The 72,089-nt window shown below is 35.7% G+C and overlaps 4 protein-coding genes across 5 annotated transcripts; 3 read left to right on the forward strand and 1 right to left on the reverse strand.

The window, feature by feature from the left end:
• Window positions 1–2,014: 2,014 nt before the first annotated feature.
• Window positions 2,015–2,582, reverse strand: LOC136067842 (protein DETOXIFICATION 17-like). The gene is made up of 2 exons (XM_065774176.1): window positions 2,331–2,582; window positions 2,015–2,233 (listed from the first exon to the last, which is right to left on the reverse strand). The coding sequence occupies exons 1-2, from the start codon at window positions 2,580–2,582 to the stop codon at window positions 2,015–2,017; spliced, it is 471 nt and encodes a 156-aa protein (XP_065630248.1).
• Window positions 2,583–2,717: 135 nt separating this feature from the next.
• LOC112007204 (protein DETOXIFICATION 27) lies at window positions 2,718–8,990 on the forward strand. 2 transcript variants are annotated; one of them, XR_010629229.1, is made up of 8 exons: window positions 2,718–3,158; window positions 3,475–3,561; window positions 3,673–3,729; window positions 5,077–5,315; window positions 5,400–5,518; window positions 5,774–5,860; window positions 8,197–8,303; window positions 8,660–8,990. XR_010629229.1 is itself a non-coding variant. In XM_065774142.1 (8 exons), exons 1-8 carry the CDS (start codon window positions 2,779–2,781, stop codon window positions 6,471–6,473), a joined length of 1,161 nt encoding a protein of 386 aa, XP_065630214.1. In that variant the 5' UTR covers window positions 2,718–2,778; the 3' UTR covers window positions 6,474–6,749. The 2 variants fall into 2 exon arrangements, 1 of the variants encoding a protein (XP_065630214.1); XM_065774142.1 differs by lacking the exons at window positions 8,197–8,303; window positions 8,660–8,990 and adding exons at window positions 5,926–6,032; window positions 6,389–6,749.
• Window positions 8,991–29,429: 20,439 nt separating this feature from the next.
• LOC136067824 (protein DETOXIFICATION 27-like) lies at window positions 29,430–34,868 on the forward strand. Its single transcript, XM_065774143.1, has 6 exons — window positions 29,430–29,878; window positions 30,195–30,736; window positions 31,432–31,518; window positions 31,761–31,817; window positions 32,366–32,604; window positions 33,488–34,868. The coding sequence occupies exons 1-6, from the start codon at window positions 29,612–29,614 to the stop codon at window positions 33,817–33,819; spliced, it is 1,524 nt and encodes a 507-aa protein (XP_065630215.1). The 5' UTR covers window positions 29,430–29,611; the 3' UTR covers window positions 33,820–34,868.
• A 5,353-nt stretch (window positions 34,869–40,221) lies between these two features.
• On the forward strand, window positions 40,222–53,917 carry LOC111996754 (protein DETOXIFICATION 27). Its single transcript, XM_024028753.2, has 8 exons — window positions 40,222–40,660; window positions 40,977–41,518; window positions 42,214–42,300; window positions 42,544–42,600; window positions 43,149–43,387; window positions 44,271–44,389; window positions 53,012–53,101; window positions 53,209–53,917. Exons 1-8 carry the CDS (start codon window positions 40,394–40,396, stop codon window positions 53,293–53,295), a joined length of 1,488 nt encoding a protein of 495 aa, XP_023884521.1. The 5' UTR covers window positions 40,222–40,393; the 3' UTR covers window positions 53,296–53,917.
• The last annotated feature ends 18,172 nt before the right edge of the window (window positions 53,918–72,089 follow it).

Consider the following 72,089-nt stretch of genomic DNA (forward strand, 5'->3'; position numbering starts at 1 on the left):
TTGCATATGCTAATGTGAAACAAGCCACTATGAATAGCATTGGTGGGGAGAGAGAATTATTGATCCAATTGAGGATCATTTGGTTTTGTTGATGCCAAGTAATATAAGATGGATCCACTTCGGTGGTCTCCTTACCATCTTTGTCACATTTAAATTATGGAGGACATTGATTTGTACCATCTACAAATCCCATCAAACTCTTGCTCTTCAAAATAGGAACAATCTAATCAAGCCAAAGAGGATAATTGGTTTTGTCTAGTTTAATTGACATGAACCTTGAATGACTGGGTACCACAACACCAGTTGAAGAATTGGTGTATTCCATTGAAATTAGCTAAAGCAAAGAAAATAGAAAATGTGGAAAAAAAATAGTGTTTTTTTTTTAAAGGTCATTGGACATATAGCTCTGATACCATAAAGGAATAGAGAATACAAAGTTTATGTTAGGTTCAAAAACCACACGTAGTAAGGCATATACTGTTTTATATTAATACTAAAAGATTATAGACAAACTTCCCTAAATTGTAGAGATTACAATTACAACAAATTACAATTACAAAAAATTAGCTAAAGTCAAGGGTTGTGCTACGAAGGAGAGAATCATGGGAGTGATATTGGCTGATTTATGTTTGGCAAGTATTAGAATTTGAATTGGACTCTTTTATGGCTATATTTGACTTTAAATTGGACACATCAATCTTCTGATTATCACTAATTAGTTTGGAACCATATATACCTCATAATACATTGGTTATTAATTCGAACTTTCCTTTCCCTAAGACTAGAACTTATTAAAAATAAAAAAAATAAAAAAAAAACTAGCCAAGAAGTATATAACACAACAATTTTACAACTTCTATTACAATTTGTGCATAATTAAAATGGTATAAGTAGTATATCCCAATAAAAGTTATGTTCCAATCAAAGCAAATTAAATCAATAGCCTTGAAGTATATAATCTATATTTGGGTTTCACCATTTTGCATAACAAAATATCCGCACACAAATTCTAAAACTCTCTCAAATACCCCTATCTTTTAATGAATTAATATTAAATGGAAAAACACAAATGGGTTTATATATAGGACAAAACTTAGGTACAATACTTGGTTACTGTTTCTTAAGTTCTCCTCTCAAGATTCTGCCATGAGGATTTTTTCTCATGGGATGGAAGTGTGTTTTTTAGTTAAGTAGCCATATGGCTGAATTTTAAAAGGAGAACCTAAGGAACAACACCTAATGTACTGTACCTAAGTTTTGTCCTTGCATATATATATATATATATATATATAATATGTGGTTTTTTTAGAAAGATTACTTCTCCTATTTGAATTTCAATACCTCTACACAAGAGTTGTAAAAAAAAAAAAAAAAAAATCAAGAGTTTTAAGGATTGTTTTGTAGTAAGATTCTTGTTTTTTGTTTTTTTTTTTTTTAATTTCAAAACGTATGAAAATAATTTTTTAAAAATTGAATATGAAACTAGAATATAGGGGTGTCAAAATTTGACACGAGTTGTGAACACGACACGATTCAATACTAAATTAACTGATTATGAGTTGAGGCTTATCAAGTTTGTGTCATATTCGGATTGACACGATTAACCCGTTTAATAAACAGGCTGGGTTAGTATCCAACCTATGGAACCCATTTGACCCGTCTAACCTGTTTAATTAAATAATATTTTATCAATATATCCTTCAAACCCTAGGTATATAAACTTATTAGTTGTTGTGGTTTATTNACACACACACAACAAATGTAAGATTAAATCAAAGGTCTTAACTGTACAAGTATAAGGCTTTGATATCCAAGAAGCAAGAGTGTTGCACAAGTAATGGCTTGCACTAAGTAGAATACACTTGTCAATAATTCATTGATTTGCAAGCATACATAAGTTCATTGTGTTTGTGTGTGTTTTTCTTGATATTTGTGCATAATTTCACTCTATTTTTTGAACAACATACAAAAATATAATGGAGTATTATATGCACCTATACTTTTGCCTAATCAATCATATAATGTAGAGAGAGAGAGGGAACACATACGCGACCATAACCCCAGAAGCCACAGAGAGCTTAAAAAAATCCCAAAGCCCAACGAAAGCTTGACCCGAAAAACCAGTCCACGAATCAGCACACCCACCACATACAACATTCACAAAAAGTCCCAAAACAGTCACCCACCACGAGAAATCAAGCGTAAGGGCAGCCCCAACAATCCCCACTCTTAACTTATACACAAAAAACCAACTAACAAACACATGGAGTGCAAGAGCACCCCCTGAGATATAAGCAAGAACCCAAGTCTTCACTTGGCTCTGCAAGAACCTCTGCAACGTGAACTGAAATGGGAAACTCAGGTGCATCGGAATCAACCACACTGCCACCACACCCGACTGCTCCGCCACCGCATCGGTTTGGCCCATAAGCTTTAGTATTGGCGTTGCAAACAAGAACAAGGGAAGTAATAAAATCGAACACGAGAACAAAACTATCCAAGAACGTTGCAAGTAAATGCCTAACATTGTGTACTGTCTGGCCCGTATGCTTGGCACATAGCGTTTCAAGAGCACTCGCCATACCCAACTACATCAAAACGGTCATCACGCGTTAAAATCATGGCTAAATGATTAAATTCATCGCGACAATTTGAGCTTTTCTGAAGTATTATAGTGAGAGGAAGTGTTAGTTTTTGGGACAAGTGGTAGTAGTTTTGTTCTCGTGTTCGATTTTATTACTTCCCTTGTTCTTGTTTGCAACGCCAATACTAAAGCTTATGGGCCAAACCGATGCGGTGGCGGAGCAGTCGGGTGTGGTGGCAGTGTGGTTGATTCCGATGCACCTGAGTTTCCCATTTCAGTTCACGTTGCAGAGGTTCTTGCAGAGCCAAGTGAAGACTTGGGTTCTTGCTTATATCTCAGGGGGTGCTCTTGCACTCCATGTGTTTGTTAGTTGGTTTTTTGTGTATAAGTTAAGAGTGGGGATTGTTGGGGCTGCCCTTACGCTTGATTTCTCGTGGTGGGTGACTGTTTTGGGACTTTTTGTGAATGTTGTATGTGGTGGGTGTGCTGATTCGTGGACTGGTTTTTCGGGTCAAGCTTTCGTTGGGCTTTGGGATTTTTTTAAGCTCTCTGTGGCTTCTGGGGTTATGGTCGCGTATGTGTTCCCTCTCTCTCTCTACATTATATGATTGATTAGGCAAAAGTATAGGTGCATATAATACTCCATTATATTTTTGTATGTTGTTCAAAAAATAGAGTGAAATTATGCACAAATATCAAGAAAAACACACACAAACACAATGAACTTATGTATGCTTGCAAATCAATGAATTATTGACAAGTGTATTCTACTTAGTGCAAGCCATTACTTGTGCAACACTCTTGCTTCTTGGATATCAAAGCCTTATACTTGTACAGTTAAGACCTTTGATTTAATCTTACATTTGTTGTGTGTGTGTGTGTGTGTGAAGGTTGGAGAATTTTTATTACAGGGTATTGATTATAGTGTCAGGGTATTTGCACAATACTGAGGTTGCAGTTGATGCACTTTCGATCTGGTTAGTTCCAAATTTCTAGACCTTGTGTCACTGGCTTATGTGTCAATGTGTATTTTGTTTGATTGTTTTCTAGTTTCTTACTATCTTCTCAATGTCGCTCTGTTTTGGCAGCATAACTATCTTTGGCTGGCAGTCGATGATTCCTCTCGGATTTTTGGCTGCTGCTGGGTACGTTGCTGGTTCTAAGTCTTGTTTCTGCACTTCTTTATAGTAAAACATAATGTGTATGGTAGAATAGGAATATAACATGCAATTAGAACAGTGAAAATGTGGATAATATGTGAGAAGCAAGATTTGAGGTTCAAGAGTTACAGATTAAGAAGTCCTATATTTCACCAGCATCATCATTTCACTTGCTCAATGCTATCCCCATTCCCACTAAAACATAAGTTTGATCATTATGTTAAGCTTTATCTTCCCAAGTGTGGAAATCATACTGTTTCTTGCCCCATGTAATGATGTCCGTATGCAGTACATTTACAGACTCTTTTTTTTTTTTTTTTGAGTGTGTGAACTAATTAAGGCAGTTCTTGTGGCATGCAGTTCCACAATGATATAATATCATCTTTTCTTAAAATGCTTCTGGTTTAATTTACCCGCTTGCTTTAATTGTTAAAGGCAAACAATATGTTAAGGTTCAAGGTTGTTGAAAGAGAGTTTTAATAGAGAAAATCTAATTATTTGACAAGAGAAAACCCTTTGGTCTTTTCTGTGAGCTAAATGTCAATTATTAGTGTTTTAATTTAATAACATCTTCCCAGCATCATTTAACATCATTAGTGGATGTGATGGGTTCAAATAAATGCCCCATTTTTATATCTTGGATTCTCTTCGTAGCATCTCTAGTAATTACTGAGTAATTTTTGGAGTGGAGGGAGTTTTTTTAAATTTTATCTTTTTTGTGTTGAAAACCAACCAAGAGGTTAAAGCATTTGAATATGAGATTATCAAAATCATTAGCTTCATAAGACCTTAGAAATTTCCCTACTAATGATTGGTGGAAACCTATCTTTACCTCTTCAATGTAACCATGCAGATGTATATATGTTAATGGTTGCCAAAGCAGAACTTTATTAGCTTCCACCCTGGTGGCATTGGTAGTCTAGGAGGGTAGTCTTTGAGTTTGTGTCTTTGCGAGTTCATCCCAAATAAAGTGAACTCATTTTGGGTCTTGGTTGGGAAGATGCAGATAATATCCCAATAGTCTAGTGTTAGCTTCTATGATATAAGCTTTAGGTAGTGTTTTGGTAGGAGGAAGAATAGGAATGTTGGAAAGGGGGAGGATGAAAAAGGGCAGTGAAATGGGAGGATGTAAAAAAGGAGGTAGAATCCTAATTTCTAACCAGGCACACAAAAATTAAGCACCCAACATTGGCAGGAAAGTTGAAGTTTGAAATTTGGTAAAAGTAATCAATCTAAAAAACAATCCATCCCTTCACACTATAGCCATGCTGGTGAACAAAAGTCACTTTTTCCACCCATCTTTTTTAACCATGCTATGTTCTCTTAATTCAGGGTACGGGTAGCAAATGAGCTTGGTGCAGGCAATGCAAAAGGTGCAAAATTTGCTACTACAATCTCAGTGTTGTCCTCCTTAATGGTTGGACTCCTATTTTGGTCAATAATCATAGCCTTCCCTGAGAATCTTGCAATGATCTTTACCTCCAGCACCTCTGTTATTGAAATGGTCAATGATTTAGCAGTCTTGTTGGCGTTCACTATTCTTTTCAATTGCATTCAACCTGTTCTTTCGGGTAAGAAACAGAAATAGCACTCAGTCCTGGAAATTGCAAATGCAAGTATCGTGTAATGATTTGGTGTGATGTGTTGCTTTTCAGGTGTGGCTATTGGATCTGGTTGGCAAGCTAAAGTGGCTTTTATAAACATAGGTAGCTACTACTTAGTTGGGGTCCCCCTTGGGGTTCTCTTGGGTTGGTCACTTCATTTTGGAATTACGGTATGTGTGTTGCATTGTTGCCAATGTGTTATACACATATTCTGGCATGGTAAATAGAACTACACCTTGATTTCTTGAATCTTCCATGATATAAAATGTAGAAGCCAACATTGACTGTGCCACAAAGACACGAATAGAAAAAAAGTCACTCCAAAGTTATAAAGACAGCATATTCAATATTCATCACTTCTATCGGATGATGCATTTCTTCCAGTATGATTTGTTGATTTTACATGTTCATAATTGAATGAGCAGGGTATCTGGACTGGAATGATTAGTGGAACTGTGATTCAGACATTGATATTAGCTATAATCACACTGAGATGCGAATGGGAAAAAGAGGTAATGGGCGAAATTGGTTCAAAAATGTGATTTGAATGCTTTTGGTGTTAAATTATCATTCGCAGGCACAAAAAGCTCAGATACTTATAACAAAGAGGCAGCTCCCAGACACTAATCTCATCTCAACAAGTGCACAATTTACGTGGCCATGTCATGTTTCTCTATCCGAAGTGTGAGTGACCTCTTCACCTATCTAAGGCATGTCTAGATGTATGAAACCTCACTATGATATGATACTGAAATGGCAAATATGACTTCTTTTTAAAATATAAGTGGGGATATGCTGCTTAATACATATATTTTTCTTGGATAAAAGTCAAGATTTTGTCATGTTGTTACGTAATCCCTAGTTATAGTGTAATAGCTTAAATGTGTAGCTTCATTAATATAGACATTAGTCGAACTTTATGTATGCTGTTGTAGTAAAATTCAAAAAAATAGTCATTGATTGTAGTAAAATGTTTCTCTGAATTCGTTTGTCCTTGAATTGTTTGAGTTTCCTATTGAAATGAGATGATGTCACTATAGGGTTGTTCATTTGCGGGCAAAATTCTCCAAAGACAGATCAGCAAAGACTATTTTCTACTCACTGTTGATGAAGAAAACCAGGTGAACCTCATGAATGTTAGGCCTTGATTCTCTGTCTGACCTTGACAGAATGACTTGCTATGCTGTACTGCGTCAAACTTGTGAACATATGTTTGGCTAAAGTTTGCAGCTGCTTTTTCTTCCCTTATAAATTCAATGCTATGAAACTGGAAAATGTTGGTAAATTAATTAGGCCAAACTGTTAAAAAAAAACTGAAATACGAGCTGTCCAAAATTTGATTTAAGTTGTAACAACATTCGTCTTAGTAATCTTAACTTCAGAGTTAACAGTTTTGCATCATACTAGTACATAAAAAATAGTTTGAAGCACGTTACACAAAATATTGTTGAGCAATTCTTAGGTAGTTTCGGAGCAATGCTCCAGACTCTCACAAAAGGGGTAGGCCCCACATGTGAGTCCCACCCTTGGGCTCACACCCATTGTGAGAGTCTGGAGCACTGCTCAAGGACTACCTAAGTTTTTTCCTAACTCAAGATCAACGGTTGTTGAACCCCAGAAAAATAAAGAAATAAAGAGTGTTCAACTGGCTAGACTTTTTCACTGATTCTGTGATGATTTTTCCCTTCAGCGTTTATAATTACCATCCTTGATGACTAAAATATTCTGTTTGAAACAATGTATGTCTTTGAGTCTTTGACTCTTTGGTAACGGGGACAAGAGGTGGGGAAACTTAATGTTATTAAAGAATCGAATTACCAAGAATATTTTATAATCTCAAATTGAAAAGCCTGTGCCTTGGAAGGGCTGGAATTCTATAGGAGATTCGATATCAAGGGGATGCTCAACATATATTTTACTTGTTATAACTTGTAATCTCATACCATTTATACAGGAGATTTAACGTCTAGGGGATGCTCAAAATATGTATACAACACTATGTTTAAAACGTTTACCTTTTTGAGTTCTTGGTATGCTTGAGGCTTCATCTATGAAGCCCTGTTGCATAATAGTCGATGAAAAAAATGGTCCATCTCAATAGCCCCATGAGATTTTTCTTTATTTCTTTGTTCTCTGGTTTAAAGCAGGAGTAATTTTAACGATGTAACTTTTTTTACATCTATTGATATTACGGTTGGATTAACATAATTTTCATTTCTATCTAACATTGAAACTAGTTTTAATTACGCACAAAAACATGTAAACAGTTGTGGAAAAATTTGTGAAAAATGTTGTGTTTACTTGACTGTCGATAGACTTTTGCATAAAGAATTGGTGTGGAACATCCGTAATGCTAATATTTGACTAGGGCTGGTTGTTTGTTCATTGAAAAGCAAGAAAATGAAAAGATCTAAATCGTTTAAATGCAAGAAAATGAATATACATCTTAGACTTCTTTTTGGTAGAAATGGATTCTATTGCATTAAACTAAAATAGAAGAGTTAAGATCAAGGGAGTCAATACCGTACCGGAGGCTGTACCGGTTTGCCCAGCGGTACGGTATATTTCGGATACCGGTCAATACCGGTGTACCGTTTCGGGTTTACCGCTATTTTTTATATTTTTAAATAAATATATATATATGCATGTGTATGTATATATATTATAATAAATATAAAAGTTTATCATAAAACATTTCCTCAATTCAAAACTAATTATTTATAATTTTAGACTTTAGTATCAATTAAAATAATTGGGATACTCTGAAAACCATTTCATTTGGGTTTTTTTTTTTTTTTTTTTCAAAAATGTGATTTGAATGCTTTTGGTGTTAAATTATCATTCGCAGGCACAAAAAGCTCAGATACTTATAACAAAGGAGGCAGCTCCCAGACACTAATCTCATCTCAACAAGTGCACAATTTATGTGGCCATGTGATGTTTCTCTATCCAAGTGTGAGTGACCTCTTCACCTATCTAAGGCATGTCTAGATGTATGAAACCTCAATATGATATGATACTGAAACGGCAAATATGACTTCTTTTTAAAATATAAGTGGGGATATGCTGCTTAATAGATATATTTTTCTTGGATAAAAGTCAAGATTTTGTCATGTTGTTACGTAATCCCTAGTTATAGTGTAATAGCTTAAATGTGTAGCTTCATTAATATAGACATTAGTCGAACTTTATGTATGCTGTTGTAGTAAAATTCAAAAAACTAGTCATTGATTGTAGTAAAATGTTTCTCTGAATTCGTTTGTCCTTGAATTGTTTGAGTTTCCTATTGAAATGAGATGATGTCACTATAGGGTTGTTCATTTGCGGGCAAAATTCTCCAAAGACAGATCAGCAAAGACTATTTTCTACTCACTGTTGATGAAGAAAACCAGGTGAACCTCGTGAATGTTAGGCCTTGATTCTCTGTCTGACCTTGACAGAATGACTTGCTATGCTGTACTGCGCGTCAAACTTGTGAACATATGTTTGGCTAAAGTTTGCAGCTGCTTTTTCTTCCCTTATAAATTCAATGCTATGAAACTGGAAAATGTTGGTAAATTAATTAGGCCAAACTGTTAAAAAAAACTGAAATACGAGCTGTCTAAAATTTGATTTAAGTTGTAACAACATTCGTCTTAGTAATCTTAACTTCAGAGTTGACAGTTTTGCATCATACTAGTACATAAAAAATAGTTTGAAGCACGTTACACAAAATATTGTTGAGCAATTCTTAGGTAGTTTCGGAGCAGTGCTCCAGGCTTTCACAAAAGGGGTAGGCCCCACATGTGAGTCCCACCCTTGGGCTCACACCCATTCTGAGAGTCTGGAGCACTGCTCAAGAACTACCTAAGTTTTTTCCTAACTCAAGATCAACGATTGTTGAACCCCAGAAAAATAAAGAAATAAAGAGTGTTCAATTGGCTAGACTTTTTCACTGACTCTTTGAGTCTTTGACTCTTTGGTAACGGGGACAAGAGGTGGGGAAACTTAATGTTATTAAAGAATCGAATTACCAAGAATATTTTATAATCTCAAATTGAAAAGCCTGTGCCTTGGAAGGGCTGGAATTCTATAGGAGATTCGATATCAAGGGGATGCTTAACATATATTTTACTTGTTATAACTTGTAATCTCATACCATTTATACAGGAGATTTAACGTCTAGGGGATGCTCAAAATATGTATACAACACTATGTTTAAAACGTTTACCTTTTTGAGTTCTTGGTATGCTTGAGGCTTCATCTATGAAGCCCTGTTGCATAATAGTCGATGAAAAAATGGTCCATCTCAATAGCCCCATGAGATTTTTCTTTATTTCTTTGTTCTCTGGTTTAAAGCAGGAGTAATTTTAACGATGTAACTTTTTTTACATCTATTGATATTACGGTTGGATTAACATAATTTTCATTTGTATCTAACATTGAAACTAGTTTTAATTACGCACAAAAACATGTAAACAGTTGTGGAAAAATTTGTGAAAAATATTGTGTTTACTTGACTGTCGATAGACTTTTGCATAAAGAATTGGTGTGGAACATCCCTAGTGCTAATATTTGACTAGGGCTGGTTGTTTGTTCATTGAAAAGCAAGAAAATGAAAAGATCTAAATCGTTTAAATGCAAGAAAATGAATATACATCTTAGACTTCTTTTTTGTAGAAATGGATTCCATTGCATTAAACTAAAATAGAAGAGTTAAGATAGAATCATAGTACATCAACGTAATAATATCCGATGAGGGATTACCAAAAATCCTAAAATCATGCACACTGATTTGCTTCTAAGAAATAGTGTTTAATTTTCACGCTTGGAATTTATCTAAAAAATTGCTAATCTGAAATGAGAAGAGAGTGAATAGTTTTAATTAATGCAAGAACTACCCCAAAATCCATTCCATCACCTCTTGGAAACGGTGAATTCAATTCATATCTTTTAAAAATTCATCTAAGATGTAAAAATGATGAGATGAAAATCGTTTAAAAAGCAAGAAAATGCATATGCATCTTAGACTTCTTCAATTCATCGTAGACTTCTTCAATGCATATGCATCTTAGACTTCTTAGCAATTCCCTTTTAAAAATTCATCCAAGATGTAAAAATTGATCAACTTTATCATTTTCACGGCTGTCGATTGGTTTAACTTTCAGTGCTTGTCTTATAAAAACAAAACAAAAATAAGAATTTTCAACCCTTCTCCCTCAGCTATTTGATTATATATTCTTTACTCTTTAGACTGGGTAGTGGGTAATGACTAATGAGTACGCATGAGAATCTCCACTCCAAATAATTCTTATTCAGTGACTTTGGTCAGAATGGTTTTTTTTTTCAATCTTTATTTTAGTTTATTCAACAGTTTACTATAAGTCTGACATCTTAATAGAACCAATAATATGTTTGATGGTATGAGAAATATATATACTATATATATATATATATTAATCTTTTCTGCTTTCAAATACATTTTTCTTTTGAATATTGGGTGTATACCAAACATTTAGATTATCATTGCTGCAATTTTCAGCTCACGTCGTTTTGTTTATTTTTTAACGGACAAATTTTATGTGGCATTTGAGGCCCTGAGGGTGAAGGAACCAGGCATGAGGTGATTTGATTTCTACAGATGTTAGGTTATATATAACATTCATGCCGTCATCCTTGCATACATCACATGACATATCTGCTGTACATGACGAGCAGAGGAAGATATGCATTATATTAAAAAAAACTGGCAATTATTTAATTAATTTCTGCCTTGACTAAGACAAACTGAAAAGAAACTGAAAAGAAAGAAGCCATGGTGGAGCCAAGAAAACTGTTCTTTAGGGTACATAAAGTAGATAACAAATAATGAATAACTTGCTATTAATGTTAGTTTCATTTTTTTTTTTTTGCTAAACTGCTATTAACATTAGTTCTAAGGTCGTAACAACAAAACTAGTATTAAAATTTTGGGAATTTACAAATAGGGTATTGTTAACTTTATGTCAATAAGGTTATCTTTTTGTCAGATTTTTTATCAATTTTATAAGGTGTAGAGCTAATAAAGTTAACTTTTTGAGTTTCACTTATCACTTCAGTACTATTTTCAGTCATTTTATTAATTTATATCAATTTTTATTAAGTGAACTCCACAATAAATCACCCTTAACGAACATCTTACAGTACCCGTTAATATTTCTCTTAAATTTACACAAAAAATGTTTATACAAATATTTTACATATATATATGTCAATTTTGGGAAGATGAATAATTAAAGTTTGTACAACGTTTCACTAGATTTATACAAATGCTTTTCATTTTTTCTATAAATGCAATAAAATTTGGACCTATGACATTCACTCAATGATAATTGTCCTCTATTATCAAGTGAAAAACACTAAAATGTTAAATAAAAAAAAAAAAACTAAAATTGGGTGTAAGTGAAGTTTGAATCTAAAACTTCTATTAGACAAAAAGAAAAAAGAAAAAAGAAAATTATTAATTTAGCTAACTAAAAATTATAAATGCTTAGGTTTAGTTAATGTGTTCCCTAAGAGCACACATTAAGTTATCCACTTTCAGAAATGTTTTTTCAAAAATTAAAAAAGTTGTCAATGTTTTTTTAATTCTCCAAAAAAATATTTTTCAAAAGTAAAAATTATTGCATGATTTAAGGATACATATTAATAAAATCTTAAAAGCTTTATAAAGTTGATTGAATAATTTGGCTCCAACTAGGGGACACTTGTAATAAATGAAGATAAAGCACATTAGGTCACCAAAAGTTGTGCTGATGGGACTCTCTTTGTTGCTTGAGTTAAGAAATGATAGCATTTGGATCTTAACATCACAAGGTGGCAGTTTGGATTTTCTTATGTGGTGAATGACGATACAATCCTTATATATGGAGCCCATGGCAAAATCAAAACTTTGAGAAAGAGATTTTCTAAGGGGGCCTTTGGTCTGATTTTCTCATTTCAAAAATTGTATTTTACGGACATTCATTCACTGTCTCTCCCTTTATTGTAGGAGTCCACCGATCAAAGCTGAGTCATTCCATCAACTACATCAGAAGGAGAAACTATATGTAGGTCACACCAATACAGTAAATGGTCTAGTGGCCAGGCCTTAGACCAACAAGACTCTGATCTCGAGTTCAAGTCCCTTTATTTTCCATTATCGAGCACACGTTAGTGCCCATATTTTCGCTTTTTTTACTAGCCAAAAACAGATGTAGGGTCATGGTAACATGACAATTTCATTCCCTGCCTTTTTTTGAGTGATTCATAATTTCATTCCCTGCCTTTTTTTTTTCTTTATGGGCAATTTCATTCCTCAAGCTCGATGAATAGTCCTCATACATGTTTCACGTTTCTGCGCACGCATGCATACTAGACCATGCTTAGATTATTCATCTTAAAAAGGAGCACGTTTTCCACTCCATTATACTTCGATTTGAACTGTATACAATTATATCCATCCATAATTAAAAGGGTGACAAACAAACGTGACTTCTAGCATAAATTATGCCATGGAATCTTTACTCAGATACATACATGTTCTTGAAGCCAACACGTAATTAATTCTTGCTAACTTGCCTGTTGTCTCTGACTCTCCAATGAATAATCTAGTGGGAAATTGTCAAAATAGAATCTTAGCACACCCTCACAGTGAGAGACAGAGTTCATACCTATCGATTTCTCTAGTCTAGATTTTAGAGAATGTGCGTGTGTCCTACTCCACCTACTCCTATACTTGTTTAAACAAGACTGAAGAGTTTAGGCGGCTTTTTTGGCCATTCAAGCTTTAGTTAGTTCGAGAATCAAAAATCATTTTGATGTGTTACTCTTCGCAGGTGGTAATGACACACACACACACACATATATATATATAGTATATCGTATTTGTGATTCGAACTATTCTATCATAGTTTAAAAAAAAAAATGTCTTAGAATAAGTCACACCCTTCTCACATGGAACTTCCTTTAACATACTATTGACCCTAAAAGGGAAAAACTGAGTGAGGGAGGGTGTGAATTTTTATTAGAAAGTTCAGTGCCTGAAGACATTCCCATGATCTGAACGCTTCTTCTTATTTCACTATCCATCTTGTATATTAAACAAAATTTATTTTATAATATCTATTATTTTAATGTGTGAATTGTTTAAATATGAAAAAATAATTAAAAATTTTATTTATGTGTTACTGATGAAACCTCAATCGCATTAATTGTTATAAAAAGCATTTAATAATAAATTTGATAATATCTTTAATATTTTTTTATTTATTATATTTTTAGAGTTTGTTTGGAATTCGCTTATTTTGCTAAAATTGAAATTTTTTACTGAAAGTACTGTAAATAAAGGTAAAAGTTAGTTGAAATAGTACCGTGAGATTCAAAAATAGTACCAAAAAGTGTAGTATGACCCATGAATAATAACAAAAATAAGCTGAATAGTAAAATAAACTGATTTTTTAATTTAGAGCCAAACGCATACTTAATGTAAAATCAATTACATTAATTATCATCTCAATATTATAGTATTTGATACTTAAATTGATAATACTTTTATCATTTTCTTTTGTAGATTTTCTTTCACAAAGAGGAAATTACAAAAGAAAAGAGAAAATATCTTATTTTCTTTTTATAAGGAACGAAAAGGGAGAAAAAAAACAAGGATAGATGGGTTGTCAAGTATTCAATCAGAGGACCCTCAACTAACAGTCACTACATTTTTTTTGCTGAATACAGTCACTACTTTTTTTCAAAGACTAATTTTGATTTTGTTATATGTACTCGGTTCATCTAAGACCACAGGTAATATTTGCAAATTTTAAAAATTAAGCACAAGGCTTTGCCTCCACATAAACTAATCAATCATTTTCTGGATATATACATTTCCAACCATTCTCAATTTCAACTTTCGAGGACAACCAAAACTAGATTTTGTATATATGCTGCCTTTTTTAATGTAAGTAGAAAAAACAAAGTTTCTAAAACCGCTTTTTGTACTTTGTATTTTGTAGTTTAGTATATATATATTTTTAATGAGGATGTCAATTCGCAATTGTATTCATGGTCATTAGAGATTCTACCTTTTTCTACTTCTTATATTTTGATTGTTGCCCAATTATATATTTAGAAGTCACAAATGAGATTTTTTTTTTTTTTTTTTTAAAGTAACAATAATATCTAAACATCCTCAAATATTTTGGGGGTGTTTGGTAGAGTAGTTTGAAAATTGTTGTTTATAGTTTTTTAAAATACATGTAGGTGGAAAAGTGTGTTGAAATGCATGAAATGTTGTTTAAAAACTAAAAAATGTTGATTGAAAATACAAACCAAACGGGTCTTTAACGTCTCTTGTCTCTCTTCACACATAACCCTAGAACAAATTAGATTTGAACACAAATTTATAATATTTAGTATTATGCTAAGATAGAATTACCAATTGCCACTGACACTGACACTTTTCTTTCCTAACAATGATTTATTCTCAATAATAAAGCATACTATCGACCAAAAACATTGCTTTCAAATTTCAATCCACTTCCCAGATACAAATATTACAAACAAATATGCTTTCGGACACAAGAAACTTAACTAACATTCTCAGAGTAGGACAACCTATCAATAGGTCAACGCTCGGATTCGTAGCCTAACAACTTTCATCTCTCTCCAAAGGCCAATCTTCCTACCAACTTGTGCTGTTGTGCCCGAGAAAGCATTAAAAACTACTAGCCTAGGCATACTACAAGTTTGAGCTTTATCGACCATGTTATATTAAATAGTGGTTTTTATTTTATACAGAAAATAATTTATTCAACCAAACAAGACGAAAAATGTCCACCTCTAGCAATAGATAGTGAATCATTGACTTTAGAAGATGATGATGTCGAAAATACCCCACATCTAGGTTAAGCTTTAGAAGACTTGAAAGACAAAGCACTAGAATACTCAAAATTGACACGTATAGTGCCAACCAAAACTGCTTCGGATGCTTAAGTGAGCACTTACAATAATGTGTGTGTGTGTATATATATATATATATGTAGCAGTATAGGACATTTCAACCATGTCCCTTGATTTAAAAAAATCCTCCAAAATTGGGGTTGCGAATCATGGCCAAATATAGGAGGCAAAACCTTAAAAGTTATGAGAATATTGTGTGCCGCGCCCTTTATCACGCTTTTTATCGCATATTTTATATTTAGCCCCCATGTTTTACAAAATGTGTCTTTTTCATTAAAGTAAATTGTTTGTCTTTTCGTCACCTCGTTACAATAATATTACTTATTGATCCTTCGTGTGAACAATCTTTTTTGTGAGGGATTTCGTGTGAACAATCTATAAGGACAAGTTGATACATTTTTAGACAAGATATTTTAAGTATAGATAAACTATTACTATGGTCCATAAATTATATTTTATAATTTATTTTATTTTCTATTATCCCTAAATTTTTGTAAACGTCGATTCAATATTATTCTTGTTTCCACTTTTCTTGTACAATTGAGAAATTTTAAAGATAGTGTTTTACAATTAACTAATTCAAACACGTAGTTCACGTTAATCTATAATTATGTTAATATATATGAGTCATGAGATCAAAAGTTTGAAAAGAAGTCACCATTTGTATGATTTTGACTTTTTGCTTTAAAAGCAACTAAAGCCTTTTTTTTTTTTTTAAGATGTAACAGAAATTAAAGCTAAAAAGTAAAATTCTTTTTCTTTTTTTTTTCTTTTTTTTTTTTTTTTTTTTTATATATATATATATATATATATATTTTTTTTATAGTGTCTCGAATTTGTGATCCGAACTATTCTATCATAGTTTAAAAAAAAAAATGTCTTAGAATAAGTCACACCCTTCTCACATGGCACTTCCTTTAACATACTATTGACCCTAAAAGGGAAAAACTGAGTGAGGGAGGGTGTGAATTTTTATTAGAAAGTTCAGTGCCTGAAGACATTCCCATGATCTGAACGCTTCTTCTTATTTCACTATCCATCTTGTATATTAAACAAAATTTATTTTATAATATCTATTATTTTAATGTGTGAATTGTTTAAATATGAAAAAATAATTAAAATTTTTATTTATGTGTTACTGATGAAACCTCAATCGCATTAATTGTTATAAAAAGCATTTAATAATAAATTTGATAATATCTTTAATATTTTTTTATTATATTCTTAGAGTTTGTTTGGAATTCGCTTATTTGTTAAAATTGAAATTTTTTACTAAAAGTACTATAGATAAAGGTAAAAGTTAGTTGAAATAGTACTGTAAGATTCATAAATAGTACCAAAAAGTGCAATATGACCCATGAATAGTAGCAAAAATAAGCTGAATAGTAAAATAAGCTGGTTTTTTAATTTAGAGCCAAACACACACTTAATGTAAAATCAATTACATTAATTATCATCTCAATATTATAGTATTTGATACTTAAATTGATAATACTTTTATCATTTTCTTTTGTAGATTTTCTTTCACAAAGAGGAAATTACAAAAGAAAAGGGAAAATATCTTCTTTTCTTTTTTTAAGGAACAAAAAGGGAGAAAAAAACAAGGATAGATGGGTTGTCAAGTATTCAATCAGAGGACCCTCAACTAACAGTCACTACATTTTTTTTTGCTGAATACAGTCACTACATTTTTGCAAAGACTAATTTTGATTTTGTTATATGTACTTGGTTCATCTAAGACCACAGGTAATATTTGCAAATTTTAAAAATTAAGCACAAGGCTTTGCCTCCACATAAACTAATCAATCATTTTCTGGATATATACATTTCCAACCATTCTCAATTTCAACTTTCGAGGACAACCAAAACTAGATTTTGTATATATGCTGCCTTTTTTAATGTAAGTACAAAAAACAAAGTTTCTAAAACAGCTTTTTGTACTTTGTATTTTGTAGTTTAGTATATATATTTTTAATAAGGATGTCAATTCGCAATTGTATTCATGGTCATGAGAGATTCTACCTTTTTCTACTTCTTATAGTTTGATTGTTGCCCAATTATATATTTAGAAGTCACAAATGAGATTTTTTTTTTTTTAAAGTAACAATAATATCTAAACATCCTCAAATATTTAACGTCTCTTGTCTCTCTTCACACATAACCCGAGAACAAATTAGATTTGAACACAAATTTATAATATTTGGTATTATGCTAAGATAGAATTACCAATTACCAATTGCCACTGACACTGACACTTTTCTTTCCTAAGAATGATTTATTCTCAATAATAAAGCATACTATCGTCCAAAAACATTGCTTTCAAATTTCAATGCACTTCCCAGATACAATTATTACAAACAAATATGCTTTCGGACACAAGAAACTTAACTAACATTCCCAGAGGAGGACAACCTATCAATAGGTCAACGCTCGGATTCGTAGCCTAACAACTTTCATCTCTCTCCAAAGGCCAATCTTCCTACCAACTTGTGCTGTTGTGCACGAGAAAGCATTAAAAACTACTAGCCTAGGCATACTACAAGTTTGAGCTTTATCGACCATGTTATATTAAATAGTGGTTTTTATTTTATACAGAAAATAATTTATTCAACCAAACAAGACTAACAATGTCGACCTCTAGCAATAGATAGTGAATCATTGACTTTAGAAGATGATGATGTCGAAAATACCCCAAATCTAGGTTAAGCTTTAGAAGACTTGAAAGACAAAGCACTAGAATACTCAAAATTGACACGTATAGTGCCAACCAAAACTGCTTCGGATGCTTAAGTGAGCACTTACAATAATGTGTGTGTATATATATATATATATATGTAGCAGTATAGGACATTTCAACCATGTCCCTTGATTTAAAAAAATCCTCCAAAATTGGGGTTGCGAATCATGGCCAAATATAGGAGGCAAAACCTTAAGTTATGAGAATATTGTGTGCCGCGCCCTTTATCACGCTTTTTATCGCATATTTTATATTTAGCCCCCATGTTTTACAAAATGTGTCTTTTTCATTAAAGTAAATTGTTTGTCTTTTCGTCACCTCGTTACAATAATATTACTTATTGATCCTTCGTGTGAACAATCTTTTTTGTGAGGGATTTCGTGTGAACAATCTATAAGGACAAGTTGACACATTTTTAGACAAGATATTTTAAGTATAGATAAACTATTACTATGGTCCATAAATTATATTTTATAATTTATTTTATTTTCTATTATCCCTAAATTTTTGTAAACGTCGATTCAATATTATTCTTGTTTCCACTTTTCTTGTACAATTGAGAAATTTTAAAGATAGTGTTTTACAATTAACTAATTCAAACACGTAGTTCACGTTAATCTACAATTATGTTAATATATATGAGTCATGAGATCAAAAGTTTGAAAAGAAGTCACCATTTGTATGATTTTGACTTTTTGCTTTAAAAGCAACTAAAGCCTTTTTTTTTTTTTTAAGATGTAACAGAAATTAAAGCTAAAAAGTAACATTCTTTTTTTTTTTTTTTGATAAAAGCTAAAAAGTAACATTCAATCATTTAACCTTCAAAAATTATAATATTCTTTTAAAAAAGTAGTGATTTATCTCATAATATTGACTTAAACTCTCATTCATGTATTACACGTTAAAGATGCGTCTTTGAACAAGTTTCAATATTATTCTTGTTTTTTAATAGGTCAAGTTCAATATTATTCTTGTTTTTTTATAGGTCAAGTTTGGTGCAATGACTAATGGTTTACACTAAAAGCGACATATATTACGGATTAAGTTTAAGAATCAAAATTTCTAAAAAAATTGAGGGTAAGAATATCTACTATAACTTCTCACAGATTTCATAAAAGTTGAAACTTTGGTATAACCTATAAAAAAAAAAAAAAAAAAAAATCTTTTAGTAGAAACTAGAAACTGTCAAACATTTGACAAATTTATTAAAGAGTTTTAATGTTAAAAATAAATTTAAGATAGAAGTTGAAATTTGAAACTTTTAAAATTAAGTTCTCTACAATTTACCGTTGTGCACCAGTTATCACTAAAATTTTACTACTAAAACTTAGTTTTATAGTTAAAGTTCTTATTCCTATAAACCTTTCAAACCGACCCTAATCTATAGAACGCCATATCAGTTTCACGTTCCAATCCGCGTGGGTCATATTAGAAGAAAAAGAGGTCCGCAATTTACTACTATTATTGATACAAGAGGCAAACCAACCTCAATCATCTTTGAGTCATTGTATCCAATATTGTTTTAAACACCCTAAGAGTCTCATCGAAAGGGACAATGGGACAATTGTGTTCTAATTCATATTTATCCAATTTCATGACTTGTGTAGGATCACATCAATGGAATTACGGAAGCATAAATATATAAATTTATCCAACTGAATAAAAAAGTCTCATCAACAAAATCTAATTCCTTAATAAATGTAATTTTAATTATAATACAAAAGTAACTGCAGTGTCTTGATATTGACTAGTAAAATTATTTTTAATGCTGTATTATAATTATATAAAAAAGTTAAAAAATGCCTTAAGAGTATTGGTTATTTAGGTATAATGTATAGAGTCTATAGACTAGAGTACTAGACAGAGGAACAAAAATTGTATCAATTGGATATTACAAGTTTTACTATATTAATGAGATTACAAATTAGTGTATCACAAATCTTAAAGAGGCAATTCAAATACTCATTTATGAGGTAGTTGAAATTTATTAATCACATTCATTGTTACTGACATCAGTTTATAAGTTAAAATTTATAATACCTCTAACATTTTATTAAAGGTTTTGATCCTAGAACTATTGGGGAAATGCAAACTAGATAAATCAAACAACTAAATTTTTTTGGATCCCAATCCTTGATTTATCAACAATATTCACCCTATTTTACATGGATGACAATGTCAATGTATATAAAAGATTATTTATTTTGAAAGATTAATAAACATAATTTCATTTTCTATTAAAATTTCTAAATAATTATTTAATATATCTAAAAAAAATGAATACCCTCCTTTACTTCCTTTATTTGAATTTCAATTAAGGATGATAAATTTAAAAAATGGATAAATTTTTATTTGAAAATTAATACATTCAAATAATTCAATATTGTTTCCTTAAAAAACTTAAAATTTTATAAGGAATCAATATAATGGACTGAGAGAGTAACAGTTAAAGCCTTAAACGCAATAAATTCATAATTTCAAACTTATCAAGCGTGTCCAAATATGGTCTACAAAATAAATTTTTGTCCCTATTTATTGATTTTGTTAAGAAAAGCTCTCTATTTAAGGAATATTATGTCAAAAGACAGCCAATAATTTTATAACTCAATTGGCAACTCTTAGTATTTCTTATGGTTTTTTTGAGGGTTCAAATCCTCCACCTTTAACTATTGAATATCGAAGAAAAAGAATATTAGTACAATGGTCCTCATTCCTCACTAATTCACTGGTTTTCTACCACAATTCTTTGGTGTTTGATTCATCTCGACACACAAGTACATAACCCAATATCATCCAAAACTGTCTGAAAACGATATAAGATAGGATACATTAAAATTAGTTTTGCCGAACTATGCTACACTAGTGGAAGGAAACAAATTTATTTTGTCATCAAAGAAAGGAAACAAATTCATCATCACTGCTCTTCCCTACCATCAATAGAAGAAACCCGACAAAGAAGGAAAGCATGTCCAATTTTCACATGAATAAAGAACGTTATCCTCTTAATTTCTAGATGGGGGTTTGGGGTGTTAGCAAGATTCATGAAGTAGACTTAAAAAGTTTACACATGTTGTTTTACTCATTTTTATCTCTAAAAAAAAGGTTTTAGTTTTACTCCTTTTTATTGGTCACATCTTTAGGAAACCTAAAAAGGCAACAACCAGCAGATTTCACACGTAAAAACTCATATTAATTACAGCAATGCGCCAATGCCCTTCCACTTATCCTATATGATCATATAAACAAATGAAGAAAAAAACTCTTTTACGTGTTCAGTTTCTCTGGCGGCTAGGGTTAGGGTTACTCACTCTCCTGCCTGTAGAATTTGTCCCTAACTCCGTTTAGGTTTCTTGTTCCCTTCAATCCTCTGGTCTGATAGGACGGTAGGTTTCGTTGTGTTAGTAGTTCTTTTTCTGTGTTCTGATTCCTGAGTCCCTCATGGCAACCATGGAAGACCTGTGGTCTCGTTTTTCCCTTACTGAGGAAGAGGAGGGTGGCGCTGAAGTACCAAGACAGAAAGAAGAAGTAGTGCATCGACTGGCTGGAAAATTCTTCACGAAGCGAGTGTTGAACGTAGACGCTGTGGCTCGCACATTCAAACCGCTATGGAGAGTCAGTGGGGAACTGAAGATTAGAGATTTGGGTGAGAATATTCTGTTGTTTGAGTTTGATGACAATTTAGACATGGAGTGAGTACTTGAATTCGAACCATGGTCTTACGACAAAAGCATTGTGGCGTTCCAGCGAGTTCAGAGTATGGAGTCAATACCTTTCCTTGAATACGCCTATGTCACGTTTTGGGTGCAATTCCATAATATCCCGTTAAAGAACCTAACGTATGAAACCGGTGAACTGATTGGTCGAACGATTGGAACAGTAATGGCAGTGGCTGATCCGGAGAATGACGGGTCTGGTGGGGAGTTCTTGAGAGTCCGTTTAACCATGGACATAACAAAACCACTCCCTCGGTGCTCAAAACTGAGGTCTGAAGGCAAGCAATTGGGTTTGGTAGGCATCAAGTATGAAAGGCTGCCCAATTTTTGTTATTGGTGCGGCCGGGTCACGCATGGAGAACGGGACTGCGAGGTTTGGCTCTGCGGTAAAGGAAAACTTCGTAGGGAGGACCAACAATATGGGGAATGGCTGCGAGCTGACCCCATCCGCCCAAGCTGTAAAACAGTGGCAGTGATTACTGGTGCAGCCCGCAGTCGAGCTCCATGGTGGAGAAAGAATACTCAACGAGATCCACCAAGTCGCCAAGCTGGTATGGAGGGTGAAGGGTCGATGGGTAATGAACAGCATAGTGACGGTGATTCGGGAACTGGGCAAGAAAATTCTGCGAGCAATATTGAAGTGATGAAAAACAACACTTCCGTGGAGGATCACATGGTGCACCTAGATAACAATGTGGAAACTACCAGTCAGCAAGGTGATATTAGGGGAGTGGGGCCACACGTGCATTGCCTAGAGGAGGTGGGGGAGGGATTAATAAACAAGAAGCATTTGGGGTTGGAAAATAACTCTGGTAGGGTGGAAGGAATTCCAACTATCCCTGCTGCCAAGGTGCCGAGTGTTTTCCCAAAACCACGAAGTGATTGCATGATTGTGAATAGTCAGTCCATTAGCCCGAGAAAGTGGAAGAGATTGGCTCGTCAAGTGGGCACCCCTACCTCAGTCAGTGATCCTATGCACATTGATAGACGTCCTACACTAGAGGTTAATGAGGAATCTGGAGGTAAAAAACAATGCATGGTTTTTAGTAGCAGTTTTGATAACGAAAATTTTGAGGTGGTGGCTGGGTCCCAGCACCACCGACTACAATGAGTTGCTTAAGCTGGAACTGTCGTGGGCTTGGGAACCCACAGACAGAAGATGAACTCGTTGCTTTAGTCCGCAACAAAGATCCCAGGTTAGTGTTCTTAATGGAAACAAAGGTTGATAAATCTGTCTTGGATAGAGTTGGTAGGAAAATTCAGTTTCCTAATCTTTTTGTGGTGCCTCGACATAATTTAGGGGGCGGTTTAGCATTGTTTTGGCCAGAAAGTATGAAAGTAGATGTGTAATCTTTCTCAGACCGCCATATTGATGCTATTATTGACCTTGGAGAGGATGACGCCTGGAGGATTACGGGTTTCTATGGAGATCCTGAAACCGCTAGCCGGGAAGTCTCCTGGTCATTGCTTAGAACCTTAAGTACTCGGTTCAATGTGCCATGGGTTTGTATTGGTGATTTTAATGAAATTTTATTTGCAGAAGAAAAACAGGGGTGGCTAGATAGACCGGAGAGACAAATGCAGGGATTTCGGGATGCTCTTGATTTTTGCAGACTAAAGGATTTGGGGTATTCTGGCTTCCCTTTTACTTGGTGTAATAGGCGACCTGGTGATCAAAATGTTTGGATTCGTTTGGATAGAGGGGTTGCCTCGGTAGAGTGGATTTTGCGGTTCCCTTCTTCATGTATCCACCATCTGGATGCTTTTCACTCTGATCATAAACCTCTACTATTATGTTCTGACTCTGAGCTCAACAGGTTTTATAAAAAAGGCAGGCCTTTCCGGTTTGAAGCCATGTGGGTGAAAGAAAATTCTTGTGAAACTGTGATTCGAGAATCTTGGGGGGTGGTGCAACATGCAACCACGGATAGAGAGTTTACCCAAAAAATTGATGCTTGTCAGGAAAATCTTAAAGTTTGGAACAAGAAGACTTTCGGTCATGTCCGAAATTTACTAAGGAGGAAATTGGAACAGCTGAAGGAAGCCGAAGAGGGTGGGCTATATAGAAGCTGTCCAAGTCAGATTCATGTCCTGAGAGAAGAAATTCAAAGGTTGCAGTCTAAGGAGGAATGTATGTGGAAGCAAAGAGCTCGAATTGATTGGCTGAAGGAGGGTGACAGAAATACAAAATTCTTCCATTGTAGAGCAAATCAGAGGAACCGTCGTAATTTGATCTTGGGATTGGAGGATGAAGATGGCAACTGGCTTGAAAGGGAGGCTGACTTAGGGGGGGTATTGGAAAGGTATTTTAAAAATATTTTTTCCAGTACAAACCCTACAGATTTTGATCAGATTCTCAATGGCATTCGAACTAATGTGGGGGTGGATTCCAACGATGGTATGGGAAGAGAATTTCATGCTGGTGAGATTCTACAAGCACTAAAGCAAATGGCTCCGCTCACTGCTCCAGGACCGGATGGTATGTCGCCTATCTTTTATAAAACTTTTTGGCATATTGTGGGTGATGATGTTACTACAATAGTTCTTAAGGCACTAAATTCTGGGGTAGTGCCTGAAGCTATTAATACCACTTTTATATCCTTGATTCCAAAAATTAAAAATCCAAGGAAAGCCTCTGATTTCAGACCTATTAGTTTATGCAATGTTATTTATAAACTAATTGCTAAAGTAGTGGCTAACCGTCTGAAGAAGTTTTTGATGAATACTATTCCAGACTCTCAAAGTGCATTCCTTTCAGGGCGACTCATCACTGATAATATTTTGGTGGCGTTTGAGACCCTTCACTATCTGAAACAGAGAACCAAAGGGAAGGAGGGGTTTATGGCTCTTAAATTGGACATGAGCAAGGCTTATGACAAGGTAGAGTGGAGTTTTTTAGAGAAATTAATGGTCCATGTGGGTTTGGATAGTAAGATGATACGTATTATCATGTCATGCTTGCAAACTGTATCCTATTCCGTGCTTCTTAATGGTCAACCGGTGGGAAATATCAAACCTTCAAGGGGCCTCCGCCAAGGTGATCCCTTATCTCCCTACTTGTTCCTTTTGTGTGCCATGGGGCTTCAAAGCTTGATTCAGCAGGCGGAGGTTGATGGGAGTATTAAGGGGGTTGCTATATGTAGAAATGGCCCTCGAGTTTCTCACTTATTTTTTGCAGATGACAGTGTGCTGTTCTGTAGGGCTTCAGAAACGGAAAGCCAACGAGTCTTGAACATCTTGGCTACTTATGAGAGAGGATCGGGCCAAAAGATTAATCGGGAGAAAACTAATATTTTCTTTAGTTCCAACACCCCCCCCCCCAACACCCAAATTCGAATTCAGCAGCTATTGGGTGTCCCAGCAATTAGGCAGTATGAGAAATACTTGGGGTTGCCGGCATTAGTGGGGAGGGCGAAGAAGAGAAGCTTCAATTACATTAAAGAGAGGGTGTGGAAAAAGCTTCAAGGATGGAAGGAAAAGTTGCTATCTCAAGCAGGGAGGGAAGTACTCATTAAGTCAGTCATCCAAGCCATCCCAACGTACACAATGAGTTGCTTTAAACTCCCAAAAGGTTTGATTACAGAAATTGAAATTCTCATTCGCAAATTTTGGTGGGGTTATAGTGGAGATGCTAAAAAAGTGCATTGGGTGAGCTGGGAAAGATTATGTGAAGCAAAGGAGGTGGGAGGCATGGGATTCAAAGACATTGAAAAATTTAATAATGCTCTCTTGGCAAAACAGGTGTGGAGAATGATGAATAATCCAGATTCGTTGTGTTTCCGAGTTTTCAAAGCGCGGTTCTTTCCCAATTGCTCAATTCTTGATGTGGAAGAAAAGGCTGGGGGGTCCTATGCATGGAAGAGTATCCTAGGTGCGAGAGATGTCATCAGGAAAGGCATGGTCTGGCGAATTGGGGATGGTCAGTCAGTGCGGATTAAGGAAGATAAATGGATTCCATCAAGGCCTGGTAGGGTCCCGGCCTCTCCGCTAACTGTTGCGCTACCTGATCCTAGGGTGGGTGTTTTAATTAATCATGATTTGGGCATATGGAAATCTGATTTGGTGCACCAACTCTTTCTACCCCATGAGGCACGGCTGATCTTGGGGATCCCTCTCAGCTCAAGATTTCCAGCTGACCGTGTGGCTTGGTCCCTCACGCCATTTGGTAATTTTTCCACTAGCAGTGCCTACAAATTATTGGCTGCCACGGCTTCAGCCAGTCAAGCAGGAAGCTCCAGTTCTGATCAGTTACATCGCTTTTGGAGAGGAATTTGGCAGCTGCGGGTTCCTAACAAAATAATACACTTTATTTGGAGAGCTTGCAACAATGCTCTACCAACTAAGTGTAACTTGAGGAGACGGCAAATTATTAGCGTGGATACCTGTGAGCTGTGTCATGGTGCTACCGAGGATGTCATCCATGCACTCTGGCTTTGCAAAGGGCTAGAGGTTGTGTGGAAAGATTACCACTGGACTCAAGCCGCGACATTTCCCCCTCCCCTGACTTTTTGTGAACTTATGGATCGGTTTTTGCAGGTAAAAGATGATTATCGTAAGGAAATCTTTGTGATTTCTATGTGGCTAATATGGAACAGACGTAATGCCTCTCATTTTGGTCGTTCCTCTCAACCTCTGGAATCGGTCAGCAACAGAGCTGGTGCCTTGCTACAGGAGTTCTTAGCGATCCAAGATGATGATCCCAGCGTAACCGAGTCAGCTGTGTTGCACCAGTGGCGCCCTCCGGAATGTGGAACCTATAAGGTGAATTTTGATGCAGCAATCTTCAAGGCTTCTAATACGGCTGGAATAGGAGTCATTATTCGTGACTGGGGGGGCCATGCCATTGGAGCATTATCCATGTCAATGCCGTTGGCTAACTCAGTTTCAGATATGGAAGCCTTAGCGTGTCGTCGGGCGGTTCAATTCGCGGCAGATCTTGGTCTTCACAGAGTTATCTTCGAAGGAGATTCGGCGATTGTTATCAATGCGGTGTCACAGGAAAATGCAGCATTGTCTTCGTTTGGTTTTATTGTGGAGGATATTCATATTCTTGTGTCAGCTTTCCTGTCTTATGAGGTTGTCCATGTACCTCGTGGTGGTAATATTGTGGCTGATGCCTTGGCCAAAAAAGCTAAGGAATTGGTTGGTTGTCAAGTTTGGTATTCTGTTATGCCTGATGACATTGCCCCTCTGGTGGGCTTTGATGTTCATTAATTACTTTTTTGCTTTCAATAAAGCCCAGACTGAGGGTCTGGTTTCTCAAAAAAAATATAAACAAATGAAGATAAAAGAAGGTGGTACTCTTTTTATAACTAGATAGTTGGGGTGGAGGGATTTGAAATTCTAAACCTTCCACTAAAAACATTAGGAAGTGTTAGTTGCGTTACAAGACTCTTGGCATAAAATGTGATATTTAATTATAAGTATACAAGGCGCCCATTTGGGTGAGATTTGATAAAAAAAAATGTTAAAAAAAGAGATTTTAATTTAAACATTCAAGGTCCTAGTCTTCTTTCTTCTCCAACTATTGAATTATAAAAAAAAAAATGTATGGGTGGCTTGACATTTAAAGTATTAGAATCTTGTTTTGCAAAATTTACCCAAATTCTAAGGTAAAAAGAGTTTTTATTTTCCTCCTCTATTTTAGCTACCAACCTTCTAAATATACTCTAAATCTCACCCTTCATTTTCTTGTACATCCAATTTAAATATTCAACATAATTTTTTTTTAAGAAATGAAAGATGGATAGAGAGAGTTTGAATAAATAAATAAATCTATAAAAATAAAAAATAAATAAAAAAACAGTTTTTTTTTTTTTTTCAAAAGGCTCCTGTGCTATATCCAAACTTACTCAGTGCCGTGGTGTTTTACAAAAATTTGAATGGTTATAAAGAACCGGATTTGAGATGTTCTTTTGATAATTTTTTAACTAGAGTGTTCTTTGATCTGGCTAAAAAAATATGATAAAAAGTTGGATACCAATGCTGTCAGGATGGGTGTTGAGTCAGTAATGGATAGTTTGGTAGAACAATTACCTAATATGCTGAAAGTCATTCAATTTTTGCATAATAGCTGATACACTCTGTTGGAGTCAATGTAAAACAACTGTACGTGAGGTTGACTGTAATTTCCTATAATTTTGTCTCTCTCTTAAATAATATTGATGTTTTATCAAAAAAAGTCTTGGTGGGTCTATATGAGATGGGTTTACAAGAGTTATACATTTTTTTGGATCATTAATTTGTATCAGATCTAAAGGTGAAGAAAAAAAAAAAAAAAAAAAAAAAGCTCATGGTCACATCATTATTGTTAGTTAAAAATTAGTAATTAAGTCATTAACTCTTCTTATTAAAAATAGAAATATAAAAAACAGCATTAACTCTCTACTCTCCATCATCAGCTTCATCTTCATCTACTCTCCCTCTCTCACGCAGTCTTTGTGTTCTATGTACTTTTAGGCAACTATTAATTATAAAATTGTTAAATTGTATATCCAACTAAGATCTAAGGCAAATTGATCTAGAACAAGAAACACAAAGTTGTCAGGCTAACCCCAAATATTCATTATTATTATTATTATTATTATTATTATTATTATTATTATTATTATTATACAGGCCACCTTAATTAGCATGCTACCTTTCTTCCTAAAGAATGCTTCTGCCCAAATGCTTTAATCCTATTTTAGCAGATGATAATAATAATAATAGTGTTATGATGTATGGACAAAAATAGTTCAGGCCGTAAGGCACACGAGGCTAGAGGATAAAGAAAACTCCAAATCATTGTTTCCTTGGATTTCTTTCACTCGTTTGTATAATCTAAAAAAAAAAAAGCGCCAATAGAAAATCATATTTTTTAAACTAGGTGGAGCTATTTGTATGGTCTAATACTGTGTCATACAAATGTCAGCTACTTTACTCCTTTTCAAGACCACGTGAGAGGAAGAGAAGATGAAGATGTATGGTCTAATCTTGTAACCATTTTTCATTAATTGTAAATCCTTCATGTATTTTGAGTGTTTTTTTGGTCCGGTTGAAAAATAATTTCAGAGGGTATAAAACAATTTTCCTCCAAGCAAAATCACGACTGACCTCTCCCTGCAACGTTACTTTAATCCTTTTCAATTACTGTGTCATACAAATGTCAGCTACTTTACTCCTTTTCAAGACCACGTGAGAGAGGAAGAGAAGATGAAGATAGTGACGAAGAGCAGAGTTTTTTTTTTTTTTTTTTTTGAAATTCGAAGAGCAGAGAGTTAATGCTCTTATTTACTTTTCTATTTTTAATATGAAGATTTAATGATTTAGTTACACATTTTTAGAGAACAATAAATACATTATTATGATAGTTTTCTTCATGTTTAAATTTAATACAAATTAATGGTAAAAAAAAATATAAGTGTAATTTGTATTCTACACATATATATAGAAAAATACTAACAAGTACTTTAAGAGCACTCATTAATAATTCAATTAAAGAGAATTTTTATGAGAAATGAAAAAAAGTAATTAATATTTTAACAGTTTTTTCATTTCTCATAAAAGTGATATTTAAACTTTCTTGAAATAAATTATTAATAAGTGGGTTAAGGACACTCATTAATATGACCCATATATGTATATATATATATATATATATCTGCCGTCACAATTCACACCGCAAAAATTAAAGGGTCTTTGATAATTAAATTGATAGTCTGTTTAGGAAGCGAAGTCCACCTTTTATATTGTACGTGCCCTCCTCTCAAATTCCACCGCCAAATCCAATATATGAACCTACCCTTCTATCAATCTCTCTTAAATTTAGGCCATTAGGCTGATACTGTTTCTAAATTCTAATTTCTAAACTCACTCTGATGGGGAGCATTAACGAGCCACTATTACCGGAATCGACAACCACGGAAGTTGGACTCAAAGATGAAGAAAAGAAAGATCTTTCATCAAGGGTGTGGATTGAATCCAAGAAGCTATGGCAAATCGTGGGTCCCGCCATCTTCAGCCGCATCGCTTCTTACACCATGAACGTTGTCACCCAAGCCTTCGCTGGCCACCTTGGCGAAGTTGAACTTGCTGCGATTTCCATTGCCAATACTGTCATCGTTGGCTTCAATTTTGGCCTACTGGTAATTCATCAAAACTCCATTCTTGCCGGATCGAATAATATTAATTAATTATCTCATGTATCAAATATATAATCTTCATGTCTCGATTGCCTCACACCTGTGTGAGGCTTACTCGTTGTTAGACAAAGAGAAGATACATATATATGATGCATCCGAGCAATCATTATTTGATGTTAAAAATAGTACTTATATCCAAAACATGAAATACCTTCTAGTTTGAAGTGAACGAAGCATATTTCTGATTTATAAGATAATTAGAAACTATGATTGACTTTGTTTAACATTGGTTTTGGGTATTTTTGTTTTGGGCAAGCAGTTAGGGATGGCAAGTGCGTTAGAGACATTGTGTGGACAAGCATTTGGTGCGAAGAGGTACCACATGTTGGGAATATACATGCAAAGGTCATGGATTGTGCTAGTCCTATGTTGTTTCTTGCTACTACCCTTCTACGTTTTCGCCTCTCCGCTGCTGAAACTCATAGGACAACCCGATGACGTGGCAGAGGCTTCAGGTGTGGTCGCTTGTTGGTTAATACCATTGCATTTCAGCTTTGCGTTTCAGTTCCCATTGCAAAGGTTCTTGCAGTCCCAGCTGAAGAACATAGTGATTGCTTGGGTTTCTTTGGTGGGTCTATCGGTGAATGTGTTGACTAGTTGGCTATTCATTTATGTGTTGGATCTTGGCCTTGTGGGTGCGGCTCTTGCTTTGGATATCTCCTGGTGGGTTTTGGTTTTTGGATTGTACGGCTATACTGCTTTTGGTGGCTGTCCTTTGACTTGGCATGGGTTCTCCACTGAAGCCTTTTCTGGACTATGGCAATTTCTCAAACTCTCTGCTGCTTCTGGGGTTATGCTATGGTCTCTCTCTCTCTCTCTCTCTCTCTAAAAGTATAGTCTATGCGGTGTTCTCTCTCTTTTTTTTTTTGATAGTCTATATCAATTATTCAATATTTGAGAATTTTTTTTTACATTGTACAGTACAATGTAAATTTACATTGCTGGGAAAATTATTGAATAGTTCCTCTTACATAGAGGTGAGCCTTATGATGAGTTAGTACTACTCTAGGTGAGAAAGAGGAAATATACTCTTTGAGTATTTAATGACGGCTCACATTGTAGACACATTAAAAGTAATATTTACCACTTTTTGTGTGTTATACTATAAATCTACATTACGAGTATAATGTAAACATACAAAAATTCTTTAAAAATAATAACATGTCTCATTGATTAAATTTTAGTAGAATCTGAAATATATATGAAAGGAGTGAACATTATCCTCTAAGTTTTGAATAATTCATTTCTTTTCTATTTTATACTCTCGATAACCATAATTTGCATATTTTGTTCCAAGAAAAAAAATTGAAAAAAAAAGACATTAAATATTATGATTGGTGGATTAAAAAAAATGAAACATTGTTCAACCCAAGGGGATAGAAGATTTTGGTTGGTGTGTTATTTATTCACTGTTCCAACTCTCAACTGTTTCTTTGATTTCATTATTTATTTATTATTATTATTTTTAATGTGGGTATTGTTGGTGATTCGTGTAGCTTGGAGAACTGGTATTACAGAATACTAATATTAATGACTGGATTCCTACAGAATGCCACTTTAGCCGTGGATGCGTTGTCAATCTGGTACGTGGTTCTCTTCTCTCCCCATGTTTTATTAGTTACTAGTTCTTACCGTCAAGTACTTTTATTGTACTTTTGAAATGAAGCAAAGACTTTCATAAAGAAAAAATGAGTTTTTATAATATTCAGGAAGAAATGGAAATTGCACCTTTTTCCTATGGTAGTTTGGTACAAAGTATGAAGTTGTAAGAAATTTTTGTAACACTGTTCGGTTTGTTTGGTGGATTTCAATTACAATTTTGCAGCATGACTATCAATGGCTGGGAGATGATGATTCCTTTGGCTTTTTTTGCTGCTACCGGGTACAAATTGACAACTCCTTAATCCTTATCCCAATGTTTGATTGTCTTATCATATAGTATTCCTTTCAATATATAATTATATATGACTATTAATTAAGAGATTATTTAGTAAAAGTAAAAAGACAATTTAAAAAAAATTAGATACGGGACTTGACCAACCTCTGCATCACGTGTTCATAAATGCACCTAAAAAAAATCCCCCCCAAAATAAAAAACTTACCTAAAAATAGGGAGACCAACCTACTTGTTTAGGTACAGAAATAAAATGAAATGTAAAACTGACTTTTTTTAGTTAAGAAAAGAATTTTAAAACTTAATAAAACAAAGTGAAAGAGGAGATTCAACCAGAACCGGTTTTTAAGTGTGTTTTATGGGTGGGAAGTGCTTGGATTAATTTGGAACTTAGTGGGCAATTTGGGTGAAAAGATAAAAATGATGCTAGGGAATGGTTAGAATTTGTAACTTACTGTATCCCTTTAAAATGCTTTTAGTTTGACTTATTAACATAGAATGATAGTTAATTGAACTTTTTGTCATGGAATTTACAGAGTTAGGGTAGCCAATGAGCTAGGAGCTGGGAATGGCAAGGCAGCACAATTCGCAACAATCGTCTCCGTGATACAATCGAGTGTGATTGGTATCTTTTTCTGCGTTCTAATCATGATACTCCATGACAAGTATGCTTATTTATTCACATCCACCACTGAAGTGCTTGAAGCAGTTGATAAGCTCACTGTTCTATTAGCTGCTACAATTCTCTTAAACAGTGTTCAACCTATTTTATCAGGTAATTTCCTAAGAAGAACAAACAAAGCAAAATTACTAACGTATTAGTGTCGTACACGTATCCAACATGACACATATTTGACATGGACACAAACATGTCAAATACGCACTTAAGAAAAAAATTATTTTTTAGTTCAATTTTTCTATTTTGATGTTGAATGTTGTTTATTTGAATTCTTTTTATGAATGTCTAATTTATTTGAACTCTTTTGTTTGTACTTTAAACAATATTTTATTGTCTTTAATTTATTTTAGATATATTTTTAAGTATTTCATTGTTGTTACATACTTTTTAAATTCAAAATAAACATAATTTATTTTAAATATAAAATATATATACCTAAAAATAAATTTAGTTAATTAATTTCTTCTTGTATCCTCTACATATCGTATCCTAATTTTTCAAGAAACGTTGTGTCACTGTACTACGTATCATGTCGTATTATGTATCGTGTCCATATCCGTGTTACATAGATAATTTCTAATAAGATTTTTTATACTTTTGAAAACCACAGTGTCTAGATGTGCTTCTTGAAGAGCACCATGAACATGAGATGTGAAAAATACCATAGAATTGAACAAATAAAAATCTTTTGTTCTAATATTTGTGTTTCATTCTATGCTCTGCTAATCATAACTTGACACATGATATATCGCATTTGTTAGAATATAAAATGAAACACACTTAGTCAAACTGACATAGTATTTTTGTTTGTTTTGAACCTATATTTGGTGATAATCCCTTTGATTTGAATATTGGCATTAAATTTTGTCAAAACTTAATTAAAGAAGAAATTAAAATATAGGTTATCAAACGATGTCTCTAAGTACTAGTCTTTTCCCCTTTGAAATCAATTGTAAATATATTTTCTTCACTATGACAGGAGTGGCTGTTGGATCGGGATGGCAGGCATGGGTTGCATATGTAAATCTGGGCTGCTACTATGTCATTGGACTCCCACTTGGACTTCTAATGGGATTGGTCTTCGACCTTGGAGTTATGGTATGCTTAATTTCTTTCATTAGCCTCCGATTTAGTAGAGATTATGATATATACCTAATCCACCACTGGCTTTGCGGGCATTTATATATGATAGTTGGTTCGGCCTCAACATGGCCCCTAATGAACAGATTGAAGTCTAAAACCAAGTTTAAAACCAAAAAAAAAAATAAAGATAAGTCAAGAACAAGGCTAAGAGTCATGTTTGTAGCGTGAATATAGGTCTACCAACTCCGTCAATCATGAAAATAAATGTGCATCAAAAGTCATGTACTCTAGGTATGTTGAACCCATTAGAAAAATTTTAGAGATCCTCAATCAAATACTCAATTTTACAACTTGTTGATTTGTGTGATAGACACATTTTGCTTATATGGATCCATTGCTTTTCATCAACCACTCACAATCGCACAAGTAAACAAGTTGTGATATTCGGTATGAGAATAGATGTATACATAATCGTGTTGTCCTAAAAATCCTTTGGCACCAGGAAATATCTTATAAGCATGCTAAATTGAACACGTCTCTTACAAGTTAGGGAAGTTAGTAGATTTCACAGACATTAAACTCACAAATATTTGAGATCGAAAATTATCTTATAGGCCCATATTATAGAGCAAACATAAGAGATACTCTTACCCACTCAATGGAAGAAGGAGATACTTGACACGGCTCTAGTGGCTAATGCCTCAAACCATTTTAAAAAGAAAAAGCGAGAAGAAAAGAGCCATGTAGGTTATCCAACAGCTTCTACCACACACAAGGTGAAAGTGCATCAGCTAGTTAAATTTTGTCTTCTTTTGAAGATCTTTTAGGTCAGTTGCCTATTTGCCCAATTGCCCAAACACTAGGACTATGACTTGACAAATATGCTGAACTTTTAATGCACCTTTTGAGTTGAGCACATCTTACCTACCAAGAATTGAATAACTTCATGGGCAGCTCGCTTAAATTCTCACCCTCTTAAATTTGTTTCTAGGACTTGTGGGCTGTCCCTGTCCTAAGCACGTGACTGTCACAGAGCCCAAGTTCCTACCAATAAATTGGTTTTAGCTTCTAGGTTGTACAATAGGCTAAAATATGTTCAGTTACATAAAGGGGTCGCTAAAAGTTGATAAAAACTGATTATTGTTGAAAATACTGTAGCAAAATAATTTTTAAATGTGTGAATAGTATTGTGAGACCCACTTTTAATATTAAATATTGCATAAACAGTGCGGAATAGTACACCCACAGTACATTTTGTTCCCCAAAGTCAACAGCTACGGCAGGATTTTTTTTTTTTTTTTTTTTTTGAGGAGAAAACGCAGAAAGGAAACGCGCCGCAGCTTAACGCTGTATCCAAACCCAGGCAAGAAGTTTGGACTTAGTTTGCATTCCGGATTGAATGGCTGGTTGTCTTTGTGTTTTATAAGGGATCATAGAATTAGTTGTTGGGTCAAAATAATATTATCACAAATATTAGCAATTCAAAATAGTAATTATTTACAAAAACACAAATACTTACATTGAAAATTTTTTTTCTCGAAGGAAAAAGTCACGGGACAAATTTCAAATAATTTCACTATTATCAAATCAATTACAACAATTCTTATGTATGTTTCATGACTAAAGAAAAAAAATTCTTTTATTTTTCTTTACTCTCACACACAAATTATCTTTTCCAAAAGTAACAAACCTTTTTCTTTGTTCTTTTTCCTTTTTACCGTGCGCCACCCTACTTTTTTGTTGTTTTTACTGTGCGGCACCTCCTTTTTCTTCTTGTTTCTTGTGTTCTACTTTTTAGCACACCACATGCATGCCTTTTATATATATAAAAGCATGCCCTCGCACTCACCAATTCGGAATAGGAATCTTGGTACCGACGTACAGTACTTTGCAAGGAATTAGTACTCCTTGCTATTCAAGCCTATCCCTTGGGTTTTTATTCTTCATGGGCTGGACTATGGTACATATGCATTTAACAATCTCCCCCTCCAGCCCACCAATGGTAGGCCTGTCTACGGGTCGGTTCGGGTCGGGTTTGTGCCCAACCCGAAACCGACCCGACTTGATCGGGTGGGCAAACTTTCAACTTGCCGCCGACCGTCAGAGAAGTCGGTTCGGACGGGTTGGAGCATTAACGAGCGGCGGTCGGGTTTGGTCGGAGTCGAGATTTGGAAAAGAAAGAAAATCTGGCCAGAAAATGATGAAAATCGGCCAAATCCTTTGAGTTTTCGCCGGAAATAGCCAAGATCTCGACTAGATCTGGCGAAATCTCGCCGGATCTAGTCAAGATCTAGCCAAAAAACGTTTCAAAACTCGCTGGAATGATCAAATAACGCCGGAATTTGGGTTTTGCTCGCTAGAATCTATATTTGCTCAAGCGGAATCTAGGTTTTTCTTGCTGGAATCTGGGTTTCTCACCGGATTATGGGTTTTCACCGATCGGTTCGGGTTTTTCGGATTTTGGGAGGGAAAACCTACCAACCGACCTGCCGGTTTCGGGTTCTGGAGGCGGAGACCCGCTAGCAACTGTCACCGGCGTCGGGTCGGCTAGTACTCAGGCCGGATTGGATGGTTTTCGCGGGTGGGTCGGGTAACAGTTTTCTATATACAGCCCTAATCAATGGGAGGAGATCTTCATTCCATCTCTTCAATTCAATTTTATGTCAATTAAGCCAACACAAGGCTTGATCTTCTTCATTATCTTCACTAATACTGAAAACACCTCATCAACGTCAATCCCTTTCATTCTCAAATAATAAATCTCATTTGGGATTTCTTTAATCCAATCCCTTGGCTCCCCTTCATCAAATGCCCAATTATTCTTGAAACTAAAAGTATGATGTTTTCCAGTAGTCCTCTTCTCATGAGGTTCAACAATCTCTAGTGGAGGATATTGCTCCCCCTGCTCAAGCCCTCTAGGATCTTTCACTTCATCGTCATCCCATGTAACCTTAGCATCTTCATATTCTTCATCACCTACCATTTCCTCTTCTGAAGCACTATTAGGCAATGAGAATTTCACCCTCTTGGTTTCAACACTATTAAAATCCCAACATTCATCTTTGAAGTCTTCTCAAAATTTTTAATCTCATTGAACTTCTTCTTACAGGTCTTCACATGAGTCCTGTACAAATCGCAACATGCATGTCCTATTCTAACAACCAATGGCCCCTTAGTAAGTTTCCATCTTCCATTACCAAGGTAGTTACAATAACCCACTCGATCCATGGCCAATGTAGAAAACACATTCATCCTTAAATCTAAAACATTTCGCACATCCTTCAACATCATAGGGCTACCAACATTGGTTTCAATGCACATATCACCAATTTCCACTATTTTTGATTAACTAAAATTACCCATCTTCACTGTACCAAAGTCTCCTACTTTGTACATGGTAAACAATCCCTTCGTAGGGATGATATGGTGGGGGGCTGCAGAATCAACAACCCACTCAACATCATTATTAATAACATGCTCACACTTTTGCTCTTCAATAGAGAGCACTACAACATCCTTATCAATCACAGCAACTGGAGTATTTTCCTTGCTATCATTCTTTTCATATTTTCCTTTATTTTGTTCCTTATTCCAATGCCAACAATCTCTTCTTAAATGACCATTTTTCCCACAATGGAAGCATTTTCTAGTTTCCTTGAACTGAGATCTATCTCTTGATTGTGACCTACCATTGAATTTTCGATCATTATGTCATCTACTTCTACCTCTACTCTTGTTCTCCGTGACAAAAGCTTGATCTTGTGCATTGTATATATTTGCATCTCACCTGCGAACCTCTTCACTTAAAATCAAATCTCGAATATCATCATATTTGAGTTTGCTTTTCCTTGTAGAATTACTCACCGCCATTCTCATGGCTGCCTAATTGTTTTGTAAAGAAGCCAAAAATATCAATGCACGAACCTCATCGTCAAATTTAATTCCCACCATGGATAATTGATTTGTGATTGCATTGAACTCATTCAAATGCTGCGCTACAGGAGTGCCTTCTGCCTTATTCAGATTAAATAACTTCTTCATCAGATACACCTTGTTGTGCCGATGGCCTTTCATACATGCTAGACAAAACCTTCATCAAATCCACTGTGGTATTTTCTTTCACAACATTGTGCACAACTGATCTTGATAGAGTTAATCGAATGACTCCCAATACCTGTTTATCAAAAAGGTTCCAGTCTTCATCTTTCATAGTTTCAGGTTTCGTCCCCAAAATAGGCAAATGCAATTTCTTCCCAATACGCAAAGTCTTTTCCATCAAATTTCTCAATTTTTGAACCCTTGCCTTCTTCTTCGGCCATCTCTTCCACTTTAACCTTAGCTCTAATACCACTTGTTGGGTCTCAATTATATTATCACAAATATTAGCAATCCAAAATAACAATTGCATACAAGAACAAAGATATTTACGTGGAAAACCCTCTCTTGAAAGAAAAAATCATGGGACAAACTCCGAATAATTTTACTATTATCAAATCAATTATAATAATTCTTATGTATGTCTCACGGCTAAAAAAAATCTTTTTTATTTTTCTTTGCTCACACACACAAATTATCTTTCTCAAATGTAGTAAACTTTTTTCTTTATTCTTTTCCTTTTTCACTATGCGGCACCCTATTTGTTTTTCTTTTCACTGTGCAGCGCCTCCTTTTTCTTCTTGTTTTTTGTGTTCTACTTTTTAGCACTCCACACGCATGCCTTTTATATATAAAAACATGCCCTCACACTCATCAATTAGGAATAGGAATCTTGGTACCCACATATAGTACTTTGCAAGGAATTAGGACTCCAGCGTGTGCATAAGTCTGGTTGAGAAGATTTTTTGACCTAATCCATAATGGTGGGTAAAACAAAATTCAATCCAACCCAACCCATCACATAAGTCCAACCCGACCCAATTCAACTCGCATGGGTCGAGTTGAGGGGATTTTTTGACCAAACCCACAATGGTGAGTCAAAAAAAAAAAAAATTCAACCAAATTAAAAAAAACAGTTTTTTTTTTTTTTTTTTTACAAAAGGCTCCTGTGCTATATCCAAACTTACTTAGTGCCGTGGTGTTTTACAAAAATTTGAATGGTTATAAAGAACCGGATTTGAGATGTTCTTTTGATAATTTTTTAACTAGAGTGTTCTTTGATCTGGCTAAAAAAATATGATAAAAAGTTGGATACCAATGCTGTCAGGATGGGTGTTGAGTCAGTAATGGATACTTTGGTAGAACAATTACCTAATATGCTGAAAGTCATTCAATTTTTGCATAATAGCTGATACACTCTGTTGGAGTCAATGTAAAACAACTGTACGTGAGGTTGACTGTAATTTCTGATAATTTTGTCTCTCTCTTAAATAATATTGATGTTTTATCAAAAAAAGTCTTGGTGGGTCTATATGAGATGGGTTTACAAGAGTTATACCTTTTTTTGGATCATTAATTTGTATCAGATCTAAAGATGAAGAAAAAAAAAAAAAAAAAAGAAGCTCATGGTCACATCATTATTGTTAGTTAAAAATTAGTAATTAAGTCATTAACTCTTCTTATTAAAAATAGAAATATAAAAAACAGCATTAACTCTCTACTCTCCATCATCAGCTTCATCTTCATCTACTCTCCCTCTCTCACGCAGTCTTTGTGTTCTATGTACTTTTAGGCAACTATTAATTATAAAATTGTTAAATTGTATACCCAACTAAGATCTAAGGCAAATTGATCTAGAACAAGAAACACAAAGTTGTCAGGCTAACCCCAAATATTCATTATTATTATTATTATTATTATTATTATACAGGCCACCTTAATTAGCATGCTACCTTTCTTCCTAAAGAATGCTTCTGCCCAAATGCTTTAATCCTATTTTAGCAGATGATAATAATAATAATAGTGTTATGATGTATGGACAAAAATAGTTCAGGCCGTAAGGCACACGAAGCTAGAGGATAAAGAAAACTCCAAATCATTGTTTCCTTGGATTTCTTTCACTCGTTTGTATAATCTAAAAAAAAAAAGCGCCAATAGAAAATCATATTTTTTAAACTAGGTGGAGCTATTTGTATGGTCTAATACTGTGTCATACAAATGTCAGCTACTTTACTCCTTTTCAAGACCACGTGAGAGAGGAAGAGAAGATGAAGATAGTGACGAAGAGCAGAGTTTTTTTTTTTTTTTTTGAAATTCGAAGAGCAGAGAGTTAATGCTCTTATTTACTTTTCTATTTTTAATATGAAGATTTAATGATTTAGTTACTCATTTTTAGAGAACAATAAATACATTATTATGATAGTTTTTTTCATGTTTAAATTTAATACAAATTAATGGTAAAAAAAAGTATAAGTGTAATTTGTACCCTACACATATATATAAAAAAATGCTAACAAGTACTTTAAGAGCACTTATTAATAATTTAATTAAAGAGAATTTTTATGAAAAATGAAAAAAAATAATTAATATTTTAACAGTTTTTTCATTTCTCATAAAAGTGATATTTAAACTTTCCTGAAATAAATTATTAATAAGTGACTTAAGGACACTGATTAGTATGACCCCATATATATATATATATATATATCTCTGCCGTCACAATTCACACCGCAAAAATTAAAGGGTCTTTGATAATTAAATTGATAGTCTGTTTAGGAAGCGAAGTCCACCTTTTATATTGTACGTGCCCTCCTCTCAAATTCCACCGCCAAATCCAATATATGAACCTACCCTTCTATCAATCTCTCTTAAATTTAGGCCATTAGGCTGATACTGTTTCTAAATTCTAATTTCTAAACTCACTCTGATGGGGAGCATTAACGAGCCACTATTACCGGAATCGACAACCACGGAAGTTGGACTCAAAGATGAAGAAAAGAAAGATCTTTCATCAAGGGTGTGGATTGAATCCAAGAAGCTATGGCAAATCGTGGGTCCCGCCATCTTCAGCCGCATCGCTTCTTACACCATGAACGTTGTCACCCAAGCCTTCGCTGGCCACCTTGGCGAAGTTGAACTTGCTGCGATTTCCATTGCCAACACTGTCATCGTTGGCTTCAATTTTGGCCTACTGGTAATTCATCAAAACTCCATTCTTGCCGGATCTAATAATATTAATTAATTATCTCATGTATCAAATATATGATTTTCATGTCGCGACTGCCTCACACCTGTGTGAGGCTTACTCGGTGTTAGACAAAGAGAAGATACATATATCTGATGCATCCGAGCAATCATTATTTGATGTTAAAAATAGTACTTATATCCAAAACATGAAATACCTTCTAGTTTGAAGTGAACGATGCATATTTCTGATTTATAAGATAATTAGAAACTATGATTGACTTTGTTTAACATTGGTTTTGGGTATTTTTGTTTTGGGCAAGCAGTTAGGGATGGCAAGTGCGTTAGAGACATTGTGTGGACAAGCATTTGGTGCGAAGAGGTACCACATGTTGGGAATATACATGCAAAGGTCATGGATTGTGCTAGTCCTATGTTGTTTCTTGCTACTACCCTTCTACGTTTTCGCCTCTCCGCTGCTGAAACTCATAGGACAACCCGATGACGTGGCAGAGGCTTCAGGTGTGGTGGCTTGTTGGTTAATACCATTGCATTTCAGCTTTGCGTTTCAGTTCCCATTGCAAAGGTTCTTGCAGTCGCAGCTGAAGAACATAGTGATTGCTTGGGTTTCTTTGGTGGGTCTATCGGTGAATGTGTTGACTAGTTGGCTATTCATTTATGTGTTGGATCTTGGCCTTGTGGGTGCGGCTCTTGCTTTGGATATCTCCTGGTGGGTTTTGGTTTTTGGATTGTACGGCTATACTGCTTTTGGTGGCTGTCCTTTGACTTGGCATGGGTTCTCCACTGAAGCCTTTTCTGGACTATGGCAATTTCTCAAACTCTCTGCTGCTTCTGGGGTTATGCTATGGTCTCTCTCTCTCTCTCTCTCTCTCTAAAAGTATAGTCTATGCGGTGTTCTCTCTCTTTTTTTTTTTGATAGTCTATATCAATTATTCAATATTTGAGAATTTTTTTTTACATTGTACAGTACAATGTAAATTTACATTGCTGGGAAAATTATTGAATAGTTCCTCTTACATAGAGGTGAGCCTTATGATGAGTTAGTACTACTCTAGGTGAGAAAGAGGAAATATACTCTTTGAGTATTTAATGACGGCTCACATTGTAGACACATTAAAAGTAATATTTACCACTTTTTGTGTGTTATACTATAAATCTACATTACGAGTATAATGTAAACATACAAAAATTCTTTAAAAATAATAACATGTCTCATTGATTAAATTTTAGTAGAATCTGAAATATATATGAAAGGAGTGAACATTATCCTCTAAGTTTTGAATAATTCATTTCTTTTCTATTTTATACTCTCGATAACCATAATTTGCATATTTTGTTCCAAGAAAAAAAATTGAAAAAAAAAGACATTAAATATTATGATTGGTGGATTTAAAAAAATGAAACATTGTTCAACCCAAGGGGATAGAAGATTTTGGTTGGTGTGTTATTTATTCACTGTTCCAACTCTCAACTGTTTCTTTGATTTCATTATTTATTTATTATTATTATTTTTAATGTGGGTATTGTTGGTGATTCGTGTAGCTTGGAGAACTGGTATTACAGAATACTAATATTAATGACTGGATTCCTACAGAATGCCACTTTAGCCGTGGATGCGTTGTCAATCTGGTACGTGGTTCTCTTCTCTCCCCATGTTTTATTAGTTACTAGTTCTTACCGTCAAGTACTTTTATTGTACTTTTGAAATGAAGCAAAGACTTTCATAAAGAAAAAAATGAGTTTTTATAATATTCAGGAAGAAATGGAAATTGCACCTTTTTCCTATGGTAGTTTGGTACAAAGTATGAAGTTGTAAGAAATTTTTGTAACACTGTTCGGTTTGTTTGGTGGATTTCAATTACAATTTTGCAGCATGACTATCAATGGCTGGGAGATGATGATTCCTTTGGCTTTTTTTGCTGCTACCGGGTACAAATTGACAACTCCTTAATCCTTATCCCAATGTTTGATTGTCTTATCATATAGTATTCCTTTCAATATATAATTATATATGACTATTAATTAAGAGATTATTTAGTAAAAGTAAAAAGACAATTTAAAAAAAATTAGATACGGGACTTGACCAACCTCTGCATCACGTGTTCATAAATGCACCTAAAAAAAATCCCCCCCAAAATAAAAAACTTACCTAAAAATAGGGAGACCAACCTACTTGTTTAGGTACAGAAATAAAATGAAATGTAAAACTGACTTTTTTTAGTTAAGAAAAGAATTTTAAAACTTAATAAAACAAAGTGAAAGAGGAGATTCAACCAGAACCGGTTTTTAAGTGTGTTTTATGGGTGGGAAGTGCATGGATTAATTTGGAACTTAGTGGGCAATTTGGGTGAAAAGATAAAAATGATGCTAGGGAATGGTTAGAATTTGTAACTTACTGTATCCCTTTAAAATGCTTTTAGTTTGACTTTTTAACATAGAATGATAGTTAATTGAACTTTTTGTCATGGAATTTACAGAGTTAGGGTAGCCAATGAGCTAGGAGCTGGGAATGGCAAGGCAGCACAATTCGCAACAATCGTCTCCGTGATACAATCGAGTGTGATTGGTATCTTTTTCTGCGTTCTAATCATGATACTCCATGACAAGTATGCTTATTTATTCACATCCACCACTGAAGTGCTTGAAGCAGTTGATAAGCTCACTGTTCTATTAGCTGCTACAATTCTCTTAAACAGTGTTCAACCTATTTTATCAGGTAATTTCCTAAGAAGAACAAACAAAGCAAAATTACTAACGTATTAGTGTCGTACACGTATCCAACATGACACATATTTGACATGGACACAAACATGTCAAATACGCACTTAAGAAAAAAATTATTTTTTAGTTCAATTTTTCTATTTTGATGTTGAATGTTGTTTATTTGAATTCTTTTTATGAATGTCTAATTTATTTGAACTCTTTTGTTTGTACTTTAAACAATATTTTATTGTCTTTAATTTATTTTAGATATAATTTCAAGTATTTCATTGTTGTTACATACTTTTTAAATTCAAAATAAACATAATTTATTTCAAATATAAAATATATATACCTAAAAATAAATTTAGTTAATTAATTTCTTCTTGTATCCTCTACATATCGTATCCTAATTTTTCAAGAAACGTTGTGTCACTGTACTACGTATCATGTCGTATTATGTATCGTGTCCATATCCGTGTTACATAGATAATTTCTAATAAGATTTTTTATACTTTTGAAAACCACAGTGTCTAGATGTGCTTCTTGAAGAGCACCATGAACATGAGATGTGAAAAATACCATAGAATTGAACAAATAAAAATCTTTTGTTCTAATATTTGTGTTTCATTCTATGCTCTGCTAATCATAACTTGACACATGATATATCGCATTTGTTAGAATATAAAATGAAACACACTTAGTCAAACTGACATAGTATTTTTGTTTGTTTTGAACCTATATTTGGTGATAATCCCTTTGATTTGAATATTGGCATTAAATTTTGTCAAAACTTAATTAAAGAAGAAATTAAAACATAGGTTATCAAACGATGTCTCTAAGTACTAGTCTTTTCCCATTTGAAATCAATTGTAAATATATTTTCTTCACTATGACAGGAGTGGCTGTTGGATCGGGATGGCAGGCATGGGTTGCATATGTAAATCTGGGCTGCTACTATGTCATTGGACTCCCACTTGGACTTCTAATGGGATTGGTCTTCGACCTTGGAGTTATGGTATGCTTAATTTCTTTCATTAGCCTCCGATTTAGTAGAGATTATGATATATACCTAATCCACCACTGGCTTTGCGGGCATTTATATATGATAGTTGGTTCGGCCTCAACATGGCCCCTAATGAACAGATTGAAGTCTAAAATCAAGTTTAAAACCAAAAAAAAAAAATAAAGATAAGTCAAGAACAAGGCTAAGAGTCATGTTTGTAGCGTGAATATAGGTCTACCAACTCCGTCAATCATGAAAATAAATGTGCATCAAAAGTCATGTACTCTAGGTATGTTGAACCCATTAGAAAAATTCTAGAGATCCTCAATCGAATACTCAATTTTACAACTTGTTGATTTGTGCGATAGACACATTTTGCTTATATGGATCCATTGCTTTTCATCAACCACTCACAATCGCACAAGTAAACAAGTTGTGATATTTGGTATGAGAATAGATGTATACATAATCGTGTTGTCCTAAAAATCCTTTGGCACCAGGAAATATCTTATAAGCATGCTAAATTGAACACGTCTCTTACAAGTTAGGGAAGTTAGTAGATTTCACAGACATTAAACTCACAAATATTTGAGATCGAAAATTATCTTATAGGCCCATATTATAGAGCAAACATAAGAGATACTCTTACCCACTCAATGGAAGAAGGAGATACTTGACACGGCTCTAGTGGCTAATGCCTCAAACCATTTTAAAAAGAAAAAGCGAGAAGAAAAGAGCCATGTAGGTTATCCAACAGCTTCTACCACACACAAGGTGAAAGTGCATCAGCTAGTTAAATTTTGTCTTCTTTTGAAGATCTTTTAGGTCAGTTGCCTATTTGCCCAATTGCCCAAACACTAGGACTATAACTTGACAAATATGCTGAACTTTTAATGCACCTTTTGAGTTGAGCACATCTTACCTACCAAAAATTGAATAACTTCATGGGCAGCTCGCTTAAATTCTCACCCTCTTAAATTTATTTCTAGGACTTGTGGGCTGTCCCTGTCCTAAGCACGTGACTGTCACAGAACCCAAGTTCCTACCAATAAATTGGTTTTAGCTTCTAGGTTGTACAATAGGCTAAAATATGTTCAGTTACATAAGAAGTTTGGACTTAGTTTGCATTCCGGATTGAATGGCTGGTTGTCTTTGTGTTTTATAAGGGATCATAGAATTAGTTGTTGGGTCAAAAATAATATTATCACAAATATTAGCAATTTAAAATAGTAATTATTCACAAAAATACAAATATTTACATGAAAAATCTTTTTTCTTGAAGGAAAAAATCACGGGACAAATTTTAAATAATTTCACTATTATCAAATCAATTACAACAATTCTTATGTATATTTCATGGTTAAAGAAAAAAATTTCTATTATTTTTCTTTATTCTCACACACAAATTATCTTTTTCAAAAGTAACAAACTTTTTTCTCTGTTCTTTTTCTTTTTTACTGTGCGCCATCCTATTTTTTTTTTCTTTTCACTGTGCGGCACCTCCTTTTTCTTCTTCTTTCTTGTGTTCTACTTTTTAGCACACCACACGCATGCCTTTTATATATATAAAAGCATAAAAGCATGCCCTCGCACTCACCAATTCGGAATAGGAATCTTGGTACCGACGTACAGTACTTTGCAAGGAATTAGTACTCCTAGCTATTCAAGCCTATCCCTTGGGCTTTTATTCTTCATGGGCTGGACTATGGTACATATGCACTTAACAATCTCCCCCTCCAGCCTACCAATGGTAGGCCTGTCTTCGGGTCGGGTTTGTGCCCAACTTGAAACTGACTCGACCTGATCGGGTGGGCAAACTTTCAACCCGCCGCCGACTGTCAGAGAAGTCGGTTCGGACAGGTTGGAGCATTAATGAGCGGCGGTTGGATTCGGTCGGAGTCGAGATCTGGAAAAGAAAGAAAATCCGACTAGAAAATGATGAAAATCGGCCAAATCCTTTGAGTTTTCGCCGGAAATAGCCAAGATCTCGACTAGATCTAGCGAAATCTCGCCGGATCTAGTCAAGATCTAGCCAAAAAACGTATAAAAACTCGCCGGAATGATCAAATAACGCCGGAATCTGGGTTTCTCACCGGATTATGGGTTTTCACCGGTCAGTTCGGGTTTTTCAGATTTTGGGAGGGAAAACCTGTCAACCGACCTGTCGGTTTCGGGTTCTGGAGGCGGAGACCCGCTGCCAATTGTCACCGGCGTCGGGTCAGCTAGTACTCAGGCCAGATCGGACGGTTTTCGCGGGTGGGTCGGGTAACGATTTTCTGTATATAGCCCTAACCAATGGGAGGAGATCTTCATTCCATCTCTTCAATTCAATTTTATGTCAGTCAAGCCAACACAAGGCTTGATCTTCTTCATTATCTTCACTAATACTGAAAACATCTCATCAACGTCAATCCCTTTCATTCTCAAATAATAAATCTCATTTGGGATTTCTTTAATCCAATCCCTTGTCTCGCCCTCATCAAATGCCCAATTATTCTTGAAACTAAGGGTCCGTTTGGTTCCCGTAAAATATTTTCCGGAAAATACCTATTTTCCGGAAATGCTATTTTCCGAAAAAGGAAAATATTTTTAAGTGTTTGGTTGTATTATGAAAATTGTTATGGAAAATAATTTCATGTGTTTGGTTCCGTTAGGAAAATGCTATTTTCCGGCAACAACAACACAACAACAACAACAAAAAATTGATTCCGGCCACCACAACAACACAACAACAACAACAACAACAACAACAACAGCAAAAATTGATTCCGGCAACACAACAACAACAACAACACAACAACAACAACAAAAAAAAAAAAAAAAAATTGATTCCGGCAACACAACAACAACAGCAACAGCAACAAATTGATTCCGGCGAGTTTAAAAAACAAAACTGAGATGGGTCTGGGTCTGGGTCTCGGCAATGGGTCGACGACGACATCTGGGTCGAAGGTCTGGGTCGTCGGTCGAAGGTTGAAGGCGATGGATCGAACGTCTGGGTCGAACGCCTGGGTCTAGGTCGAACGGTTTGGGCTTTGGGTTCGTGGGTCACCGGCTCTGGTTCGAACATCGGTGGGTCGTGGCGATCGTGAAGATGGGTTCGCCGGCGAGCTGGGCTCTCCGTTTCGATCTGGGCTCTCCGTTTCTTCCTTCCTCTCTCTCTCTCTCTTCATGCCCTGTTTCTCTTTTCCAGAAAATTGTATTTGAAGTGAAAATGGAAGCTGAAATGATTTTCACCCTTGACCATTGGTCAACGGAAAATAATTTCCGAAAAATGGCATTTCCATGCGCAACCAAACACCCGTAAATACTGAAAAGCATTTCCGGAAATGCTTTTCACCCGATTCAAACGCAGCCTAACAGTATGACGTTTTCCAGTAGTCCTCTTCTCATGAGGTTCAACAATCTCTAGTGGAGGATATTGCTCCCCTTACTCAAGCCCTCTAGGATCTTTCACTTCATCGTTATCCCATGTAACCTTAGCATCTTCATATTCTTCATCACCTACCATTTCCTCTTCTGAAGCACTATTAGGCAATGAGAATTTCACCCTCTTGGTTTCAACACTATTAAAATCCCAACATTCATCTTTGAAGTCTTCTCAAAATTTTTAATCTCATTCAACTTCTTCTTACAGGTCTTCACATGAGTCCTGTACAAATCGCAACATGCATGTCCTGTTGTAACAACCAATGGCCCCTTAGTAAGTTTCCATTTTCCATTACCAAGGTAGTTACAATAACCCGCTTGATTCATGGCGAATGTAGAAAACACATTCATCCTTAAATCTAAAACATTTCGCACATCCTTCAACATCATAGGGCTACCAACATTGGTTTTAATGCACACATCACCAATTCCCACTATTTTTTATTAACTAAAATTACCCATCTTTACTGTACCAAAGTCTCCTACTTTGTACATGGTAAACAATCCCTTCATAGGGATGATATGGTGGGGGGCTGCAGAATCAACAACCCACTCAACATCATTATTAACAACATGCTCACACTTTTGCTCTTCAATAGAGAGCACCACAACATCCTCATCAATCACAGCAGCTGGAGTATTTTCCTTGCTATCATTCTTTTCATATTTTCCTTTATTTTGTTCCTTATTCCAATGCCAACAATCTCTTCTTAAATGACCATTTTTCCCACAATGGAAGCATTTTCTAGTTTCCTTGAACTGAGATCTATCTCTTGATTGAGACCTACCATTGAATTTCTGATCATTATGTCATCTGCTTCTACCTCTACTCTTGTTCTCCGTGACAAAAGCTTGATCTTGTGCATTGTATATATTTGCATCTCACCTGAGAACTTCTTCACTTAAAATCAAATCTCGAATATCATCATATTTGAGTTTGCTTTTCCTTGTAGAATTACTCACCGCCATTCTCATGGCTGCCCAATTGTTTGGTAAAGAAGCCAAAAATATTAATGCACGATCCTCATCGTCAAATTTAATTCCCACCGTGGATAATTGATTTGTGATTGTATTGAACTCATTCAAATGCTGTGCTACAGGAGTGCCTTCTGCCTTATTCAGATTAAATAACTTCTTCATCAGATACACCTTGTTGTTAGCCGATGGCCTTTCATACATGCTAGACAAAACCTTCATCAAATCCACTGTGGTATTTTCTTTCACAACATTGTGCACAACTGATCTTGATAGAGTTAATCGAATAACTCCCAATACCTATTTATCAAAAAGGTTCCAGTCTTCATCTTTCATAGTTTCAGGTTTCGTCCCCAAAATAGGCAAATGCAATTTCTTCCAATAGAGATAATCTTCAATCTGCATCCTCCAATACGCAAAGTCTTTTCCATCAAATTTCTCAAATTTTGAACCCTTGCCTTCTTCTTCGGCCATCTCTTCCACTCTAACCTTAGCTCTGATACCACTTGTTGGGTCTCAAATTATATTATCACAAATATTAGCAATCCAAAATAACAATTGCACGCAAGAACAAAGATATTTACGTGGAAAACCCTCTCCTGAAAGGAAAAATCATGGGACAAACTCCGAATAATTTCACTATTATCAAATCAATTATAACAATTCTTATGTGTCTCACGGCTAAAAAAAAAGAAAAACCTTTTTATTTTTCTTTGCTCATACACACAAATTATCTTTCTCAAATGTAGTAAACTTTTTTCTTTATTCTTTTTCTTTTTCACTATGCGGCACCCTATTTGTTTTTCTTTTCACTGTGCAGTGCCTCCTTTTTCTTCTTGTTTTTTGTGTTCTACTTTTTAGCACACCACACGCATGCCTTTTATATATAAAAACATGCCCTCACACTCATCAATTAGGAATAGGAATCTTGATACCCACATATAGTACTTTGCAAGGAATTAGGACTCCAGCGTGTGCATAAGTCTGGTTGAGAAGATTTTTTGACCTAACCCATAATGGTGGGTAAAACAAAATTCAATCCAATTCAACCCATCACATAAGTCCAACCCGACCCAAACTAACTCGCATGGGTCGAGTTGAGGGGATTTTTTGACCCAACCCACAATGGTGAGTCAAAAAAAAAAAAAAAAAACATTCAACCAAATCCAACCCATTACATAAATCCAACCCGACTCACATAGGTTGGGTTAGGTCGTGTTGAACCCATGGGTTGGACAATTTTTTATTACTATTATTATTAAATTGAGCAGAAAAAAATATATCACGCTTACCACTTAAGTTGATAAACAAAATATACATTAATATATAAACTAGTATTCCAATTTAGTTGTAAACAAAATATGTTTAAATATCCAACTGAGTTAATAAATAAAATATAAATGAACTAGTATCCTAATTCACTTATAAACAAAATATACATGAGTTCTTAACTCAATTATAAACAAAATATATCTAAATTTTTTTAAAAAATTATTAATTATATAATATATTTAAATATATATTAAAAAAACTAATAGGATTTTATATCATATATGATAGTAGGAACTAAGGAAGTGCCCTGCAGTTGGTTTTTTTTTTTTTTTTTTTTTAAATTTTTAAATATATAATATATTTTAAATATATAATATATTTTAAACATATAATATATTTTAAACATATATTAAAATATGGGTGGGTCTGGTCGTGTCACGACCTAAATCCATGGAATATGAATTCAGATGCATGACTAACCTGCTGAACTTATATAACTCAAAACATAATTGATCCAAATAAATTAGAATTCCAAAGAAACAAGTACTCTTAAAAACCTCTTACAAAAATCTAAACTCCACCAATTGAAAATAATCTCCACTATATAAAACATGAATTACAAAAGAAAGTTAACTGAAGTTCCATAAGTCTTCAAGTAACACTGAAGTCGCCTACAACTTCCACGCTCTACCTTGCACTTTACAAAGCGATTCAAAGGTTCTATATTCCCAACTACACTTTAATTTGAAAATATTAATTGATGGGGGTGAGCCACACATCTAATAAGTAATTATATAGAATATACAACGGAATTGAGTCAAGCAAAGCACAAGTATTTTGATTTTTCACAAGCTCATTCAATGATTTCAAAAATAATTATTCTAAAACATATAATGAATCATTTAATACATATGTAATCACATATTGAAATCATTAGAAAACATATACATATAATTAATCAGAGCACAATGTCACACATCACATATTCTCACATACAATACTGTGAGCGAATACCAACATCTAATCCCTGCTAGTGAGGAATCAACACACATTCTCACATACAATCCTATGAGTGGATTCACACATACATCTGATCAATTCTAAAAATACTCATTTTGAGTCACATATCACAAAACAAAATATATACAAAATAAAATAATATTTTTAATATAGAGACATATCGAATATCACAATATTGAATTGAAACTCAATCAAAGGATGCTTGACTCTCTTAGGGAATGAATAAAAACTGAAGAGTTTATATAAATATTTTTACAATTCTTGAGTAAGTTTGAAAACCCAATTTGCTAAAAGAAATGTCTTAAATACTATTTGATAAATAAGAGTATGACTTTGAAATCACTTGGTTTTAAACAAACTTAAAGAACCAGAACCTTTTTAGAAAACTTACTTTGAAACTCAATTATTTTCTGAAAATAGTTTAGTTTAGAAATCATCTTTTAAATGAGATTTGGACATTCAAAACGTTATTTAAAATTCGAAGTTTCTCTTTCAATGATGTGAAAATAATTCTTTCAATAAACTTTAGAAAATGTAAGCTTTAAAAACACAACTTTTGAAAACCTTTAACTTCTAAGAACCTAAAGAATAAAACTTGTGCATATTATGCATAATTACTTATAGTACTTGAATCACTCTGAAAGTCCAGCTTGAAAACGTAAGGATACAGGGCCACCTTAGGATTTAAGGTTATAATCATGGAATCTCTATTCAAATGAAATCTATAGGCAATTCATGAAATCGTGTACTCACTTTTAGGAATTAATCTAATATATATAATCCTTTGTTAGACCCAAGGTCCTCAATTTCAACGGGTAATCAATATAAAATACAAAAGTACCATTAACTTAAAGAGTATTTTACAATCGGATCTTTACATGAATAACGCTTATATTATACCCATCTTTCCATTGTAATCGATTAGTCAAATAGTAGACGTAACTGAATCTTATCATGCTGCCAAAATCGTAAATATATCTCAAGATTTATAAACAGCATAGAAATATTGAGAAGGGTTCTCACCTTGATTTCGTAGCCCAAATCTTATGCCCCTAAACAATTTTGCCTCTTCAATTGTATGTGATTTAAACTCCAAAGAAAAACATGTTAGCCTCTTTGATAAAATCCTTTCTATGAAAACCCTGACTGTCTCTTCCTCTACTCTGTAGTTCGTATTAGGGATGTGGACTTAGTGAGGTAGCGGGCGGGAGTTACTAATAAAAGAATACCCATGGCCCATCAATTATATTTAAAAGAAAATTTAATAATAACCTCAAATAAAGTATATGGGGTATTACAGGTCAGGTTTGGCGGGTTTGTAATTTTATGACTTAAACCCAACCCAACCTGCTATAAAAAAAATTTGTAACCCAACCCAACCCACCAAGCCCTAAAAATCGACCCAACCCGGTGGGTCGGGTCGGTTTAGTTTAGTTCTGGTCGGATTTGGCAGGTTGGCGGGTTTTCTGCACACTCCTATGTCCTTGCTATTCAAGCTTATCACTTGGGCTTTTATTCTTCATGGGTTGGACCATGGTGCATGTGCACCCAACATTAGTTTGGTTCTGATACAAGTTAAACCAAAACCAGTCCAATTTTTCATGTGGGTGTTTAACATGCACAAGAAAATTTAAATTTTATAGTGGAAATATGCATGTGCAGCCAAACACCAAAATTTTAAACACTTGATTTTGGTGAGAATGGATATCTGAAAGAATCAAATTTAAACTAAGGAATTTATATGGTTCTATTAGAATTTAGAACCAGTTTGTTAAAAGAAAAGGTTAACTAACTAAAAAACAAATTTAAAAAAAAAAAAACCAATTATGTTTTTCTTGGTGAATTTACCTCGTATAAGCTCCTCTACAAAGAATTTTCCATTTGGCATGACTAGGATTCCAATGTGTTGAAATGTAATTCAACTAATTGATGTGGCAGGGTATCTGGGGTGGAATGATTTTGGGTGGGACTGCAATCCAAACAGTGATTTTGGCTATCATAACAGCACGATGCGATTGGGAAAAGGAGGTACTATAATTTAACACAATTTTACTTGTTATAATAACGTTGACATTGTGTTGTGCTTGTGCATGTAAAACCCATATGAATTCATTTGTTGTATTCATGGATTTCAGGCTGAGAAAGCTAGCATTCGCGTAAATAAATGGTCAAGTCCTAACCCACAAGATGAAGAAGAAGATCAATCGGAGGTCCAACAATGACAGCAATTTTGATGGATTTTGGATTTTTTCACTTTTAGTTGCACCAGCCCGCGGTGTATACTCCCTAATAATATACAATTCTTCTGCTAATTCAGTTTTGGGTAATTGATTTTTAGGGGGTTCGGTAGCTTGGAAAAATGGGGTTGCAATCATAATTGATAGCGAAGTGCTACGTTCACAATATTTTCATAATACTTTCACAATAAATCATAGGTAGTAAGTTATTATTGGTTCTAATTTGAATCTACCACTTGAATTACTTTTTTGCTCACCAATAACAGCCAGTAATCATCTACCACTTAAGATTTGTTGTGAAAATATTGTGGACGTAACATTTCTCTAATCGATGAGCATATTCATTAGTTGCTACTTGAAATGCAAATGCCCATTAAGTATTGAAACTATTATTGTTTTTAATAATATTGATAATTTTATAGTTTCAATAAGGGGTCCCTAAAAAAAAAAAAGAGAATGGGAGGTTTGATTTGAATTTTAAATGTTTTCGTTAGAAAGATCACAATATGCCGATTGAGTTACAAGGCTCTTAGCAATTTTTTGATGTAGTTACTAATTTCATTTTTGTTTTGATTTTTCTTATCAATCTCAAAAATTATTGGTTTAATTATTTGTGAATTTAATTATTTGATCATTATTCAAACAATCTCCTTCATCTATTGCCTTGTATTTCCCTTAAATGAAGCCAAACACGTGAGATGTTCCATTTTTCCAACACCTCATCTTGATGCCATGAAAACCTAACACTTAATTAAAAAATTTTAAGCTGTTAAAAAATGTTGAATTTAGTCATTCAACCATTATTTTACCACAAGAATTTCATATAAATTTGTAATAAATATTTTTTAAACCAACTAGATATAATCTTCGTCTTCTTTTTTATATTTTATATTTTTAAATTCCAACCAACTATGTATAATCATCATTTTTATATTTTATATTTTTAAATTCCAACCAACTATGTATAATCATCATAACATTGACTTGAAAATGGATTTTTTTTTTTTTTTTTAATGTTACCTATCGTCTAAAAAAAATTACAATACTTATGAATTAGCTCATTACTTATAAGTTTGCAAACAGACTTGAATGATTGATTACTGTGGGCCTTGATGCCTATAATTCGCAGCACTAAATATAGGTGTCATTGAATGAGTTTCTGGTGTGGGCCTATACTGGTGCTACGTGGAATTGTGCAAGCTCAGCAAAAACTTCGAAAGGACACCCATTTTTATTTTGAGGCCTGTGGCTTGGCCCATTTTCTTTAATGAGCATTGGGCTGAGTCAGGCTGGCTTAAATAACCCAAATACCAAATCACATACTATCCAGCTCCATCAAGTTCGGCTACTACAATATTTCCCTAAGAAAACAAGGAAATAAATGGCCCGTTTGGTAGCAGTGTTTAAGTATTGTTATTCAGTTTTCAGTGTTGTGAAAATATGTGTTTGAATATTATAAAAATACATGTCAAAAGTGTTATTATTATTTAAATACTAAAAACTGTTGTTTAAATAACAATGCCAAACAGCCCTAAAATCATGAGTTCCGATTGCTCTCATCATGGGATTCAAGCTCCCTCAACTCCAAGCAAGAGCTTCTTTTTTTGCTACCATGCATCTGAATTTTGAAGCCACATTATTTTTAGGACAAAGTTTGGCCACATTATTAGAGATGAAGTTTGACAAATCCGTCATTGGAGTACGTTTTCTTATATTTTTCACACTTGTAAAATTTCTAGAAAATTAAAGACTAATAGATATGTCATCAAAAAATTGTTTAAATTGCAAGTTTTTATAATTTAAAATTATGCATAAAATATAAACTTATTAATCATATAGTAAATAATTTTCGATTTACACAAAATTTGATATCTGTATATATTAAGAGAATTCAGAAAGTTAGTTATTGCTTTTTTTCCTGTCAAAAATACCCCTAAATTAATTAACCAACAACTTAAAAATGGGGTTAAAATAGTAAATTGGAAAAAGAAAATTAGTTATTACTTTTTTTACAGTAAAAAATACCCCTACCTAAAACTTAAAAATGGGGTTAAAATAGTAAATTGACAAAAATAATAAATTTCTACTTTTACATTGAAATGCATTTCTGCTTCTAATAAACTCCTACTTTTACGTTGATTTAAATTCCTACTTTTACTCACTAACTCCTTACAAAATAGGATTACTCTTTTGTTAGTTTTAAAACTCCTCTAATCTACAAAACTCAATCCATGTATTTTTTTTTTATTTACTTAATCACGATGTAATTGTTTCTTTTGTCCTCTTTTTTTTCAATTTTTAAAAAAAAAAAAAAAAATTCATTACACCCTTAGGGGTTTTTTTTTTTTTTTTTTTTTTGGTTTTTTTAATGTTACCTATCGTCTGAAAAAAAATTACAATACTTATGAGTTAGCTCATTACTTATAAGTTTGCAAACAGACTTGAATGATTGATTACTGTGGGCCTTGATGCCTCTAATTCGCAGCACTAAATATAGGTGTCATTGAATGAGTTTCTGGTGTGGGCCTATACTGGTGCTACGTGGAATTGTGCAAGCTCAGCAAAAACTTCGAAAGGACACCCATTTTTATTTTGAGGCCTGTGGCTTGGCCCATTTTCTTTAATGAGCATTGGGCTGAGTCAGGCTGGCTTAAATAACCAAAATACCAAATCACACACTATCCTGCTCCATCAAGTTCCGCTACTACAATATTTCCTAAGAAAACAAGAAAATAAAGGGCCGTATTGGTAGCAGTGTTTAAGTATTGTTATTCAGTTTTCAGTGTTGTGAAAATATATGTTTGAATATTATAAAAATATATGTCAAAATTGTTATTATTATTTAAATACTAAAAACTGTTGTTTAAATAACAATGTCAAACAACCCCAAAATCATGAGTTCCGATTGCTCTCATCATGGGATTCAAGCTCCCTCAGCTCCAAGCAAGAGCTTCTTTTTTTGCTACCATGCATCTGAATTTTGAAGCCACATTATTTTTAGGACAAAGTTTGGCCACATTATTAGAGATGAAGTTTGACAAATTCGTCATTGGAGTACGTTTTCTTATATTTTTCACACTTGTAAAATTTCTAGAAAATTAAAGACTAATAGATATGTCATCAAAAAATTGTTTAAATTGCAAGTTTTTATAATTTAAAATTATGCATAAAATATAAACTTATTAATCATATAGTAAATAATTTTCGATTTACACAAAATTTGATATCTGTATATATTAAGAGGATTCAGAAAGTTAGTTATTGTTTTTTCTCCTGTCAAAAATACCCCTAAATTAATTAACCAACAACTTAAAAATGGGGTTAAAATAGTAAATTAGAAAAAGAAAATTAGTTATTACTTTTTTTACAGTAAAAAATACCCCTACCTAAAACTTAAAAATGAGGTTAAAATAGTAAATTGACAAAAATAATTGGCCTACAAATCCCAAATCCTTTTGTATAAAAAAGATAGGGTGAAAACTGATATAAAAAGAACGATGAAAGGAAACAAGAGAGCAGGAAGTGTCAGCAACAGAATCACGTGAAGGAAAGAAAAGCCCAAACTAAAGAAAATGACAAACACACAGGAAACGTGTGAAAGACTTGAGCAGGACAAAACAGAGCTGATCTGCTACGGCGGGAATGGCGTGGAATGAAAAAAGACAAAAACAGAAGGGCTAGGGCACCACCAACCTGTACCAGCAATACAAGGGAGGGGGCCACAGGTCAAAGAGATTCAGAGGGCTGATTGTGTGAGGGAAAAGAGGGAGTCTATATTTAGTTTCCTGCCATAACTTATTTTGGGAATATATCCTGCTGGGATGTATCTTACCCAAAAGAAGTAATAAATGGTTGGGACCATTTGATGCATGCCATAGAGCTAGATAGTGAGATAGCCCATCCTGATCTTTGAACCTAGAGGTAGAAGTATACGGCAGGAACAAACAAAAGAGAATTTTGTCGTGCAGCAAACATATACTGAGCAATGGCAGGGCAACTAATGGGTGAGTAGATAATCTTGAAAGGATGCCTACAACAATCAAAAATAGTTGGTGAAGCCCTAGGGGTAAAAGGGAGAAATCACATTGAATTAGTTTGCTATAAAAGGAAGGTAACCACGGCAGAAAAGGAAAGGAAGACCAGAGGTAGAGAAAAAACAGGGGAAAGAGTGAAAAATAGGGGAAGAAGAAAAATACCCAGGGAGGGGGAAAACCACCTAAGGAAGGAAACCCATGATAAGAGAGTAGTAAATACCTAGAAAGAGGAACCAGAAAAAGAGAAAATACCCAAGTGAGAAAACAACTCATGGCAGATAGTAGTTAGAAACTAAGATAAAAAAAAGAACACAGAGAAATAAAAAGAAGAGAGAAAACGTGGCAGGAATAGGGGCATGCATCAATAGACCATCTTTTCCCTCCCTCTTAGTAAACCCACTCTTTGAAGTCTCCAAAAGTAATAGCTAGTAGCCATTTAGGCCTATTCTCCAAAATGCACAACTTTTATGACAGGAGCCTATGACAAGGTTGTTCAAGTTGGAGTTGGGTTATTAGTTTAGGTCTAATATAATAGGCCTAAATTTACAATATTATTTNATTGATGCATGCCCCTATTCCTGCCACGTTTTCTCTCTTCTTTTTATTTCTCTGTGTTCTTTTTTTTACTCTTAGTTTCTAACTACTATCTTGCCATGAGTTGTTTTTCTCACTTGGGTATTTTCTCTTTTTCTGGGTTCCTCTTTCTAGGTATTTACTACTCTCTTATCATGGGTTTCCTTCCTTAGGTGGTTTTCCCCCTCCCCCTGGGTATTTTTCTTCTTCCCCTATTTTTCACTCTTTCCCCTGTTTTTTCCTCTACCTCTGGTCTTCCTTTCCTTTTCTGCCGTGGTTACCTTCCTTTTATAGCAAACTAATTCAATGTGATTTCTCCCTTTTACCCCTAGGGCTTCACCAACTATTTTTGATTTGTTGTAGGCATCCTTTCAAGATTATCTACTCACCCATTAGTTGCCCCTGCCATTGCTCAGTATATGTTTGCTGCACGACAAAATTCTCTTTTGTTTGTTCCTGCCGTATACTTCTACCTCTAGGTTCAAAGATCAGGATTGGGCTATCTCACTATCTAGCTCTATGGCATGCATCAAATGGTCCCAACCATTTATTACTTCTTTTGGGTAAGATACCATCCCAGCAGGATATATTCCCAAAAGAAGTTATGGCAGGAAACTAAATATAGACTCTCTTTTTCCCTCACCACCAAATCACGCCCTCTGAATCTCTTTGATTGTGAGCCCACCTCCCTTGTATTAGCTAGGTACAGGTTGATGGTGCCCCAGCCCTTCTATTTTTGTCTTTTTTCATTCCCACGCCATTCCTGCCGTAGCAGATCAGCTCTGTTTTGTCCTACTGCAAGTCTTTCACACGTTTCCTGCTGTATTTGTCATTTTCTTTAGTTTGGGCTTTTCTTTCCTTCACGTGATTCCTGTTGCTGACACTTCCTGCTGCTCATTGTTTCCTTTCATCGTTCTTTTTCATATCAGTTTTCACGCCTATCTTTTTTATACAAAAGGATTTGGGCATTTGTAGGCCAAATAATGTTCACTAGATCAAAAGGGTCTTGGCCCAATCTATCTTCATTTGCCAAAACTATCATGCCAGAGAACTGTATTCTGCGACAGATCTGTATTCTGCTAAAGAACCGTATTTTACAATAGATCTGTATTTTGCGGCAATAAAGCCTTCTGCCGAAGAATAGGGACTTGTGTCTTCATCTGCCGAAGCCATTCTGCCAGAGAACTATATTCTGTGATAAAGCTGTATTCTGCGGCAGATTTGTATTCTACGGCAGATTTTGTATTTTGTTGCAGATTTGTGTTTTGCAGCAGATGACTTTCACTTGCACTTCTTTCTTTGCTCTTCGGTCTTCTTGGTGGGTCTTTGGACCTAGCTTCTCATTGGGCTTTCTTCCTCATGGGCCTTTGGATACAGATTTGCAAAAATGGGTATCAACAATGCATTAGTATATACTAACAAATTAATTATATATGTATATATATATATATGTATATGTATATATAAAATTAATTTGTTAGTATATACTAATGCATATAGGCATATAGGTACTGGGCCAATACTTTTTATTTATTTTTTGCTTTTTAATTTATTTTTTGATTTTTTGTTTTTGTTTGTACCTTCTTTCTTTTTCTTCTCTTTTTTGATGGGATATAAATAGGTACCTTGGTTACTTTGGAATCTCCTTTTAGGAAAAATTTTCTCCCAAGAAAGAGAGTGCTTGACTAGTCGACACATAGCTATATTCACTGCACTTTGATATTTGTATATTTCGGATAAATTCGGAAATCTTGACAAGTTTTCCTATTGCTAAAAGGAAGGCTGGAAAAAAAAAACACAAAACAAACAAAAAAATAATAATAATAAATGGAGGGAAGTCTTTATTAAGTAGAGTCAGTAGACTATATTTCAGCCAAAAAAAAAAAGAGTCAGTAGACTATAGATTAACCCATCATCATAATTAACGTATTCTTTTTTCCTTAGACAAGGGATAAAAAATAACAATCATAGATCAACAGATATGAGATTATCAACCAAATCCACAAAAAAGATTGCAAAATACTTTTAATAACAAACTTTATTCAATCCAAAATCCTACCTAAAGAAATAAAATAAGAACTTTTTTTTTTCTTCAAGTTTGTATTTTCTAATTTTTCAATTTTCATAGACTAGGATAACTTAGAGGATGTAGAAGAACAACGGTTTTTCAGCCAGATCAAAAGAATAGATTGATAAATAAATTAAATTTGAATTTCCAAAGATTACGAGCTGCCACTGCCAAGCCGTGTGTAGTTCGCTCTTTGCCCGCAGAACCCCAACGTTTCTTGGGCTTCGGTGTCTTCCTCTATCTCCGATTTAGTCATTCGTCAAGGCATTTCACTCCCTATGCCTATCCATTTCGAGTTTGGGTTGGGTACCGCCTTTAGTATATACTAACAAATTAATTTTATATATACATATATATATATATATATGTATATATAAAATTAATTTGTTAGTATATACTAATGCCTATAGACACACACACACACACACATATATATATAATTAATTTGTTAGTATATACTAATGCATATAGACATATAGGTACTGGGCCAATACTTTTTATTTATTTTTTGCTTTTTAATTTATTTTTTGATTTTTTGTTTTTGTTTGTACTTTCTTTCTTTTTCTTCTCTTTTTTGATGGGATATAAATAGGTACCTTGGTTACTTTGGAATCTCCTTTTAGGAAAAATTTTCTCCCAAGAAAGAGAGTGCTTGACTAGTCGACACATAGCTATATTCGCTGCACTTTGATATTCGTATATTTCGGGTAAATTCGGAAATCTTGACAAGTTTTCCTATTGCCAAAAGGATGGCTGGAAAAAAACATAAAACAAACAAAAAAATAATAATAATAAATGGAGGGAAGTCTTTATTAAGTAGAGTCAGTAGACTATATTTCAGCCAAAAAAAAAAAAAAAGTCAGTAGACTAGAGATTGACCCATCATCATAATTAACATATTCCTTTCTCCTTAGACAAGGGATAAAAAATAACAATCATAGATCAACAGATATGAGATTATCAACCAAATCCACCAAAAAGATTGCAAAATACTTTTAATAACAAACTTTATTCAATCCAAAATCCTACCTAAAGAAATAAAATAAGAACTTTTTTTTTTCTTCAAGTTTGTATTTTCTAATTTTTCAATTTTCATAGGCTAGGATAATTTAGAGGATGTAGAAGAACAATGGTTTTTCAGCCAGATCAAAAGAATAGATACATAAATAAATTAAATTTGAATTTCCACAGATTACGAGCCGCCGCTGCCAGGCCGTGTGTGGTTCGCTCTTTGCCCGCAGAACCCCAACGTTTCTTGGGCTTCAGTGTCTTCCTCTATCTCCGATTTAGTCATTCGTCAAGGCATTTCACTCCCTATGCCTATCCATTTCGAATTTGGGTTGGGTACCGCCCTTGGTTGGAAGGAGTGGGTTGATAGCGAGTTATCCAATACGGGCTTCATGGGTTTGCTTCAGCGGGCCGGTGTTCTGAAGGCTGTTGTCCTCTCCCAAAGCCTGTCCAATTTCTGAGATCTCTACAACCTTCGCCATTTGGTTCGTCGGTGGGGTGCCACCACCCATACATTCTTCTTTTCCTGTGGCGAACTCATCGTCACCCTTGAAGACGTGGCTAATCAACTACTTTTGCCATTCCTTGGCGATGTTGATCCTGCCACCATTGAGCTTTCTCCGGAAGAAGAAGCTATTAAAGTTGAGTTGAAGAAGAGAATGACTGGAAACGCCAAGTTGTCGTATTGGGTTAGTTCTTCTTCCAAATTTTCTATAATTGCTCGTCGTGCCGCTTTTGTTGCCTTTTGGCTTTGCAAGTTTGTCTTTGGATCCCACCCCCATTATGCTATAAAACCTTTGTATTTCCGTCTGGCTATAAAAATATCTGCCGGGGTGAGTCTGCCGCTGGCCCCTATGTTCTTAAGGCACCTGTATGTCCAACTGGATATCCTGCGGAGTGATGAGAGTTAGGCTGGCTTCTGCCATATAGTCACTTCCTCTGTCCACAACACCATTCTGCAGCACTTGTTATTTGAGCACTGTGCCTAGTACCTAGCGAAGTGCAGGCCCGTTCGCTTTGCTATATAAAAGTATCAATCCTGCCCGTAGGTAATTACTGACTTCTGTGGCAGATTTGAGTCTGATTTTCCTCTGGCTTTCCGTTGGTTTGCTTTGAAGCCTATTGATCATTTTGTCGTTGATTCCTTTGATGAAGGTGTTGGTTTCTCCTAGAGAGCTTACAGACATTTGAGTACAGGTTACGCATGCATAGATTCTGCCATGGGTTTGTTTGTAGATGCTATTGGAACTACTACTCCCCTAGCGGGTTTTGATGAGACATGTATCACTTATTTGGCGACCACCAACGCCGGATGGTTGCCATATTTGGCCGATGAAGGTGTCAGGTTTGTCCATTTTCCAGCCAATCGGGTAAGAAGCCAGTTCGGGCTGGATCAAGACATTCCTGACTTCAGTTAGACCTTTTCTGCGACACACTACTTTTGATTTTTGGAGACAGTGTTTCAATGCAGTTACAGTTCCTGGTTCTTCGAGGGAGGGCCTTTGCACCCTCGCTATGCATGGATACTGGCAGGCCGTAATGACCTCATTTGAGCAAGAGTTGGTGGGCAGTCGCGGTTTCTCTCTCATTCCTCTTGAGGGGCTTAACATGGTTGTCTCTCCTAATCCTCGGTTGCTCCTGCCTTCCAAGTCCATGTTGGCATATGCCAGGAAACAGAACCGGTCTGCCATCTTCGAATGGGATGAGGAGAAGAAGGGATGGTATTAGCACACAGGTGATTACCCTCCAGGTTGGGAAAGAAAGTTAAAATGATAAATATCCCTGCACCAGTCAAGAAAGGTATTGCCAAACTTAAATCTGCCAGCAAGCCCAAGTCTGCTACTCCTTGGCCAACCATAGGTGCTACTCCTACCAGCAGAACACGAGGCAGGTGTTACTTTAATCTTTGTATCTCCCTTCTTTTGTCTTCTAGGATGAACCCAGGCCTCTTTCTATATATCGTCCAACGGCTGAGGAGCATTCTGCCTCCATGGGCACACCCATGAAGGGCCTTTTTGCTGGGGCTGAGTTTGCAACACCTGCCACCTCTACGGCTACGCATGGAGTTCCTACTGAGGCTCCTACCTCTCCCACTAGGCCGGTACCCATAGATGAGGGTACTCATATTGGGAAGGTTAGTGAGGTCACCTCTACTCCTGCCGAGACACCTTTTGTTCAAAGGGAAGCTACCCGTCCTGCTGCTACTCAGATCGAGACTACTCCTGTTACGCCTCTTGTCATTTCCACTGGTGACCCTTTCGCTGCTCTGTCTCAAGCTGCGAAGGACGGTTCTTTTCTGGTAGTTACTGCTTCCTTCATTCCTATTTCTACCACCCGTGGGCCTGATGCTGATTTGTCCTCTGAGGAGTCCGAGGATATCCTTAAGGATCTTGATGATAAGCCTATCCAGGGGAAGAGGATTTTTGAGTCCGAAGAAGAGGAGAGTGCTCCACTCGAGACTGAATTCATAGGTTTTCTTCCTTGCTAAGGTCACTCTTTTCCTCCTTTAGCCAAGTTCACTCTTCCCTTTTTTACTTGCATGTCTATTTCTCTGTTTGCAGAGACCTTTAAGGGGCTAGGCATCGCAGCAGATGTAGGGGTGTCTGCAGCAGCTACTCCTGTTGTGTCCATAGCACCTATTCCTGTCGTATCTTCTGTGTCATTTTCTGCTGTACTTACAGCATCAGTTTTTGCCATTCCTTTTGTGCCTATCTCTTGTTTTTCCACAGTCTCCATTGTCACTGGCCCTAGTGAACTTTCTTTTCCCTTATTTCTTTCTTCACTTCTTCCTCATGGGCTTGTTTCCTTTTTTTTTTACCAAGGCTTCTCATTTCATGCCTTGTGCTTCCTTGACAGATCCACTTCCTACGGTGCCCTCTCAGTTTGAAGTAGGCAGTAGTTCCGCCACCATTCTAGAACCTGTGAGCGAGACTGCAGCCTTTTTTGCACGCTTTGATTTCTAGGGCTTCAAACCTCCTTATATAGATTTCCATGGCTTCAAAATCCTTGAGGATTGCACTTTTCACTTGGTGACAGTTTATAGCAACCGTGGGGACTTCATGGAGGGATTCCGACTTGGTTGTTTTGCCAGAGAGCATTTCTTGAGGATGTTGGGGAATGTGCTGAATGATATTGAGCATAACTTTGTTGACACTGTCTCCATCGAGAGGATCCTGCAGTGGAGGGCTGCGGTGCAGGAGCTTGTGAGTGTTGGTTTCACTGTGAAGTTTATCTTGGACCACCTTCGAGAGATTGCCCGGGCCATTTTCATGAGGAGAGTCCAGCCTACTGTTGATGCCATTGACTCATGCCTTGAAGTTCTGAGAAAGGAAATGGCAAACTTTGAGGGCTGTCGCGAGCGCCTTATCTCTAGCATAGGTGGGTCCAGCCATTTTGGAGATCAGTCACTCATTTTTGGACTTCATTGATAATGATGCAGTTTCTTTCTTGTTTTGTTGTTTCCTTTGTCTTATTACTCTATTTAATACACTATGTTTCCTATAGCACTTATTTGTCTAGTTTGCCATAGTTTGGGTTTGTAACTTATGATGCTACACTTTGCTACTGTTTCTTTTCTTTTTTTTTCTTTTTTTTTTTGCTTTTGCTATGACATATGATAATAATACTTCGTGCTTTTCATTGCATCCTCATGAAAGCAAGTTACAAAAGAATTTTTTCCTTGCGACATAGTCACTTGAAAGATGGAAAAGGTAAAAGGAAACATAAGAGTTTTTTTTTTTCAACAAAATAAAAGAAAAAAGGACAATCACATGACTTCTTCCCTTAGGCAAAGTAACGTTTCAACCATTTCCTGTTAATGGGATCTATTAAGTCTCTACCATCCACCTGAGCCAAATGGTAATACCCACTTGGATGTGCCTCTCTTATCACAAGAGGTCCTTCCCACTTCGGTGCAAACTTAGATGGTCCTGCCAGGCCTCTTCTAACATAGTCTGCCACTTTCAAAACAAGTTGTCCTTCTGTGAACACTCTCTCTTTAGTCATCTTGCCGTAGTCTTTAGTTATCTTTTGCCTGTATATGCGGCTGTGTTCTTGGGTTTTTTCTCTCTTTTCATTAAATCCTTCTAGATCTTCGCACCTTTCTGCCGCTCTTTCTTTTTCTTGCATCCACATAACTCTCAGAGATGGAGTCCTCATTTCTGCTGGGCTTACTACCTCAGTTCCGTAGACTAAGGAAAAAGGTAAAAATCATGTGGCTGACTTTGGTGAATTTCTATAAGCCCAAAGAGCATCTGGCAGATGCACTGCCCATCCTCCCGTATACTCTTGACTCATCTTACTGATGATCTTTATGAGAATTTTGTCTGTTGCCTCTGCTTGCCCGTTTCCTTGAAGGTAATAAGGTGATGAACAGTGGTACTTGACCTGGTAGAACTCTAGCATCTTCCTTACGTCATTGTTGACAAAAGGCGTGCCATTATCAGTGATGATCCAGCGGGGAGCTCCAAACCTTACAATTATATTTTTTTTGATGAAGTTTGCCACAGCTTTTCTTGTGGCTTTACGGAGTGGTACTGCATCTGCCCACTTAGTAAAATACTCCGTAGTCACTAGTATCCATATGTATCCACACAATGGTGGGTTCACTGGTCCAACCAAGTCGAATCCCTAAATGTGGAAGGGCTATGGTGTGACCATGCTATGCAAATTCTGCAGATGGGTGTGGATTAAATTTGCTTGTATTTGGCAACTATGACATTTTTTTACAAATTCTGCCGCATCTCTCTTCATGGTAGGCTAGTAGTAGCCCATTTGCAGCAGACATCTGTAAAGCTTCTTCTTTCCCTAGTACTCTCCATTCTCTCCTACATGTACTTCTTTTATCATTTCTTTTGCTTCTTCAGAGCCCAAATATCTCAAAGGGTCCCCATCATACCCCTTTTTGGAAAGGACTGTATTATGCAAAAAGTAACTTGTTTCCAACCTCTTAAGCTTATATCTTTCATTGTGCTTTTGCGGCAGGATGCCTTCTGTCAGGTACTGTATGAATGGGCTTCTCCAGTCCTCGCTAACGAACATAACATAATTTTCCTCTATGTTTATCGCAAGTTGGCAGGTCCCGCACTGGGTTTAGACTTGGTCTGCTTCTTTTCCCATGCTTGGCCAATAGAAGCCTGCCCTTTGGAGTCTGCAGTAAAGGTTGACCTCCCCGTAGGATCCGTAAGTTTTGTCATGTACTTCTTTTAATTTTCTTTGGGCTTCCTTCTGTCCCACACATCTGGACAAGATCCCATATAGCAGCCTGCGGTACAGCTCTCCCCTTACTAGGGCGTAGTCTTTCAATATCTTTAGCTCTACGGCGTCCCCTTCCTTCGTCAAAGCTTCTTTTATGGGGATCCACTAGTCCCCTTCACACTGTTCTTCCTTGAATCTTTCTTTCAGTGTTTCAATTATGGACTCTTTTCTCTTGCTGATTTCTACTCCGGTACTATCCCCTTCGAACATTATTTGTGAGCTTAGTGCAGCCAATGCATCGGCAAACCGATTTTCGTTCCTCGGAGCATGTTCTATCTTAAAAGTTTAAAACTTTTCTTCCATCTTTTGGGTCATTGCTCTGTATAGGGCTAGGAAGGGTTCTTTTAGGGATAAGCTTCCCTTGGTCTAGCAGACCACTAAATTTGAATCACCCAACACCTTCAAATGCTTGACTCCCATTTCAAGAGCCATGGCCAGCCTAGTTAAGTATGCTTCATATTCTACCGTGTTGTTTGAATAGGAGAATTCCAGCTTGAACGATAGTGCTACTGTTGTATTTTCTTCATGGTACAAAATTACTCCCACTCCTCTGGACTGGGTGGTAGAAGACCCATCAAATTTCATTATCCATTGTTCCCTGACCTCTTCTGCCATAGCTACTTCCCCTAGAACTTCATCGCCTAGCAGGAATTCTTCTTCTCTTAGAAACTGTGCCAATAAGTTTTCTATAACCTGGCTTTTCACTACCCTAGGTGTCCCCATTCTCAAGTCGTACTGTGACAACTGCAACAACCATTGGGATATCCTGCCAAAGAGAATTGGTTGCTGTAACAAAAATTTGATGGTATAGGACTTGGTCATCACCCACACTTTGTAGGCCAAGAAATAATGGCGTAACCTCTGCGAGGCATACACAATAGCCAAACATCCCCATTCCGCCCTTGGGTAATGAATTTCTGCATCTTTCAAGGCACAACTGATGTAGTACCTTGGTTGCTCAACGCTGCTTCCATCTTCTTGGGCGATTAATGCACCAATGGCATACGAATTGGTGGCCATGTAAAGCAACAATGGTTTTTTGTGGATTGGGGCTTGCACCATGGGGAGGTTCATCATGATGCAGCTTAAAGGTCATCCGCTATGCTTCTCCCCATTTAAAATTTTGCCCTTTCTTGAGTAACTTGGTGAAAACCGAAGTGATTGATGCCAACCCAATGATGAATCTCTGGATATACAAGACTTTTTCAAGAAGCTCTTTAGTTCTTTTACCATTGCTAGAGGTCTCATAGTTGCTATGACCGTGACTTTGGCTGGGTCTACATCTATCCCCTTGTTATGTACCAAGAAACCCAAGAATTTCCTAAAGGATACTCCAAATGCGCATTTAAGGGGATTCATTCTCAATTTAAAGGCTCTGTATCTTTCGAATACCTTTTTCAACACATAGAAGTGCTCCTCTCTCTTCTTTGACTTAACCACTATGTTGTCCACATAGTCTTCTAACTTCTGATGCATTATATTGTGAAATATGATCGTCATTGCTCGTTGGTAAGTTGCATCTACGTTTTTTAACCCGAAGGGCATCACGGTATAGTAGAAATTGCCCATAGGTGTTCTAAAAGCAGTCTTCTTCACATCCTTTGGCACCATTCTGATATGGTTGTATCCACTGAACCATCCATGAATGAAAACATGGCACTTCCTACCGCAGAATCTATCAGTAAATCCATGTTTGGTAGTGGGAACTCGTCTTTCAGGCATGCTTTGTTGAGATTTCTGAAGTCTACACAACATCTTATCTGGCCATTCTTCTTCCTTACTGTTACTATGTTGGATAGCCAGCGAGGGTGTTGAATAGGCTTAATGAATCCTGCAGCTAGTAATTTCTATACCTCTTTGGCTATTTGTCCTTCTATTTTCGTGTAAAATATCCTGGCAGGCTAGGCCACGGGCCTGGCCTGTGGGTCCACATTTAACGTATGTGCAACTAGCCTCGGGTTTAACCCTGACATTTCACTGTAGTCCCATGCAAAGACATCTTTGAATTCTTTCAACAATAGTATTAACTTTGATTTTTCTTTTTCAATCAGACTTGCATTGATTGAGATAGGCCTTGGTTCTTGTGAACTAGACTTCGAATCAACTTCCTCCAATTTTTCTCCTGCCACAACCTGTGCATCCTTTTCTGCCATAATTTTCTCATCCTTTTCTTCTTCTTTTTTCAAACTTTTTTGAGCTATGCAATACGCCAAATTCCTGTGCTGCCATTCTTGGGTGGGGCTTTCTTGTGTCTTATTCGTGGGCCCTGCGTGCCTTCATAATTTGTACATGATCCTGCCATCAAGTCCTCGAACCTTGACGCATTGGAGTGTGTCATCTGATTCTGCAGCGGTCGCTTCTCTCCTTTTCCTCTTTCATGCCAATAATTCCCTCAAATTAGGTTTTGGGTCATCTTGGATGTCTTCCCACCTAGGTACGAAGGTACCTCGTGGCTTTGATACTGAGCTTTCCCTAAATGAAGCCTATTGGTCGTAGAACATAGTTTCTACTAAATGGGCCTCTACCTATTTGAATGGTGAGGGGTTCGCGGCTATGTGTATCATCCTACTATTCAATCTTCCTTTCACACACTGGTGATAGATGGATGGGACCAATCGGTGTTTGTGCAACCATGGCTTTCCTAAAAGCACATAATAGGATACTTCTGTTTTCACAACATAGAACTGAGCTGAAGAAGCTATGGGGCCTACTTTCAACCACAGCTGAATGTGGCCTGCGGTGTACTCACCCCTTCCGCCGAACCCTGTCACTTCCATTGGGCACCCCTGAATCTTCCTCTCTGAAATTTCTACCGCTTGTAAAGTGCTCAATGGAATGAGATTCACAGAAGCACCTGTATCTACCAAGGCTCTCTTTATGGGGATTTGATTTATGGACGCCGTCAAGTATAAAGGTCTCCTGTAGTCTGGGTATCCCACCTCCATATCTTCATCACTAAAAGTGATTTCAGTTGACTCTTGTAAGAGAGCCCTATCATCTGGGATTTCTGCCGATAGACATTCTATTCCTGCACCAAAGGCAATGCTCACTAAAGCCTCCGTGGCTACCTTTCTTTCCTTTGTTGTGAGTCCCAGTTAGTCGAATAAATTTTTGAACTTAGAGCTCTGTTGAAAAGTGGTAATGGCTGCTGTGGGCAAGGCCAAGTTTTCTTCTTCGTCTTCTCCTAGGTCCACGCAAATTACCACCGCTGCTACACCATTCCTTTGTGATTTGGGAGTGGATTTCTTCGGACTTCCTATTGGGACAATTCTAGAGTCCCTTCTTTTATCCTGCGGTGCACTAGTCTGTGGAGCGCCCAACACTCTGCGGTAGGATGTTGCTCGTAATTGTGTAAATGACAAAAACGTGGGTCCCTCCACTCTTCCTCTGTGAGATCCCTAGAAACTTGGTTAGGCTTGAAGACCCCATTTGCTATCTACTTGTCTAGTAGTACATCTAGCTCCTTTGTCATGCATGGTATTGGCGGGGGAGTATCGAACTCTCTCCCATCGGTCTTCCTTCTTCGCTCGCCAGTAAATACTACCATGGCTTGCGGGGCACTTCTTTTGTCCGTGCTCGGCTTTACGGACTGGGCAATTTTCCTTGCCTTTTGTAATAGCTGCGCGAACTAGGAGATCTCTAGATTTTCTAGGACTGCCCTATATTCTCTGATTATATTTGTCATACACATCTCTACCAGTGTCCTTTCTTCACAATGGTCATAGCAATCGAGTGCTATGTCCTTGAATCTCTTGATGTACTCCATCAAGTCTTCATCATTCCTCTGTTTAATCACTTGTAAAGTTGCAAGTGTTACCATTTCTTCTTCGTGGAAGTATTTGGTACAAAATACATCCACTATATCATCCCATGTTGGGATTGATCCTAGTTTTAAGCCAATGTACCAAGTGTAGGCCCGGTCACACGGTGATTTAGAAAATTCTCGAAGACATAAGTCTTCATCTGCGGCAGAAGGCCAAGAGTGTCAATGAACTTGCTCACGTGCTCAATAGCACTTCCCTTCCTGCCATCATATTGTAAAAGCTCGTGGCTCATACCTCTCGGGGTATAGTTTACTGAGCACTCTTAGTGGGTATAAAGGCCTTCGTGCATAGAACCTCTCCTTGAGTCCTCTGGCTCTCTCTTGCTCCAAGAGAGCCGTTACTTCAGCCATAGTAATAAAATGTTGATCCGCGTTCTATGGGACACCTTCTGCTAGTGTCTCTTCTTTGTCTGCTGCATGTTCTGGATCATGCTGGTTTCCATTTTTCTTTGTTCTATCTGTCTTTAGTTGGCAGATTTCTTCCATCATTTGCTGTTATGAGTGCTGCAGAGCCTGCAACACCTTAACGAAGGTGTTGGCATTGTCTGTGGGGATTCTTGGAGGAGGTTGGGGTCTAGTCCCCATTCTATTGGCACCTTTCGCCTGGTGAGGCTGCTGTTGGTGGGGCGTCGTTGGTTTAGATTTTGCCTATGAGGGCACGGCGTTCATGTTTTGTGTTGTCCTGGACTTCGAAGGCATTTGTTTGTGAGGGCTCTTGTCCCAATCTATTTCTCAACTCCCCAGTGAAGTCGTCAATTTAATGTAGGGGCCTTTTTTTGTGTACTGTGCGTTGGGCTAGCCTGCCTCCTGTAGTAATGGGCCCAAGTATTCTGAGTAGGAGAGTTAAGACCAGTCCAACTGTAACTCAACTTGGGCCAACTTGTGCACAAACTAGACCTTATCTGCCAGGAGCGTACTTATGGCAGGCTGAGCTGTTTCAAATGAGTTACGACAGACAGATATAATAACAACAAAACAACAGAATACAATAACTTCTTCTTAATAGAAAATGACCAAGTAATCCCTCTTTATGACAATCACAATGATAACAATGGTTTTTACAAAAGAAATAAATGATTAAGTGATAATATGAGTTAATAAAAAATAAATAGCAAGTCAAATTTGGGTCCGTAGAGGCAAAAACCAAAGAGGAAGAACGCCTCCTCTCAATGCAACTAATCTCCCAGGAAAAGATCCTGCCGTGGGGATTAATAACTTTGAGAGAATCGGACCTAAATGGTTAGTGCCCAAAGGAATCTTTTTTGTTTATTTGTCTCAAAGAGAGTAGGATTTCGAGGGGGAGAGAAGGAAACCGACCTACTGGTGCATGCCCATTGTATTATCTCTATTTGTTTTCTGTTTCTCTCTTATCTTTTTTCTTTCCCTTGTTTTTCTTTTGTTTTCTTTTACTTAGTGATATTCTCTGTTTTTCGATCCTGTTTTTAGGGCACGACAAGTGTCTTCTTATAGTTCCTACCGTAACTAGATTTTACCACTTTGCCCCTTAACCGCCTTTATCTAGTCTGGGCGTACTTGCTGACCACCAAAGGGTTCGTCTGTGTGCCACTTACCCTTACCAGACAAAGGCGAGTTTGTTTTGTTTGTTAGTCTGTCGTGGCACCCTTTCCTGCCACGGTGTAAATGCTTTCACTCTCTTTCCCTCATGGCATGCACCTAATGGTTCCCCCCTCAACCTTACCTCTTTTGGGTGGTCTGTCATCCTAGCAGGACGTACCCCTCAAAAGGGCTTGGGCAAGAGCCGCAGAATAGGTCTTTTCCCCTTTCCCCACCACCAAACCATACTCCCCTTACCTCTTATCTCTAACTCATGACCCCACCACGTCCCATATTGGCTGGGTACAGGCTGCTGGTGCCTGGGCTTTACGTGTGCTTCCCTTTCATGTATGTCCAAAATCTGTCTGCTGCTTATGCGTTTGCCGTGGTCTGGAGCTTTGTTTGCACAGTTTGCCACTCTTCTTCGTCCTTTTATGGGGGCTATTTTATAATTCACTGTTCC

Source organism: Quercus suber, unplaced genomic scaffold, assembly GCF_002906115.3.
Source record: "Quercus suber isolate HL8 unplaced genomic scaffold, Cork oak 2.0 scaffold_87, whole genome shotgun sequence".
NCBI lineage: Eukaryota > Viridiplantae > Streptophyta > Magnoliopsida > Fagales > Fagaceae > Quercus > Quercus suber.

Coding starts and splice junctions, on each gene's coding strand:
- LOC112007204 (XM_065774142.1), top strand. CDS start 2,779: ATGGGCCAAACCGATGCGGTGGCGGAGCAGTCGGGTGTGGTGGCAGTG. Junction 3,159..3,474: donor GCTTCTGGGGTTATGGTCGC/GTATGTGTTCCC, acceptor GTGTGTGTGAAG/GTTGGAGAATTTTTATTACA. Junction 5,316..5,399: donor CATTCAACCTGTTCTTTCGG/GTAAGAAACAGA, acceptor GTTGCTTTTCAG/GTGTGGCTATTGGATCTGGT.
- LOC111996754 (XM_024028753.2), top strand. CDS start 40,394: ATGGGGAGCATTAACGAGCCACTATTACCGGAATCGACAACCACGGAA. Junction 42,301..42,543: donor GTGGATGCGTTGTCAATCTG/GTACGTGGTTCT, acceptor ACAATTTTGCAG/CATGACTATCAATGGCTGGG. Junction 42,601..43,148: donor GCTTTTTTTGCTGCTACCGG/GTACAAATTGAC, acceptor TGGAATTTACAG/AGTTAGGGTAGCCAATGAGC.
- LOC136067842 (XM_065774176.1), bottom strand. CDS start 2,582: ATGGCGAGTGCTCTTGAAACGCTATGTGCCAAGCATACGGGCCAGACA. Junction 2,234..2,330: donor TTTCAGTTCACGTTGCAGAG/GTTCTTGCAGAG, acceptor TTTGTGTATAAG/TTAAGAGTGGGGATTGTTGG.
- LOC136067824 (XM_065774143.1), top strand. CDS start 29,612: ATGGGGAGCATTAACGAGCCACTATTACCGGAATCGACAACCACGGAA. Junction 29,879..30,194: donor GCTTCAATTTTGGCCTACTG/GTAATTCATCAA, acceptor TTGGGCAAGCAG/TTAGGGATGGCAAGTGCGTT. Junction 30,737..31,431: donor GCTTCTGGGGTTATGCTATG/GTCTCTCTCTCT, acceptor TGATTCGTGTAG/CTTGGAGAACTGGTATTACA.